This window comes from Medicago sativa, chromosome 5, assembly GCF_051527215.1.
Source record: "Medicago sativa cultivar Bolivia chromosome 5, Bolivia_mono, whole genome shotgun sequence".
In the NCBI taxonomy this organism is placed as follows: Eukaryota; Viridiplantae; Streptophyta; class Magnoliopsida; order Fabales; family Fabaceae; genus Medicago; species Medicago sativa.
In genome coordinates this window covers 42,800,770-42,872,858 of record NC_140753.1, presented here as the reverse complement: position 1 = coordinate 42,872,858, position 72,089 = coordinate 42,800,770, and the positions used below count along the sequence as shown (strand labels likewise).

The 72,089-nt window shown below is 37.3% G+C and overlaps 2 protein-coding genes and 2 non-coding genes across 4 annotated transcripts; all 4 read left to right on the top strand.

The window, feature by feature from the left end:
* The first annotated feature begins 236 nt into the window (after positions 1 to 236).
* Positions 237 to 9,465, top strand: LOC146922256 (uncharacterized). The gene is made up of 2 exons (XM_085711503.1): positions 237 to 1,022; positions 8,527 to 9,465. The coding sequence occupies exons 1-2, from the start codon at positions 237 to 239 to the stop codon at positions 9,463 to 9,465; spliced, it is 1,725 nt and encodes a 574-aa protein (XP_085567629.1).
* LOC146922257 (small nucleolar RNA R71) lies at positions 6,540 to 6,647 on the top strand. The gene has a single exon (XR_015013010.1). It is a non-coding gene; the product is annotated as a small nucleolar RNA R71 (small nucleolar RNA).
* A 6,425-nt stretch (positions 9,466 to 15,890) lies between the features above and the next one.
* LOC146922254 (uncharacterized) lies at positions 15,891 to 68,983 on the top strand. The gene is made up of 6 exons (XM_085711502.1): positions 15,891 to 15,970; positions 16,380 to 17,300; positions 66,420 to 67,020; positions 67,122 to 67,792; positions 67,872 to 68,190; positions 68,274 to 68,983. The coding sequence occupies exons 1-6, from the start codon at positions 15,891 to 15,893 to the stop codon at positions 68,715 to 68,717; spliced, it is 3,036 nt and encodes a 1,011-aa protein (XP_085567628.1). The 3' UTR covers positions 68,718 to 68,983.
* On the top strand, positions 52,771 to 52,877 carry LOC146922255 (small nucleolar RNA R71). The gene has a single exon (XR_015013002.1). It is a non-coding gene; the product is annotated as a small nucleolar RNA R71 (small nucleolar RNA).
* Positions 68,984 to 72,089: the final 3,106 nt, after the last annotated feature.

Here is a 72,089-nt window from a genome sequence, read left to right as displayed (position 1 = left end):
GTTTGTCACCGAACTGGGTCAACAAACTCATTGTGTTCTTTACCTTTCTGTCATTTATTTTCTTGTTTTTTTATTTCTGTTTATCGCGTGATGTTGAAACATTAGTCGTAACATTGCAAACGCTGAAACATCATACAGAACATATTAAAACAAGTGTGCTAGAATTTCAATTGGCGTCAGAGCAGGCACCTTGCCTGTTTTTAGGGTGAGCTCCAGGGAAGTTTCATTCTAGCGCTATGGACAAGGAAGGTGGATTTGTGAACAGACCCCCTCTGTTGGATGGCTCTAACTATGACTATTGGAAATCTCGTATGAGTGCCTTCCTTAAGTCAATAGATAGCAGAACATGGAAAGCAGTTCTGAAAGGTTGGGAACATCCTGTGATACTTGATGCTGATGGTAACAGGACTGATGTTTTGAAGCCAGAAGAAGAATGGACTGCTGCTGAAGATGAACTGGCTCTTGGTAATTCCAAAGCCTTGAACGCTCTGTTTAATGGTGTTGACAAGAACATGTTCAGATTGATCAAGCAATGTACTGTGGCTATGGATGCTTGGGAGATTCTCAAGACTGCACATGAAGGCACTACTAAGGTAAAAAGTGCTAAATTTCAACTTCTCACTACAAAATTTGAGAACTTGAGAATGTTGGAGGATGAAAGTATTCAAAATTATCATCTAAATATTCTTGATATTGCAAATTCCTTTGAGTATCTTGGAGAGAAAATTTCTGATGAAAAACTAGTTAGAAAAATTCTGAAATCTCTACCTAAGAGGTTTGACATGAAAGTTACTGCTATTGAAGAGGCTCAGGATATCTCAAGTTTAAAGGTTGATGAATTGATAGGGTCCTTGCAAAATTTTGAAATAACTGTCAATAGTAAGAGTGATAAGAAGGGCAAAGGGATTGCTTTTGCATCTAGTGTAGAGCTTGATGAGTTACAAATAAATCAAGAAGATGATGAAGACATGACAGAGTCTCTGGCTCTACTGGGAAGGCAGTTTGATAGAGCCAAACCGCAAGTGCACGGCCTATCGAAGTAATAGTAGTAAGAAGAGTATCGTTCCGCTAGGGAGTTGTGAATTCAATTAACTTTTAGAGAATGATTAGAAGAGAGAAAAGTTTATAAGAAGGGGGTTTAATTGCTGAAAGTAAATAACAATAATAATAAAGGGCCTCGGGATCATTGGTTCATCATAATGACAAATCCTTCACTAGACAAGACCTAAACATCTAATTCATTGGTTTACACACTAATTTCTAAAGACCGGTTTCCCTTAGCCCCTCACCTTTTCGATGAAAGTCCGGTGAGAGTTTACTTCTAGCAACCAAGCCTATTTCGCTGACATGATTACTAGAAGATGCATAGAGGATTGAAACTACTCTTTGTCTCAATAATTGCAAAGAATATTTCACTGTTTTGCAATTATTGTCTAGATTCACTTGTTCCAACATCAAGACTCTGCTCTCGCTTTATGAATTGATGTTTAGGATGATGGATTAACGATTATCAAACCCTCCGCTTTCGCTTCCACAGTTTGATAATTGTTAATCCATGTTAAGACGGTGAATCTAGATTAGAAATTAGGGTTACATAGAAATTAGGGTTTAGGCTTGTTTTGTTTAGGATTGAGTCATTAGACTCCCCAATAATCCCAAGACGAAGAAGTCTACTCACTCATGTTCATCGTAGACATGGGGAAGAAGAGAGATAAACAGTAAAATAAATTGCAAAGAAAGTAAAAGGAAATAAAGACTTTTTATTGAAATAATACTTGAAATAAACAAAGTAAAAGGTGAAGGTTTATGGTGGAGAGCTACTCTATTTATAGCTTTACAATCGACTTAGAAACTAAGCAACTAAAAGGGTAAAACAGTAAAGCTGCAACAGGGTAACTTGGGCCCGAAGAAAAAGCAGCAAAAGAGACTTCTGGAGGTGGCACGGCCGTGCCCCATGTTGGCACTGGCCGTGCCAAGCTTCTGACTTGGTGGGAACATATTTTTGTTCCATATCTTCGTATTTTCGCACTGTATTTGCTCTAGTCCTCTTTCTTTTGCTCCAAGACACCTTCCACCATATATTCGTTCCTAAAATAAAATAAAAAGCAATTTAAAGTAAAATATTCTAAAAGGAAATAAAATGCAATAAAATCAAATTAAATCTTATTTAAAACTAAACTAAATAAAGCATTAAAATATACTAATCTATGACTCATCAAACTCCCCCACACTTGAATCTTTGCTTGTCCTCAAGCAAAAGGCAATAGACATAGCAGGCAACAAAAGATTTATTCATGGCAATATTAAGAACACATGTCTCAAAAGAAAGGCTTTGCTTCAAGTACACTAATTACAATTTCAAATACTTCTCATGAACCTATTCTACCCAACATCAAGTCTCAAGTGAGTGTGTGTGTGCAGTCCAACCCTTTTCTTGCTCCTGTATAAGACAGATATTATGAGGAATAGGTTCTATCCTTAGTGCTAAAGTAACCGAGAAAAGTCCTTTCTTCATTTCATATAAGATTGATGGGAATTTAAGTTAAAATTAGATTAGATTAACAATTAAGCACAAGGGGCTGCAGATGCTTAGGGGCTATCTATCCTCGTAGGAAGTCTTCTCGGATGTAATTGTCCTTTCCCCCTAGATTCAAAATCACCCTAAGCGGTGCTGCAAAATTATTATTTGTTTCATCTCCGCGTAGGAAGTCTTTTTGGATGTAATTGTCCTTTCCCCCTAGCATTGATGAATTTGTTTCACTTTAAGTTCAAATTAGATAGTCACCACCATAATTAGGAAGTTAGGGATTGTCCTTTCCCCCACATGTTGGTGCCATTCTCCCGCCCCATTTAACATTAACAAATTAAAAAGAATATAACAATTAAGAACAATTTGATTAATTTTCCCACACAAACTTATACTACTTTTACTCTTAAGACTTTAAAGGGTTTAAGTTAACACTAAAGATAGAACGTGCTCCTTAAAATACCTATTCATACATTTGCTCAAGGATTGCAACCGGGTGCTTTTCTCATTGGAGAATTTCACAATAAAACATGACATGGGTATAGCAAGAACATAAGAAACACAAGAAACTACTTTCATGTACAAGAAGCAACCTAAAGAAGAGACAAAACAAAAAAAATTCATGCCATTTTTTACATTAAACACAAGCTACTAGTCATGCCTTTCACTATAAAAACAAAACAAAAGAATAAAGTTCAAGGGAGTTTGGACACTACGACTCTAGACACTTTATTAGCCCCCCCCCCACACTTAGGGGAAGCATTGTCCTCAATGATTCAAAAGAAAAAGAAGTTAAAAGAAAGGAAGAAGAAGTAGAAGAAGAAGAAGGAGTGAAGAAGAAGAATTAGGGAGAGAAGAAGAAGAAGAAGGGAAGAGAGGAAGAGGAAAGCTCACATGTTCTCATTGAGGTCCATAAGGAGGACCTTGGAGATTGAATTGGTGCATCAACCTTCGGAGCATTGCATTGTTTTCTTCCGACAAGCGGGTGCCCCTTTGGACATCATTTCTCAGCCCCAAAAGTTTGACACCTTGCCTTTGTTGCTCGGTGCTTATCCTTTCGACCTCGGTTCGCATCCATGCCCATCTTTCATCATTATTGAGTTCTCCGACATTATGGTCATGGTGCTCCTCCTCATGGTGCAAGTTAACACCTTCTCCTTCATCATGTTGCTCATGTACCTGTTCATTATCAACATACAACCAATTTTCCTCCACCTCGGTGTTAGTTCGAGATGGGTTAGGAAGCAAAAACAGAATAGGCACATTGAGTTTAAGGGCATATTGCATGGGTGGATGATGTGTAATGAATTTCATAGAGATTAGAGTCTCTATGTTAAGCCTATTGTTGCCCTGAATTTCATGTATCCCTTCCTCCTCGCTCACTCCAAACTTACTAGCAATGAATGTGATAACACCCCCCACTACTATGTCGGCTACAAGATTAGGCTTAGTTCCTATTGAGGCAAGGTAGTAAAGCATGTAAAAACAAGTATTCACGGGGTAATTATGAAGCATAGCCCAAAGCATAAAGATTTCATCTGTCCTACATGTTCCTACTTCCTTCCTACCCCAAATGGTACAAGCCATTACCCTTTGAAGGTACCTAAGAACTGGGTTGTGGATGTTACTAGCCTTGTTTGAACGTGAAACGTATTGATCTAGACCAGTTATGCGTGTCCAAAAGCTAGCAGGGTTATAGTCTTCCGGCTTTAAAGCTTGATTCCAAGAGTCATGGATGAACCCTGCATTTATGAAGCCCATTTCAGTGCAAAAGTTTTCAAGGGACATCTCGTAATCAATATTCAAAAGCCGGAAGGAGACTCTATGATCGGGGTCATCTAAATTCAACTTATCTTTCTTGAATTGGATAGAACTTAAAAACTCATAAGTAAAATTTTCATACCCCCTCATAGGACTAAGCATCTCACCCCATCCTAATCTATTCAGCAATTCAAAAGCATTGTCCCTAATCCCTAAGGTATTCATAGTATGAAAATGAGGGTACCTACAAGGATGCAAAGGTTTAGTGATAAGGACTTTATACCTTTCTTTTTGGTTGTTATCCTTGAAGGTGATGCCATGATTCTTTGCCGGTGCCCTTTTCTTTGATGGAGGTCCTCCGGAAGATGTTGTCGGTTCCTTGCCACTTCTTCTTGAAGCCATTAGACCTTTGACCTTGGGTTGATTATGGAATTTTGGTGAAGGTTAGGGTTTGTGAAGAATTTTGTAGAAAAGGGTGGTTGAGGGTTGGGGTTGATGTTCTAGTGAGGTTTATGCGTTTAGATTTGGAGATTGGTTAAGATTTTGTGGTTTTTGGGTTAAGGTTTATGGTGATAAGGGTTTGGTGAATTATGGGTTTGAGTGGATGAAAGATGTTTTTGATGGGTGGTTTGTGTTTGGAATGAAGTTTGTGATTGATTGGTGAAAGAAATGAGTGAATTGGTGAAGTTTTGAGGGAGATATGAAGGTTTGAAGGTTATGGAGGTTTAGAGAGAAGTTTGAAAGATGAAAGAGGGTTGTGGTTTGTGAATGAGGAAGAAGGAAGAAAAATTTATGTTATATGGTGTGTAGAGGTCGGGCACGGCCGTGCCACCCTTGGCACGGGCCGTGCCAACTTACTGACTTCATGCTCCAAATTTGCCTTAAAAACCTGGCACGGCCGTGCCAGCCTTAGCACGGGCCGTGCCAACCTTCTGGTCCTGTGGGCTTCAAAATTTTTCACTTTTCTTGAATCATACTTGGACAATTACCTACAAAACACTTAAAACAACCAAAAACAAACAAAACAAAAGCAATTAAATGTGTGGGTTGCCTCCCACGAAGCGCTTGTTTAGAGTCACTAGCTTGACGGTTAGAAAGTGGTTTTAACTATCCTATACCCAATCTCTCAGAAAGGGATAATGGCAACAAACTAACATGCTCTCCCAAATCACACATGGCTTTCTCAAATGTTTTATATCCTATGACACAAGGTATGGAAAATCTCTCTGGATCCTTAAGTTTAGGTGGCAATTTGTTTGGAAGTATTTCAATAAAATTTCTAAACTGCTCATCTAACTTGGATTTAGCAAACTCTTATGTTAAAGGATTTTTAGGCTCATGAGATGGTGAAACAAATGGCTTGTCATTCTCTCCTATAGCTTTCTCACTTTGAGGCTTATCACTTCCTATCTCTCCTTCATTGTTCTTAATTTTCACAACGGGGTCCTCTAATTGGTTACCATCCCTAAAAATAATAGCACTTATATGGTCTTTGGGGTTGGTTTCGGTTTGGCTTAGAAGGACTTCGGAGGTTTGAGAGGGAGTAGCCAGCTGTTGGGGTACTTGAGAAGTCTGAGTCTCTATCATCTTACTGTGAGTAACTATGGAGTCTACGTTCAATGTATGTTTGACAAGAGAGTCCTTCAAAAATTCAGTTTGGTTTTTAAACTCTTGGAGCTGCTCAGATTGATTTATAAGAAAATTTTCTAAAAAAAGTTCCAAGCTGGATTTTTGAGGGACTATTTGGTTGTTTGCATAACTGAGTGGTGTTGTTTCTTGTCCAAAAAGATTTTGAGGGGTTTGAAAAAAAATTTGATTGTTTTTAAACCCTTGATTATATTGAGCATAGTTTACTTGCTCAGGACTTCTAACAACACTACCTAGTTGGCAATCAATGCCAATATGGCCAAATACACCACAAACTTCACAAAGAGGTGATACAAGGGCAGGTGTGACAGCACTAGTATTTATTTTATCAAATTTTTGTGTGAGTGCGTCAACTTTAGCAGCTAGATGATCAAGGGAAGAATTTTCATACATACCTACCTCTTTCTGAGAGGGTGAAGGAGCAACATTAGTGGTGTCCCTTCCGTAGGTCCAATGATAGTGGTTTTGTGCCATGTCCTCGATCAAAGCATATGCTTCTGTGTATGTTTTGTTCATCAAAGCTCCACCTGCAGCTGCATCAACATAAATTTTTGTGGGATACAAAAGGCCATTATAAAAAGTGTGAATAGTAAGCCAATTTTCTAAACCATGGTGGGGACAAACTCTCAGCATTTCTTTGAAACGCTCCCACGCATTGTAGAAAGATTCTCCATCTTTTTGAGTGAATTGTATGATTTGTTTTCTTAAGTGAACAATTTTAGAATGAGGAAAGAATCTGGCAAGAAAGTCTTGCTTCATTTGATGCCATGAAGTGATAGAACCAAGTTTCAATGAATTAAACCAAGCACTAGCTTTTCCCCCTAAGGAAAAAGGAAAGTAGTATAGCCTTACGACCTCTTGGTTTGCATTCACAGTTCCACTGAGTCTTAAAAAAATTGAAATATGAAGATTCGGATCCTCAGTGGTTGATCCGAAAAATTGATTTTGCTGAACTAACTCAATAAGTTCAGGTTCTATTTCAAAATTGTCCTCAACCGTTGGGTACACAATAGCATCGTATGACTCATTTGAAGATGGGATTGCATACTCCTTGAGAGAGCGTTCCTTAGCCATATCGTTATTGTCTTCCCAAGAAGTTAAAGGAAAAAGAAGAAATAGAAAAAGTTTTTTTCTTTTTTTTTGGATAGAAATATAAAATAAAATAGAATAAAATAAAGCAAAAGATTTTTATTTTAATTTTAGAAAGAAATATATAAAATAAAATAAAATAAAGCAAAAGATATATATTTTTTTTTTAAGAAAGGTATACAAAATAAAATAAAACAACGAAAAAGATATTTTTTTTTTTAGTCTAATCACTATTAAAAAGTTAATAAAATTACAACAACTCCCCGGCAACGGCGCCAAAAACTTGATAAAGCCAAACCGCAAGTGCACGGCCTATCGAAGTAATAGTAGTAAGAAGAGTATCGTTCCGCTAGGGAGTTGTGAATTCAATTAACTTTTAGAGAATGATTAGAAGAGAGAAAAGTTTATAAGAAGGGGGTTTAATTGCTGAAATTAAATAACAATAATAATAAAGGGCCTCGGGATCATTGGTTCATCATAATGACAAATCCTTCACTAGACAAGACCTAAACATCTAATTTCATGGTTTACACACTAATTTCTAAAGACCGGTTTCCCTTAGCCCCTCACCTTTCCGATGAAAGTCCGGTGAGAGTTTACTTCTAGCAACCAAGCCTATTTCGCTGACATGATTACTAGAAGATGCATAGAGGATTGAAACTACTCTTTGTCTCAATAATTGCAAAGACTATTTTACTGTTTTGCAATTATTGTCTAGATTCACTTGTTCCAACATCAAGACTCCGCTCTCGCTTTATGAATTGATGTTTAGGATGATGGATTAACGATAATTAAACCCTCCGCTTTCGCTTCCACAGTTTGATAATTGTTAATCCATGTTAAGACGGTGAATCTAGATTAGAAATTAGGGTTACATAGAAATTAGGGTTTAGGCTTGTTTTATTTAGGATTGAGTCATTAGACTCCCCAATAATCCCAAGACGAAGAAGTCTACTCACTCATGTTCATCGTAGACATGGGGAAGAAGAGAGATAAACAGTAAAATAAATTGCAAAGAAAGTAAAAGGAAATAAAGACTTTTTATTGAAATAATACTTGAAATAAACAAAGTAAAAGGTGAAGGTTTATGGTGGAGAGCTACTCTATTTATAGCTTTACAATCGACTTAGAAACTAAGCAACTAAAAGGGTAAAACAGTAAAGCTGCAACAGGGTAACTTGGGCCCGAAGAAAAAGCAGCAAAAGAGACTTCTGGAGGTGGCACGGCCGTGCCCCATGTTGGCATTGGCCGTGCCAAGCTTCTGACTTGGTGGGAACATATTTTTGTTCCATATCTTTGTATTTTCGCACTGTATTTGCTCTAGTCCTCTTTCTTTTGCTCCAAGACACCTTCCACCATATATTCGTTCCTAAAATAAAATAAAAAGCAATTTAAAGTAAAATATTCTAAAAGGAAATAAAATGCAATAAAATCAAATCAAATCTTATTTAAAACTAAACTAAATAAAGCATTAAAATATACTAATCTATGACTCATCACAGTTCAAGAGAATCTTCAAGCAGTTTGATAGAAGGTCCAGACCCAATGGTCAGAACATCAGACCCAACATTGACAATCAACCCAGTAAAGAGAATATGGTAAGGTCTGATGAGAAGAACTCTCAATACAGAGGTGTTCAATGTCATGAATGTGAAGGATACGGCCATATGAGAACAAAATGTGCTACTTTTCTGAAGAAACAAAGGAAAAGTCTAGCTGTCACATGGTCAGATGGGGATGACTCGGATGATGAAGTGAAAGTTAAATCTGCAAATCATGTCTCTGCCTTAACTGGTAGAATTATGTCAGACACTGAATCTTGTGAAGAGGAGATGTCTTGTGATGAGCTTGTCTTATCCTACTATGACCTGATTGCAAAGGATACTGAATTAACCCAAAAGGTTGAAGAACAGGTAAATGAGACTGCTCATCTACAGGATGAAAGATTTGACAATCTATCTCATATCTCAGAACTTAATGATGAGGTGTCAAGACTTGGCTCTCAAATTAATCATATGGAAGAACATATTAGTTTGATGACTGCAGATTCAACCAAGAGCGAGCAGATGTTCAAACATTCAAAGGAACGTCAGACAAAGAAGAAATCAGACTCTTGGGTGTGTCATCACTGTAAAGGGAAGGGTCATATTATACCTTACTGTTTTAAGCTGCATGGTGAGTCAAAGCAATTTCAGCAAATATCTTATAACAAAAGATGGACTCACAGAAGTATCAATACAATCTTAATTGCTCACACATCTCTAAGAGCATCATCTAAGGAGGATTGGTACTTTGACAGTGGGTGTTCAAGACATATGACTGGAGTTGATAAATACCTAGAAGATGTGAGACCTCATGTTAACAGCTATGTTACTTTTGGCGATGGAGCTAAAGAAAAATTGTGGGACCTCATGTTAACAGGGTTTGCCCAGACTCGATGATGTGCTGCTAGTTAAAAGTTTGACTGCCAATTTAATTAGCATAAGTCAGCTGTGTGACCTGGGACTACAAGTAAACTTCACCAAGCCAGAATTTTGGATTTCAGATGAAAGAGGAGAAGTACTAATGAGAGGCACAAGGTCCAAAGACAATTGTTATCTTTGGGTATCACAGGAAGAAGCACTTATCTCTACCTGTCTCTTGAGCAAAGAAGAAGAGATCAAGTTATGGCATCAAAGGTTGGGTCATCTACATCTGAAAGGAATGAAGAGAGATTTATCTTCAGATGCTATCAGAGGATTACCTAATTTAAAGATTGTTGAAGACATCATATGTGGTGAATGTCAGATTGGCAAGCAAACCATAATGTCCCATCCAAGGTTGGAACATCAAGCAACCTCCAAAGTTCTTGAACTTTTGCACATGGATCTGACGGGGCCAATGCATGTTGCGAGTATTAGAAGAAAAAGGTATGTTCTTGTTGTTGTCGATGATTTCTCTAGATTCACTTGGGTAAACTTTATTAGAGAAAAATCAGACAATTTTGATGTGTTTAAAGAGTTGTGTACACAACTACAAAGAGAAAAGGGTTGTGGCATTGTTAAAATTAGGAGTGACCATGGAACTGAATTTGAAAACTCTAGATTTGATGAATATTGTTCAGATGAGGGAATCAAACATGAATTCTCATCACCTATAACTCCTCAGCAAAATGGTGTGGTTGAGAGAAAGAACATGACTCTTCAAGAATCTGCAAGAGTCGTGCTTCATGCTAAACATTTACCTTATCGTTTCTGGGCTGAAGCTATGAACACATCTTGTCATATTCACAATAGGGTAACTCTAAGAACTGGTACCACAACAACACTCTATGAGTTATAGAAGGGAAGAAAACCTACTGTTAAATATTTCCATGTGTTTGGTAGCAAATGCTACATTTTGTCTGATAAAGATTACAGAAGGAAGATGGATCCAAAGAGTGATGAAGGAATTTTTCTTGGTTACTCCACAAACAGCAGAGCTTATAGGGTCTTTAATCTTAAAACAGAATCTGTAATGGAGTCTATTAATGTTGTGATAGATGATGTGCCTAAAGAAAAAGTCCCTGATGTCGATTCTGATGTTGAAACATCTACTCAGGAAACAAATGCACCTGCCCAGGTGAATGAAGCTGAACCTGAAAAGGAAGAAACAGAAGAAGAAGAAGAGCTAGATCAGATGTCCACTTCTAAAGGTCCTTCTACTAGAGTATAGAAGAATCATCCTCAAGACCTAATCATTGGGAATCCTGATCAAGGAATCACAACCAGAAGGTTAATTGGAGTCATTGCCAACTCTTACTTTGTGTCCAAGATTGAACCATAGAATGTCAAAGAAGCTCTAACTGATGAGTTCTGGATTGAAGCAATGCAAGAAAAACTGAATCAAATCAAATGAAGTGAAGTGTGGGATTTGGTTCCAAGACCTGAAGGTATAAATGTGATAGGTACTAAGTGGATCTACAAAAACAAGTCTGATGAAAATGGTACTATAACCAGGAACAAGGCAAGACTAGTAGCTCAAGGCTACACCCAAATAGAAGGTCTGGATTTTGATGAGACTTTTGCTCCTGCTGCTAGGTTGGAATCTATAAGACTGCTGCTAGGAGTATCATGTATTCTCAAGTTTAAGCTGTTTTAAATGGATGTAAAGAGTGCCTTTCTAAATGGGTACTTGAATGAAGAAGTTTATGTTGAGAAACCTAAAGGATTTATTGATCCCAGCTTTCCAAATCATGTGTACAGATTGAAGAAAGCTTTGTATGGCTTAAAGCAGACACCTAGGGCTTGGTATGAGAGACTGACTTAATTTCTTGTTGGTCAAGGGTACATGAAAGGTGGTACAGACAAAACTTTGTTTGTAAAAGATGACAATGGTAGACTGATGATTGCCCAGATATATGTTGATGACATTGTTTTTGGTGGAATGTCGAAGAAGATGGTTCAACATTTCATTTAGCAAATGCAGTCTGAGTTTGAGATGAGCTTAGTTGGTGAATTGACCTATTTCCTTGGACTTCAGGTTAAACAAATGGAAGATACAATCTTCATTTGTCAGAGTAAATATGTCAAGAATATTGTTAAGAAATTTGGCTTGGATAATGGTGGTCACAAAAGAACCCCAGCTGCCACTCACTTGAAACTAACAAAGGATGAAAGTGGTATATCTGTTGATCAAAGCATGTACAGAAGCATGATTGGGAGTTTACTATATCTTACTGCAAGCAGGCCAGATATTACTTTTGTTGTAGGTGTGTGTGTGCAATGTATCAAACTGAACCAAAAATGAGTCATCTTACTCTAGTGAAGAGGATACAGAAATACATCAATAGTACAAGTGATTATGGGATCTTATACTTATATAGTAAAGACTCTAAGCTGATGGGCTATTGTGATGTTGACTCGACAGAAAGTGCTAATGACAGAAAAAGTACCTCTGGAGGATGTTTCTTTCTAGGAAATAATCTGATTTCCTGGTTTAGTAAGAAACAGAACTGTGTGTCTCTATCTACTGCTGAAGCTGAATACGTAACAGTTGGGAGTAGTTGTTCTCAACTTGTTTGGATGAAACAGATGTTGAAGGAGTATAATGTGGAACAAGATGTTCTAACCTTATACTGTGACAATCTAAGTGTTATCAACATTTCCAAAAATCCTATTCAACATAGCAGAACAAAGCACATTGACATTCGACATCATTTCATCAGAGATCTTGTTGAAGAAAAGGTTGTGACACTTGAGCATGTAGACACAGAGGAGCAACTGGCAGATATTTTTACCAAAGCCTTAGATGCTAAACAATTTGAAAAACTAAGGGGCAAGTTGGGAATTTGCCTACATGAGGAGGCTTGATCATCTGTGGTGTGAGGTGTGCTGTCAAATCTCTACTTTTTGCACGTCTTTGGTTTGTGGAGTATGTTGAAGGTGAGAAAAACACAAGAAGGGGGGTTGAATTGTGTTTTGAAAAATTCTTCGTTTCTCCTAAAACTGAACACACTGATCGGAAGCTAAGTGAAACAGCTTTTGAAGTGATAATCAGAATATGAACGCAGCGGAATAAAACAGAGAGAGAAGAAGAACGACACAAAGCAATTATACTGGTTCCTTCCACAATTAGGAAGTAGTCCAGTCCCCCTTGCACTTCCAAGGAGATTTCACTAAGAGTAATATCTGATTACAATTGCTCAAGCACACCTGCAAGAGACTTCCTTTGCTCAAGCACACTTTGCAAGAGTCTTCCTATGCTCAAGAACACAATCAAGAGACTTCCCTGCTTAAGCACAACTGCAAGAGACTTCTAACTAAACAAAATTACACAGAAAATTGTTTAAGGTTGAACACTTGATATACAATCAGAGGTGCTCACAATACAAATCAGATACAGACTCAATAACTTAAGAATTTCTAAGATGAAACTTTGAGACACATAAATTCTAAGTGAATGCAGAACAATTTCAGCAGAGGTTTGGCACTTGTAAAAATGTTGTGAGTCTTTCGTTCAGCATTGCCAAATCTCTAAGTCTTCACTCCTTTATATAGAGGTGTGAAAGAGATGTTGTGAAATTGCCAGCACATCAAAGAGTCGTTGTTGAAGCTTGATCTTTCACCAATGATCTTTTGCCTGATTTGGTTGTTTTCCTATGAAGAACCAATTTGATATCCATTCCCATTGTGAAAGAACATCTTTACAGGCATAGCTGTTATTCTGGAGCTGTTTTCTTGTCCTGTAGCGTGGACACAAAACAGAGTAGTGGAGAAGGTGGTTGTACAGTTCGTACAAAGTACAATGTCAACGCTCTTTAAAGATAAGGTTCCAAGGCCTTCAAATCTTCACCAAAATGACCGTTGCAACCATCCACTAATCTTCTGCAGTGTTTTCGAATCCAATAGACAGCTTTTGAAGTGTTGATCTTTGAATCTTCAGCTTGTGGTGATAATCAGCTTCTGATGAGCTTCAGCTTCTGATGAAGTTGCTTCTGAACTATCTGCTTCTGATGGCTATCCGCTTCTGAAGGCTATCTGCTTCTGTTGACCTTCAACTTCTGATGACCTTCAGCTTCTGATGACTTTCAGCTTCTGATGTTCTTCAGCTTCTGATGATCTTCAGCTTCTGATGACGTCATCATTCTTCAGGAGCACTGATGACTTCAGATGCACTTCTTTTCAGATGCTTTCAAGCTTCCTTTTCTTTAGTCCATAGCTCTCTTTTTGTTCTTCAGAACCTTTATATGATGTACATTTTTAACTATGGTCCTGTAAGCTTGAACAAATATTAGCTAGTCCAATTTATAATTTTTAATACCTTGTTATCATCAAAACTCTTTAAGGTTCATTGTTAAACACATTTTGTTCCAACATATGTTACTCTGAAGTACTCCTGATTTTTGTGTTTGGCATAATTTTAGGGCTAAAAAGGGGGAGAAAATGGTACATCTAACTCTCTGTATAACTCTCTGTATGCATGTATGTGTATATATGCTTCTGCATGTATCTATGTGTCTGCATTTATTTTGCAGCTATGTATGCCTGATATGTTGTTATGCTTGTATTCATTTTGTTGCATTTATTTTCCAACTATCTTCATTACAACATCTCTATGTGTCTGAGAATTTATTTCTCTCAGCTTTTATTGTGTACATGTTCCTTACTAGTGATCTCTGAAATGTTGGAACATGTCTAAGAAGGCTTGTGTAGATGTTAGCACTTGTGCTACAACATCTCTCTGTAATTCTGAGAATTTATTTTTCTTAGAATTCTAAGTGTACATGTTCCCTGCTACTTCTTTATAATATGGAACATGTCTATGTGTATGACTTTTAGAAAGTTTGATTGTGTCTGTGTGACCTTTGATAGGTCTGCTAGCTTAGGACTGTTGACTGCTAGCTTAGTGAATTTTCCTTGAAAGATTTTATGCCCAGATCCTGAAGTTTTTATGTCTATGCATTAGGAGTTTTTGTCTGTTCAAAATATCTGTATGCATGTATTTAGGGGGAGCAATGGAATATTCATGTAAGTAATCACTCTAGGTTCTCATGTTCAGGGGGAGTGATACTTCTATGTGTGCTTGTGTTAGTTCAAGTTGTTTGATAGGATGTCCGATCTAATGTTTAAACACCCATGTCTGTCACTTGTAAGTATGGGAATTTATTTTTCCTTGCTTCTATATGTGTTTAGTGACAGTACTCTGAAGACATCCATGCATGTCACTTGTAAGTGTGGGAATTTATTCTCCCTTGCTTCTTTATGGTGTTAGTGACAGTGCTCTGTAAGTATGGGAAATTTATTTTTTCCCTTGCTTCTACGTGTGATAGGTGATCCTATCTGATGTGGTATAGGGTGTTGAAACATCCTAGTCTATAGGTTTGGAAACTTATTTTTCCTTGCCTCTATGTGTGGCAGGTACTCCTGTCTGTGGGAAGTGTTCTTCCTATTTGTAGCATAGAAATTTTTCCTCTACTCTTTGTGCTAAAGGATGAGAACATCCTACTGTTTATGGGAATTCATTTTTGCTAAGTGTAGCATAGGATTTTTCCTCTGCTCTATGTTGTGAAGGATGTTGAAACATCCAGTTTGTAGGGAACTTATGTTTCCTCTCTGTAGCATAGGAATTTATTTTTCCTCTGCTATTGTGAGACTAGGCTACTTATCTGATCCGCTGCTACATGTCTCTGTTCAAGTGTAATACCTCTACCAGCTGAAGCTGTGATTGAAGACTCGTGAGGTATTCTATGTATGCACACTCTTGCTATCTCTAGAGTGATACTACCTGCTACTTCTTCTTCTTGAATATGTGTTCGTTATGACTTGAGGAAGTGTATCTAAGGTATCTCTTTAGATTATGTGTGCTAGCTGTCTTTTCATAGGTATGGGTTCATGCCCTTGGAGAAATGGTCTTCTGTATCCCTCTGTTTTATAAGTATTGGCCTTAATTTGTTGGCTTAATTACACTTTTGGCCCCCTAAGTATCCAAAAGTTGCGATTTTGGCCCCCTAAAAAAAATATCTCTTTTTTGGCCCCTTAAGTTCACTTTTGGTTGCAATTTTGGCCCCCCAAGCCAATTTTGACTTGTTCAACGGTGACTGAGGTGCCACCTGGATTTTTTTTATTATTTTTTTAAAAAAAATGCCAAGCTGGCTTTTATGAAACAAAAAAAAAAAGAAAAAAAGGAAAATGGAAAAGGAAGGCACGTGAGTTGCTTTTTTTGCCTTCAGAACTTAAGTTTGTAAAATTGGCCCCCTTATTTCATAAACCATCCATCTTCTCAATTCTTCTTCTCTATCGCTCTCTGTATCCATTTTAGGGTTTGTGTGAATCAGTTAGAGATCAAGAACGTTGTGGGAGATCGTTGGTTATCGAAGCTACAGTAGGCCGATTCTAGGGTGGAGAAGATGAAGTGGGCTGAGAATGGCGCGAATGGGAAGGAGGTTGGTGGAAGTAATGTTGCTCGAAAGGATAAGGGCAAGCAGAAGTAAGTTACTTTTTGTCTTCTTTTACTTTGTTTGTTTATGGTTTTGAACTTTGTATTGCATGTGGGTTATTTGTCTTGTTGTGCTTTTGTATAAAAACCTTGCATATACCTTTGTAAAATATTAGTCTTTGTCTATATTTGGTCTTTTTTATGGTCTTTTACTTTGTTTGTTTAGGTTTTTGAACTTTGTCTTGCATGTAGGTTATTTGTCTTGTTTTGCTTTTGTATAAAAACCTTGCATTTACCTTTGTAAAATATTACTCATTGTATGTATTTGGTCTTTTTTATGGTTGGTGACAGTATTGAATACAATATTAATGCTTTAGGGGCTTATTTTAATTGCTGCATATGCCTATGTAAAAGGTTGTATATATAACTTTGCCAAATATTGACTGTTATATAACTTTAGGGCTGTTGTTGAGGACCACCCACTCAAGATAAGGTTCCACTACAATGGATACTTTACTGCTGACCCTCATGTTTGCTACAAAAGAGGTGAAATCTACGAGTTTGAGGGTACATGGGATTTAAATGAAGTGAACTTAATTGATTTGGAGAAATTGGTAAGGGAAGTAGGTGTGACAGGGGATTATACACTTTCGTATCCTGTAGATGTGGGAGAACTGAAAGAAGGTCTTAGAGTAATCAAAACTGTTGGAGATGTGGAAAGGTTTAAGGATGAGTACAAGTTAGAGGAAACTGTCAATTTTTACTTGGAACATCTAAGTTTGGAATATCTTGAGAAAATATATTCAGATGAAGAATTTTTCTATTCTGGTGAAGAACCTGAAAGTGAAACAGATCCTGAGTATGTAGCTGGGGAAGGTGAGCATTCTGAGCATGAAAGTGTTGATGGGAATGAAAGTGTTGATCTAGATGACAGTGACTATGATGAGGAATTTGACTGGACAACTGTGTTGCCTGACCAGCTAATCAATCCAACACCTGTTGATGCTTCAAGTGGTAGTGTTCAGGCTTTGGTAAGTGTTAATGCTTCAAGGAACCCTGATGCAACAACTCTGGAAGATTTTGATGATGAGCATGGAGATTCAGACTATCTAGAGAGTTCATGCTCTTCTGGAGATGAGAGAGGTAAGCAAAAGTTTTCAAAGTTTAAGTTGTCTAATGAAATTACTTTTAAGGTAGGACAGATATTCACAAATGCTGAGTTGGTGAAGAGATCTGTTAAAGAGTATGGGTTGCAACAAAGGAAAGATGTCTGGACTAAGAAGAATGAGAGTAGAAGGATTGTGGTTAAGTGTCGGCCAAAATGTCCATTCCACATGAGGTTTAGCAGATCTGAACCAAAACCTTATTTTGTTCTTGCTAGGTGTTATACCCTAATTTTGGGCCTAAAAATACTGACTCAATTCTTCTTTTCTTGCATGTTAAAACCATCCAAAGGGTTTTTCTTGCATTTCAAGTCATTTGATTTGTCTCTGATCAATTGCATCTTTCTCTGCATCTTATTTCAATATTATTTACAAAATTCATGAAAAAGGGTATTTTAGTCATTTTCCCATTCAAACTCATTTTTTTCTTTAAGAATTGATTGTGTCTTTTCAATTGGTTTGTATGAGTCCTTGTTTCAAGCCCATGTAAAGGTCCATTTCAAAAAATTACATTTGAAGTCACTTTGAGTCAGTTTAGCCCCTAGGGGCATTTTAGTCATTTCCAGTGTTAAAACTCTGTTTAATCTCTAAATTTTGCCCCTGAGTCTTTTAATTTGCTTGTATAAGCTCTTGCTTTAACTCCCTGTTAAAAAACCATTTTAAAATTGCATCTGAGTCATTTTGAGTCAGTTTAGTCCCCAGGGGTATTTTGGTCATTTCACATAAAATTTTGACAGAAAGAGGTTACTTTGAAGTACCTCATTTATGCAGCTGGTTCATTTTAGTCCTTTTGTTGATTTTATTTTTCGTTTCACTTTACGTTTAGTCAAATTTACCAATTTTAGTTCAAATTTTATTTTTAATTTTCCATTTTTAAAGTCCTCAAATTTCTAAAATTGCATTCAAGTCCTTTTTTTTGGTTTCGAATTTGTTTTTAAGTCCTTTTATTAAAATTGCAGAGTAGTCCCATTTTTTCTAATAATTGCAGAATGGTCCTTATTTTGTATCAAGTTTATTTTTGACCTTTTTTAAGTTTTGCAAGTTGGTCCTCTAACTTTCCAGAATTTCACAAAGGCCCTTAAGTCCAAATTGGTCTAAGGTCGAATCAAAACAAGTCCAGGGACACATGTCAGCAAGCTATTGGCCAAGGTATAACACATGTCAGCTATAAATACGAGCCAAATCATCAATGCACAGGATCACCATTCACTAAGTGCCAACTCACACAAACAGAATCCACAATTCTCTCTCCAGAATCAAAGATCAAAATCATAACCGTTTCCAGAAATCATCAAGAACATTCATCAAACCCTAATTTTCCAGAACGAAAGATTCAACCGAATTCTTAAGAATTAACGAAAGTTCTCAGTGATTCATTACTGAATCTTCATCATCGAACTTGTTTCTTCGCAATTCTGGTGCGAATTCATCACCAACGGTGACAAACTCAAACACGATCACGAAGAGAGAGAGAGAGAGAGAGAGAGAGAGAGAGAGAGAGAGAGAGAAGAAGAAGAAGAAGAATTAAAGCAAGTTTCGAACCAGTGAAGAAGAAGAAGAGAATAACTGATTTATTTTCAGTTCAAGAACTTACCAGAAGCATTCGCAAGGATATTTTCGTTCGAATCTCCGATCAAAACCAGGTAATCATCAAAACTTCTTCGTTTTTCATTGCAAAAGCTCAACGAAGGGCCACAAACGTAAATAAACGGTGAATCGAAGCGGAAACTTTGAAAAGATTTGAAAAAGATTGAAACCGAAACCCTAAAAATGTAATCCATGGAGATTCACCGTTTATTTGCAAAATCTAAGTTCATATCCATAATCAGTGTAGAAAATAGAATAGATTAGGGTTTCTTTTCAAGAAGTTTCGAAAAAGATTTGAAAACCTAGAAACCGTAAGATTCAAGTGTAGATCTGCTCATATCTAAGCCTCATTTCAAAAAACCAGTTCCAGAATCATAAAGAGGAGTCTCAGACGAACACAACGATGCAAAAATTTCCAGAAAAGAGTTCAGGTGCTGCGGCGCCACCGGCGAGCCACCGCACCTCCTCCGTTGTGTTCGTCGGAGAAGACGATCGGAGAAGGAGAAGAGTTGCAGAGCTTCTCTCACTAGGAGAGAGCTTAGAGAGAGAAAGGGAAGTGAAGAATGAGGCGAACCGGTCCCCAAATCTTTATAAAGACCATTGAACCGGACTGGTTCAACCTTGGTTCACTTCTGGTTCACTCTCCACCGTTTGATTTAGGTTTAGTTTGATCTGGATCAATCCAACGCCCCTGATGTGTTTGGATGATCCAAGATCCGTTTCCCCTTGGGCATGGGCCTCCTTTCTGTGCAGATTTTGCATCCTCATGATTTTCTTGCTATTCATACACTGCTGTTTGATAATTACACCCCTGTTTTGTCCAAAAATTCATATTAAAATTCCTGAAATTTTTTTATATGTTCTTGACATTTTTCTTGACGTTTTTGTGATATTTTTATGTGTTAAAACCTGAGGAAAATATATGTGGTATTTCTTGCTAAATTGTTTACTATTTTGTTAAAATTTGTGAAGTTTTGTATGTTTTTGAGTCTAAAAATCCTTTAAAATTCTAAAAATTTTCCATGTATGTTTCTTGTTAGTTTTGTGATATTTTTGTGATGATTTTGCATATTTAAAATTGATAAAAAATAATGTGATGCTTTTCTTGCTATTTTGTGATGTTTTGTATTAAAAATTTGTGAAAAGTACATGTTCTTGATCCCTAATCATGATACATGATGTTGATTTGTGAAGTGTGAATTTGTAATGAATTTCTTGCTGTTTTGAAGTGTTTTTTTTTACTGCATGTGAATATATTGTATGTGTTTACTTGTTTTACAAGTCATGTGAATGTTTGTTTGTGAAAATAAAGTGCCAAGTATGTCTAGAATATGGCATGATTCTTGACTTGAATGTGTTCTTGTAATCCTCATATCATTGATTGTGATGAAACCTTTGAAAATTGTCATGACATGGGAATTATGGGTCATATACTTGGCTTGGTATTGTGACAAATTTTAGGTGTATTTTGCTAAGAGTTTTGTCACCTTTTGTGTTAAATTTTTGCTACTTGGTTTAAAATTTTTACTCTATTATGCCATATTATGTTACTAACCCTCTCATCCATAATTCATTCATAGCATTCTCATCCCATCTCTTTAGATTTATATTCCTTGCAATTTACATTTCTTGCAAAGAATTAGGATGTAAAGACCTAGGAATTTTGTAATTTCTTTTATGCAATTTAAATTCTTGCAAGACCATAGCATGTATTTAGGCCAATGATGTAAAGGACAATGGACTCTAATGATGTACACCGACACAAGCACTGACACATGCACACACATCACATGGATACTTTAGATGTATGCCTAGGGAATGTATGCTTTAGATGTATGCTTAGGAATCGCGATACTTAGAAAAATTCTCTTTTCCAAAAAATATGAACAACATCACTCAAATATTTTTCTAAATAAACTTTGGGATCAAAATCCCATTGATTTTCCCCTTTATTTTCTTAAACGAAATCTTAATGAATTTTAATCATACTTGGGCATTTTGCAAAATAACTAATTCCACCTCACTCTTTTCCAAATCTTATGCCCTTGAGGCCTCTTTTCCTCATTCTTCAAAATTCCATTTTCCAAACTTAAAATCAACCAACAAAAACAAAAACATTTTTGGAAGAGAACTACGATGGATTGGATCCCTTAAAAGGGTACGTAGGCAAGGAACCAATATTCCTTTAATTCAAATAAAATAAAAATTCAAACGCTTTCTTCTCCCTCCAATTCTTCACTTAGTAAACCCTTGGGTGTAAATATCATTTTTCAAATAACATTTAAAAATAAAGCGCACGCGTAGAAAGTAAAGACGGTTCCTATAAGATACTATAGTCGTTATTTTTTCCCTTCCCAAGAAAAAATGAGATATCAATGGTTAAAAAGGTTCAAACGTAATCAATGTTTGACACCCAAAAACCAAGATAAAACAGCTGGCAACTTCACTGGGGAGATTCGAGAGTTACACCTAGTCTTTATTTCCACGCTTGCGCTTTCGTTTTTACTTGCTTCTTTTACTTGCTTCCTTATGTGAATAATTGTTTAAATTCTTGCAAACGTGTGGGGGTGAGAATATCAAAAGTCCTACACCCGGGCTGAGTGAACTTAGGATTTAGGGGGGATATAATCGACAATTCATTCCGAGGGTTGCCTCGTGTATTGGATTATGCGATCAATCCCACATAGCTGAGGCATTTTGGGGGTGATGTTGTCGACGCGTGTTGTCGCGTTTAGGCACTTTACTTCTAATTGTTCTATGACGCTATGAACCGTAGATAGCCGAACCCATCCATGGCCATTTTCTAGGATGTAGTGCGGAGGCTAAACCGAGTGTTGTCTCGAATTTTAGTCGTCACGCGATATTACACTCAAGTTAGACCTTCTTACGGATAATTATGGAGCGAGTGTTGTCTCGTGACACCATGATATACGTCGGAGAGGTTGCAACTTGGGAACTTTTTAGAACCCAGTTACTATTATCCAAATCCCTAGATTCACCGGACACCGTGTCCACCCATGACTCCTTGACTTTGAATCTCAACCCACCATGTTTTCTCCGTGCTTGAATGTGATCATGCATACATGCATAAACTTTTTTCCATGCATTTATCGAAGGGCTTAGACCAATTGAATTTGTAAACATTGTAGGAATGGGGAAGACTAAGTCCTACAAGTTCAAGGAAGTGGATTTGGCTAGTTTGAGAGGTTTGGCACTCAAGATCGAGGATCCAACTGGTTTGCGACATCGTTACGGGGCCATACTTACTCTTCTCCAGACTAATGTGGATGAGAAGCTTGTGCACACTCTAGTGCAATTCTACGATTGGGATTATCGGTGCTTCACTTTTCCCGACTTTCAGTTGGTGCCCACACTCGAGGCTTACTCTTGCTTGATGGATCTACCTATTGTTAAGGGGGTACCTTTTGCGGGACTTGAGCATCCTCCTACTCCTTTGGTTATTGCTAAAGATCTCTATCTCAAGACCACCGATGTCTCCAAGAATCTTGTCACCAAGGCTCACATCCGAGGGTTCACTTTGGAGTATTTACTTGAGAAAGCCAACCTCAAAACTACTTGTCAAGACACTCTTGAGGCTATTCTTGCACTCCTCATCTATGGGCTTATTCTCTTTCCAAATCTTGATGACTTCGTGGATATGAATGCTATTATGGTCTTCCACTCCAAGAATCCGGTTCCTACTTTGCTAGCTGACACATACCATGCTATTCACGATCGATCCAGCAAGGGTCGTGGGTACATTCTTTGTTGCGTGCCTCTCCTCTATAGGTGGTTTATTTCGCACCTTCCGAAGTCTTTTCATGATAATCTAGAGAATTGGACTATTTCACAGAGGATCATGGCTCTCACCCCTAATGAAGTGGTTTGGCTCACTCCCGCTGCTAGAGTCAAAGAGATTATCCTTGGTGGTGGAAAGTTTCTTAATGTACCTCTTCTTGGTACCCGGGGTGGAATCAACTATAACCCGGAGCTCGCCTTGCGACAATTTGGTTTCCCGATGAAAGAAAAGCCCATCCATCTTGCTACATCTCCTTACTTCTTTCACTACTCCAATGCACCCACAGGAATAAGAGAAGATTTCATAGAAGCTTGGTCTAAACTCCGGAAGAAAGAGGTGAAGCATATGGGTGTGAGATCCGGTGTCGCTCATGAGGCCTATACACAGTGGGTGATAAACCAAGCTGAGAAGATTGGTATGCCTTACCCCGCCATGAGATATGTGTCTGCATCTATTCCAACCATGTCTTTGCCTCTACTACCACCTACTCAGGAGATGTATCAGGAGCATCTAGCTATGGTGAGTCGGGAGAAGCATCAGTGGAGGACTAGATACTATGAGGCTGAGAACTTGATTATGACTTTGGATGGAAAAGATGAACAAAAGACTCATGAGGTGTTGACACTGAAGAAAGAGTTGGCTAAAGCTAGGAAAGAAATTAAAGAAAAGGATAAGTTGCTTATGAGGGACTCCAAGAGGGCTAGGGGTGCCCGTAACTTCTATGCCCGATACTGCAGCTATGAGTCTGAGACTGAGTCCGAAGAGGATCCTTCCACTTCCTATGCTTGATGATTTCCATTTCCTGTTGTTATTTCCAGTTGTTTATGTTGTTTTACATTTCAAAGTCTATCCATTGGCTTAGTATTTCAAAGGGAATTATCTTGTAAGACTCTGTGATGTTTGATTGTTTTGTCTGGTTTTGATGTTTCAGTTTGTTTAGCGATGTTTACAAGTTCCTAATTTGTCTAAAACCATTCGATAACACAAAAAAGAGTCTTTTTGCATATGCATTAACACATCTCATGCATCATATGCATTCATTGGTCACAAAAGACTTCTCTCGTGCTTATTGCCTCCTGGTTCTTCTGCCGCAGTCTGAAAAGTGGCTCGTGCTCGTAAGGTTTACCAACCAGATAGAGTTCATCAAACAAGATTTTACAGGAGAAGAAACATGGCTAACTTTGAAGAAGAAAATGCTCAGCTCCGTGCCGAATTGGCTGCTATGAAAGAAGATTTAGCTAAGGCTCATGACGATATGTCTACTATGATGGCTGCACAAGAACAACCAGCCACATCTGTCCCAGCTTCTACTGAAGTAATTCCATCATCCCACTGTCTATTGTGGTCTCTGATGCTCGGTTTGTCATGCCCAATCGACGCCCTTATGGACTCTCGGCTTTCTATGCTCCTAATACTGCGGCTGGTATTTATGGTATTGGAAATCAAGGACAGATTCCTGTGACAACTTTTGCTTCTACACCTACCTCTATGCCTCAAGTGACTACCGTTGTTACCGATCCTATCATACACATTGTGCAACAGGTAATCGATGTTGACACTCCGCGTGGACAAGACCCTATAATGGAGGCTATGAGAAAACAGTTAAGAGAGTTAGCTGGAGAACTCCGTGAGGTTAAAGCTAGCCGTGGGAACGGTGTTTCTGCTAAGGCTCGTGATCTATGCTTGGTATCCCGGTTTGAGGTTCCTAAGAAGTTCAAAGTGCCAGACTTTGACAAATACAATGGATCTTCTTGTCCACACAGCCATGTCATTCAGTACGTCCGAAAGATGGCCAATTACACAGATAATGATGCACTAATGATCCACTGCTTCCAGGATAGCTTGATGGAAGATGCAGCAGACTCGTACACTGGTTTAAGCAAAGACAATATCCATACTTTTGAGGAACTCGCTGCTGCTTTTGAAAATCACTATGAGTTTAACACCCGCTTGAAGCCAAATAGGGATTCTCCTAAGTCTCTGTCTCAGAAGTCAGATGAAACCCTTCGTGAATATGCTCAGAGATGGAGAGGGGCAGCTGCCCGTGTTTCTCCTCGGCTTGATGAGGAAGAACTGACACAGACATTCCTGAAAACTTTGAAGAAGGAATATGTCGAAAGAATGATAGTCTCTGCTCCGAATAATTTCTCCGATATGGTTACTATGGGAACCCGTCTAGAGGAGGCTGTCAGAGAAGGTATTATTGTTCTTGAAAAGGGTGAGACCTCAGCTAGTGCACCTAAGAAGTATGGTAATGGCCACCATAAGAAGAAAGAATCCGAAGTAGGGGTGGTATCTGGTAACCAGCCTACAGCTGCTACTCAGTTACCTCTACCCTACCAATATACGCAGTACTCTCAACATCCCTTCTTCCCGCCATTCTATCAGCAATATCCTCTGCCACCGGGTCAACCACCAGCGCCTGTTAATGCCATTGCCCAGCAAGTACAACAGCAGCCTCCTGCTCAACAGCAACAGCAGCAACAACAGGGTCCTCGGCCCAAGACTTATTTCCCACCAATACCAATGCGGTATGCTGATCTGCTCCCAACTCTACTTGCTAAGGGCCACTGCGTCACCAGACCAGGCAAGCCTCCGCCCACACCATTGCCTCCCAGGTTCCGACAGGACCTCACATGTGAATTCCATCAAGGCGCTCAAGGCCACGATGTTGAGGGTTGCTATGCTCTTAAATATGTTGTAAAAGACCTAATAGATAGAGGACGGTTGACTTTTGAAAATAGTGTTCCTCATGTTCTTGACAACCCACTTCCAAACCATGCTGCTGTTAACATGATCGAGGCTTTCGAAGGAGTTCGTGTTTCTCGAGAAGCTCCCACTTTAGATGTCCGTAATGTTGCTACTCCTTCAGTACCGCTACATGTCAAACTTTGCCAGGCTTATTTGTTCAACCACAATCATGCTTCTTGTTCAGAATGTCTTCAAAATCCTATGGGTTGTTGTGTGGTACAAGATGATATACAGAGCCTAATGGATGGCAAGCACTTGATTTCCAGTGATGTTTGTGTGATCGTGCTAGTGTTTCATGATTCTCCTGCTACAGATGTGCCACAGCCAAGGAATGTTGAACCCTTAGTGATCAGGTTGCCTGGTTCGGTATCTTATGCTTCTACGAAGGCAATCCCTTACAAGTATGATGCAACTATGATTGAGAATGGAGTGGAAGTGCCTCTGGTATCCCCAGCTACGGTTGATAACGTTGCTGGAGAAATTACAGCTCTGAGAAGCGGAAAAGTCTGTCCACCCTTGTTCCAAAAGAAGGTGGTTACACCTGTTGCCACAATAACTCCACCAGTTGCTCCTCCTGTTGACAAGAACGCCGGCCCATCAGGCCAGTCTATTGAAGAATCTAATCTAGACGAAATTCTGAGGCTTGTTAAAAAGAGCGATTATAAAATTGTAGACCAGCTGCTGCAAACTCCGTCAAAAATATCCATCTTGTCTCTGCTCTTGAGCTCATAAGCTCACAGGAAAGTGTTAATGAAGGTATTGGAACAGGCCTATGTTGATCATGAAGTCTCCGTGTATCAGTTCCATGGAATAGTGGGTAACATTACTGCTTGCAATAACTTGGGGTTTGGTGATGATGAGCTCCCCGAAGCAGGGAAACACCACAACTTAGCTCTGCATATCTCAGTGCACTGCAGGTCTGACATGATATCCAATGTGCTGGTGGACACTGGATCATCCTTAAATGTAATGCCTGAGTCCACACTGAGACAGTTGAGTCATCATGGACTCTCTCTAAGGGGAAGCAGCTATTTGGTTAAGGCTTTTGACGGATCTCGCAAGGATGTTCTTAGGGAGGTAGATCTACCAATTACCATTGGTCCTGAGACATTTCAGATCACTTTCCAGGTCATGGACATCAATGCTTCTTATAGTTGTCTCCTCGGAAGACCGTGGATTCACGACGCTGGGGCAGTAACTTCTACTCTGCACCAGAAGCTCAAGTTTGTGAGGAATGGTAAGCTCGTCACTGTACATGGTGAAGAAGCATATCTGGTTAGCCAAGTGTCATCTTTCTCTTGTGTTGAAGCAAGGTACGCTGAAGGGACGTCATTCCAAGGCTTGACTGTTGAAGGTGCAGAGCCCCGGGGAGCTAGTACTTGTATGGCTTCATTGAAAGACGCCCAGAAAGCTGTTCAAGAAGGGAAAGCTGCTGGCTGGGGCAAAGTGATACAGATTTTGGAAAACAAGCGTAAAGAGGGCCTTGGGTTCTCCCCGACCTCAGGCATTTCAACAGGAACTTTCTATAGTGCTGGGTTCATTAATGCCATTACTGAAGATGCTGCTGAAAGTAGTTATGTGCCTACGTTTGTTGTACCAGGAGGCACCGTGAGAAATTGGAAGGCCATTGATGTTCCTTTAGTCATGCATGCTTCCATGTAATGTGTCTTGTTGCTCATGCTTTTCTTTGTTTTCAAAATAACAATCCTTTCGCTCTGCCCAAGGCGAAAGTGATATTCTTGTAAGGGCATGTTTGTTTCGGCATTGCCGTTATCAATAAAAGTTGTCGTCTTTTCCGCGACTCTTTGTTTTTGTACTTTTTAGTGCCTTTTTCCTGGAAATAATGGTAATGCCAGAAAAAACCAAAACGTCTGTATTTTCTTATAAATTTCAAAAATCTGCATGAAAAACATTTTCTAAAATCATCCCAATCATATTATGCAGATTGAACCACAATAAACCCGTTGAACACAGTGACCCTATGGTTCCTCCAAATTTTGAATTCCCTGTATATGAAGCTGAAGATGAGGAAGATGATGAAGAGATACCATATGAGATCACTCGACTGCATGAGCAAGAAAGAAGAGCCATTCAGCCTCACCAGGAAGAGATTGAGCTTGTCAACATGGGTACTGAAGAGAACAAGCGAGAGATCAAGATCGGTGCTGCACTTGAGCCAGAGGTGAAAAAGAAGATTACTCAGCTTCTCCATGATTATCCAGATGTCTTTGTATGGTCCTATGAAGATATGCCGGGTCTAGATCCCAAGATTGTGGAACATCGGATACCGACAAGACCTGAATGCCCTCCTGTCAAACAAAAATTGAGAAGGTCCCGTCCAGACATGGCTCTTAAGATCACGGCTGAGGTGCAAAAGCAAATTGATGCGAGTTTCCTCATGACAGCTGAATATCCTGGGTGGATTGCCAACATTGTACCAGTACCGAAGAAAGATGGGAAAGTTCGAATGTGTGTTGATTACAGAGATTTGAATAAAGCCAGTCCGAAAGATAACTTCCCATTGCCTCATATTGATGTGCTTGTTGACAGTACTGCCCAATCTAAAGTGTTCTCCTTTATGGATGGTTTCTCTGGCTATAACCAGATACGAATGTCACCAGAAGATAGAGAAAAGACGTCCTTCATCACTCCGTGGGGAACATTCTGTTACAAAGTGATGCCGTTCGGCTTGATAAATGCTGGTGCTACCTATCAAAGGGGTATGACTACTCTGTTTCATGATATGATTCACAAAGAGATTGAAGTATATGTTGATGACATGATTGTGAAGTCAAGTGACGAAGAGCAGCATGTCGTGTATTTGAAAAAGATGTTTGAAAGATTGAGAAAGTACAAGCTGCGGTTGAATCCCAACAAGTGCACATTTGGTGTAAGATCTGGAAAGTTGCTAGGCTTCATTGTCAGTCAAAGAGGCATTGAAGTTGATCCCGACAAAGTCCGAGCCATCAGAGAGATGCCGGCCCCTCAAACTGAAAAGCAAGTCAGAGGTTTCCTCGGACGCCTGAATTATATTTCAAGATTCATATCTCATATGACTACTACCTGCGGACCAATTTTCAAATTGCTCAGAAAGAATTAGCCTGTTGTATGGAATGATGAATGCCAGGAAGCCTTTGATAGCATTAAAGAATACTTGTTGGAACCACCTATCCTTGTCCCGCCAGTGGAAGGAAGGCCTTTGATCATGTACCTGTCAGTGTTGGATGATTTCGTGGGGTGTGTTCTCGGTCAACAAGACGAGACTGGAAAGAAAGAACATGATATCTACTATCTGAGCAAGAAGTTCACCGACTGTGAGACTCGGTATACAATGCTTGAAAAGACTTGTTGTGCTTTAGCTTGGGCTGCCAAACGCCTACGTCATTATATGGTGAATCATACAACTTGGTTAATATCCCGAATGGATCCAATCAAGTACATCTTTGAAAAGCCTGCCGTTACTGGAAAGATTGCACGTTGGCAAATGTTGTTGTCTGAATATGATATTGTGTACAAAGCTCATAAAGCAATCAAAGGAAGTATCCTTGCTGAGCATCTTGCTTGTCAACCTCTTGATGATTACCAGCCGATCAAGTTTGATTTCCCTGATGAAGAGATTATGTATCTGAAAGCAAAAGACTGTGAAGAACCACTGATCAATGAAGGTCCAGATCCTAATAGCAAGTGGGGGTTAGTCTTTGATGGTGCTGTCAATGCTTATGGTAAAGGGATTGGAGCCATTATTGTAACTCCGCAGGGGCACCACATTCCCTTCACTGCTCGAATAACTTTTGAATGCACGAACAACGTGGCTGAATATGAAGCATGCAACTTGGGCATTGAAGAAGCCATTGATATGAGAATCAAGCATCTTGACATCTATGGAGACTCCGCACTTGTTATTAATCAGATAAAGGGTGATTGGGAGACTCATCATGAGAAGCTGATCCCTTACCGTGACTATGCAAGACGTCTGTTGACATACTTTACCAAGGTTGAGTTGCACCATATCCCTCGGGATGAAAACCAGATGGCTGATGCTCTTGCTACTTTGTCTTCCATGTTTCGTGTGAATCATTGGAATGATGTGCCCGTAATCAAAGTGCAGCGTCTTGATAGACCCGCTCATGTGTTTACTATTGAAAATATGCCAGATCAGGCTGATGAAAATGTGAATGACAGAAAACCTTGGTATTATAATATCAAACAGTTCTTGCAGAATCATGAATATCCACCTGGTGCTTCCAACAGGGATAAAAAGTGTTGGAACAAAATGTGTTTAACAATGAACCTTAAAGAGTTTTGATGATAACAAGGTATTAAAAATTGTAAATTGGACTAGCTAATATTTGTTCAAGTGTACAGGACCATAATTAAAATGTTACATAATCATTGGTTCTGAATGAGCAAATAAAGAGCAAAGGAAATAACAATATTTGAAGCTTGGACGCTCCTGAAGGCAACTTGCTACTGAAGAGAAAAAGCGCTCCTGAAGTTAAGTCGCTTCTGAAGTAAGAATAGTGCTCCTGAAGACAAGAGGTCCAGAAGTCATATCATCAGAAGTTGTATCATCAGAAGCTGCATCATCAGAAGCTGCAGAAGCTGCCTCATCAGAAGCCATTTCACCAAAAGCTGAATATCAACTGGATTTGCAAAGATTCAAGAATTGAAGAATCATCACTGCAAAAGCTGTCTATTGGATTCGAAAACACAACAAAGGATTAGTGGAATTTTGCAACGGTCATTTCAAAGGTGTTTGAAGGCATGTGCTTGCAATTTGGACGAAAGCGTTGACATTTGTACGAATTGTACAACCACGTTCACCACTACTCTGTTTTGTGTCCACGCTACAAGACAAGAAAACAGCTCCAGAATACGGCTTCGCCTGCATAGATGTTCCTTTGGATAAGGAATGGATTTCAAATTAGTTCTTCATAGGACAACAACCAAATCAGGCAAAAGATCAAAGGTGAAAGATCAAGCTTCAACAACGACTCTTTGGTGTGCTAGCAATTTCACAACGTCTCTTTCACACCTCTATATAAAGGAGTGAAGACCTAGAGATTTGGTAATGTTGAACGACAGACTCTCAATATTTTTACAAGTGCCAAACCTCTGCTGAAATTGTTCTGCATTCACTTAGAATTTCTGTGTCTCAAAGTCATATCTTAGAAATTCTTAAGTCCATTGAGTCTGTATCTGATTTGTATTGTGAGCACCTCTGATTGTATATCAAGTTTTCAACCTTAAACAATTTTCTGTGTAATTTTGTTTAGTTAGGAAGTCTCTTGCAGTTGTGCTTGAGCAGGAAGTCTCTTGATTGTGTTCTTGAGCAAAGGAAGTCTCTAGCTTGTGTGCTTGAGCAAAGGAAGTCTCTTGCTTGTGTGCTTGAGCAATTGTAATCAGATATTACTCTTAGTGAAATCTCCTTGGAAGTGCAAGGGGGACTGGACTACTCCGGATTGTGGAAGGAACCAGTATAATTGTTTTGTGTCGTTCTTCTTCTCTCTCTCTGTTTTATTCCGCTGCATTTAGTTTCTGATTATCACTTCAGAAGCTGTCACACTTAGCTTCTGATCAGTGTGTTCAGTTTTTAGGAGAAACGAAGAATTTTTCAAAACACAATTCAACCCCCCCTTCTTGTGTTTTTCTCACCTTCAATTGGTATCTAGAGCCTTGGTCTGTTGTGAAACACTTAACCGTGCAACAGTCAAAGATCTAAGAAAAACATGTCTACTCCTCCTCCTACTGGTTCTGGTGATACTAGCTATAAAAATGTCTCACATGATTATAGTGATAGTAAGAAATCCAGTGTTGGAAAGATTCCAAAATTCAATGGAGATGCTGAAGAATTTTCTTGGTGGAAGACCAACTTTTACAGTTACATCATGAGGCTAGATGAAGAATTATGGGATATTCTGGAAGATGGTGTTGGTGATTTAGTCCTTGATGAAGAAGGAGTTGCTGTGGATAGAAAGAAACATACTCCAGAACTGAGGAAACTCTACAAGAAGCATCATATTATCAGAGGAGCCCTTGTCACTGCCATACCCAAAGCAGAGTACATGAAGATGAGTGACAAATCCACTGCTAAAGCTATGTTTGCTTCTCTCTGTTCAAACTATGAAGGGAGCAAGAAGGTCAAAGAAGCAAAGGCTCTCCTGCTTGTACATCAGTATGAGTTATTCAAGATGAAGGATGATGAAACTATTGAGGAGATGTACTCAAGGTTTCAAACCTTAGTCTCTGGGCTACAGATTCTAAAGAAGAGCTATGTTGCTTCTGATCATGTAAGCAAGATACTCAGAAGCTTACCTGCCAGATGGAGACCAAAGGTGACTGCCATTGAGGAAGCTAAAGATTTAAACACTTTAAGTGTCGAAGATCTTGTTAGTTCTCTCAAAGTTCATGAGTTAAGTCTTAATGAACATGAGTCTACTAAGAAGAGTAAATCAATAGCTCTTCCATCCAAAGGCAAGTCATCAAAAGCTCTCAAAGTGGTTGAATCTGAAGATGAAGAACAGTCAAGTTCAGATTCTGAACCAGATGCTGCTGAAATGGTCATGCTCTCAAACAGACTTCAGTATCTGGCCAAGAAGAACAGAAAGTTTCTCGCCAGAAGGGGTAACTCCAAAAGCTCAAGGAAAGAAGATCAGAAGGGATGCTTCAACTGTAAGAAGCCCGGACACTTCATTGCTGAATGCCCTGATCTTCAAAGAGAAAAGTCAAAGGACAAGTCAAAGAGGTCTACATTCAAACCAAGCAAATTCAAGAAGCAGATTAAGCAGAGTTTAATGGCAACCTGGGATGATTTGGGAAGTGAATATGGATCTGATAAAGAGGAAGTTGATGAAGATGCAAAGGTAGCTGTTGGGTTGGTAGCAACAGCAACTTCAGAAGCTGGATCAGATTCAGACTCAGAAGATGAAAACGAGGTATATTCCAAAATTCCCAGAGATGAACTTGTTGAGTCACTTAAAGAACTTCTTACACATTTTGAAGTAAGAACCAATGAGTTGAAGGATTTAAAAGAAAAATATGCTGATTTGGTAAAACAGCAAAAATCAACTCTATTGGATCTGAAAGCTTCTGAACAAGGACTTAGGGGCTTTGACTTCATGTGTAAAACGTATGAAGATCAAGAAAAGTGTAATAAAAAATCTTTAAGTAACCATGAAATTGCTCTTGAAGATTTTATTATATCTGGCATTGACAGAAGCAGAGTGGCTTCTATGATTTATAGCATTTACAAGAACAATGGCAGAGGAATTGGTTTTCCAGAAGTGAAACTTGAGAAAACCAATCTAAAATCTTGTTGTGAATGCATCAAGGAAGGTCTGAAAACCTTCTTTGTACCAGAAGGGGCTGAGTTGGAAACTGTTGTTCAATCAGAACCTGAAGCTTCTAGTTCTAAGGCTAAGATTACTTCAAAGCCAAAGAACTCTAAGTCAAAGGCTATGATCAAATCTGATTCCAAGACTTCAAAGGTTAGGATCCTAAAAAGATCAGAACCTATTCCTCAGAGTCTGGTGAAACCAAAATCTGAGGCTCTGAAGTCTAAGTTTCAGAAGAAGACAGTTACTGCTTCTGAAGTACCAAAACCTAAGGTGATGGTTAATCAGAAGCAACCCAACTCACAGCACAAGGTACAAGAAGTGAAGAGTAAAGCCTTAAGTACTAACCTTCCAGGACCCATAGGACAATGGGTACCTAAATCTAAAAATGTCAATGATGCAGGTATGTCTAAGAGCAGTGTCAAAGCAAAGATCATGGTACCTAGACAGCGGTTGCTCAAGACACATGACAGGAGACAAGTCCATGTTCCTCAGCCTAACAATGAAAGAGGGAGGAAATGTGAAGTTTGGAGGCAACCAGTCAGGCAAGATCATAGGTACAGGAACTATTGGTAATTCCTCTACCTCAATTAATAATGTATGGTTGGTAGATGGTCTTGAACATAACCTTTTGAGCATTAGTCAATTTTGTGATAATGGTTATGATGTTCTTTTTGAAAAACCCAACGGTACAGTAATCAACAAGGAAGACAAATCCATTGTGTTCAAGGGAAAGAGAGTTGACAATGTCTATAAAATCAATTTTTCTGAACTGGCTGATCAGAAGGTGATTTGCCTACTATCAGTGAATAATAAGAAATGGATGTGGCACAGAAGGTTGGGACATGCTAACTGGAGGTTAATCTCTAAGCTTAGTAAGTTACAACTTGTGAAAGGGCTACCAGACATTGACTATCATTCAGATGCACTCTGTGGTGCATGTCAGAGAGGGAAAATTGTGAAATCATCTTTTAAAACCAAAGACATTGTTTCAACCTCAAGACCTTTAGAATTACTCCATATTGATTTATTTGGACCAGTGAGTACTGCATCCTTATATGGAAGTAAATATGGATTAGTCATTGTTGATGATTACAGCAGATGGACTTGGGTGAAATTCCTGAAAAGTAAGGATCATGCATATGAGGTATTCAGTAACTTCTGCACATAAATTCAAACTGAAAGAGTCCAAGATTTTGAAAATCAGAAGTGATCATGGTGGAGAATTTGAAAATGAGCCATTTGAAGCTTTTTGTGAAAAACATGGAATCATCCATGAATTCTCTTCTCCTAGAACTCCACAACAAAATGGGGTTGTAGAGAGAAAGAATAGAACTTTACAAGAAATGGCCAGAACCATGATCCATGAAAACAATTTGGCTAAACATTTTTTGGCAGAAGCAGTGAATACAACATGTTATGTTCAAAACAGGATCTATATTAGACCTATTTTGGAGAAAACAGCATATGAACTCTTTAAAGGAAGAAAACCCAATATCTCTTACTTTCATCAATTTGGATGTACATGTTACATTCTGAACAACAAGCTCTACCTAAAGAAATTTGATGCCAAGGCCCAAAGAGGAATCTTCTTAGGTTACTCTGAAAGGTCAAAGGCATACAGAGTGTATAATTCAGAAACACTCTGTGTTGAAGAATCTATGCACGTTAAATTTGATGACAAGGAGCTTGAAGATAAAACTTCAAAGCAAGATGAAAGTTTTGCAGAGATACAGGTTCCTGAAGTTACTCCAGAACCTGATCAGATAGCTGAATCTGAAGATAGTCCAGAAGTTGAACCCACATCAGAAGCGCAAGATGAAACTGCTTCTGATGAAGCACAAGATGGCTCACATCAAGCAGATCCTCCCAGAAACACATTCAAACACAAGTCTTCACATCCTGAGGAGCTAATCATTGGAAACAAAGATAGTCCAAGAAGAACAAGATCACATTTCAGACAAGTAGAGTCAATGATTGGACTAATCTCAATGATTGAACCTACAACAGTTGATGAAGCACTTTCAGATGATGGATGGATCCTAGCTATCCAAGAAGAGTTGAATCAATTTCAAAGAAATGATGTGTGGGATCTGGTTCCCAAACCTCAGCACAAGAACATTATTGGAACAAAATGGGTATTCAGAAACAAGCTGAATGAGCAAGGTGAAGTAACAAGAAATAAAGCCAGACTTGTTGCACAAGGGTATAGTCAACAAGAAGGCATTGATTACACTGAAACGTTTGCTCCAGTTGCAAGATTGGAAGCAATCAGGTTACTTCTTTCCTATGCAGTTAATCATGGCATAATATTATATCAAATGGATGTCAAGAGTGCATTTCTCAATGGTGTCATAGAAGAAGAAGTGTATGTCAAGCAACCTCCTGGATTTGAGGATATTAAATATCCTGACCATGTTTTTAAACTGAAGAAATCACTATATGGCTTGAAACAAGCTCCCGGAGCTTGGTATGATAGACTAAGTAATTTCTTAATCAAGAATGATTTTAAAAGAGGACAGGTTGATACAACACTCTTCAGAAGGACCCTTGGGAAAGATATTCTTGTTGTGCAAATATATGTTGATGATATAATATTTGGTTCTACTAATGCATCTCTTTGCAAGGAATTTTCTAAGTTAATGCAGGATGAATTTGAAATGAGCATGATGGGAGAGCTGAAGTTCTTCCTGGGCATTCAAATTAATCAATGCAAAGATGGAGTCTATGTTCATCAATCTAAGTATACAAAGGAGCTTCTGAAGAAGTTCAAGCTTGAAGATTGTAAAGTGATGAACACTCCAATGCACCCTACGTGCACCTTAAGCAAAGAAGATGAAGGAGCTAAAGTTGACCAGAAGCTGTATAGAGGTATGATTGGTTCTTTGTTATACCTCATTGCATCTAGGCCAGATATTTTATTCAGTGTATGCTTGTGTGCAAGATTCCAATCAGATCCTAGAGAATCTCATATGACTGCTGTCAAGAGAATCTTCAGGTATTTGAAAGGAACAACTAATATTGGACTCCTTTATAAGAAATCCTTATATTATAAGCTAATTGGATTCTGTGATGCTAATTATGCTGGTGATAGGATTGAAAGAAAGTCAACCAGTGGCAATTGTCAATTTCTGGGTGATAATCTTATATCCTGGGCTAGCAGAAGACAAACAACTATTGCTATGTCTACAGCAGAAGCAGAATACATTTCAGCTGCAAGTTGTTGTACACAACTACTTTGGATGAAACATCAGTTGGAAGACTATCAGATAACTGCTAACAGTATTCCCATTTATTGTGATAATACTGCTGCTATTTGTTTGTCTAAAAATCCAATTTTGCATTCAAGAGCTAAGCACATTGAAATCAAACACCATTTTATCAGAGATTATGTTCAAAAAGGAATTTTAGATATACAATTCATTGATACTGAAAATCAATGGGCTGATATATTTACTAAGCCTTTAACTGTTGAAAGATTTGATTTTATAAAGAAAAAATTGAACATGCACTTTGTATCTGATTAAATGCTTGCTTGCTTCTGAATAGGATTTTAGGTTCTGAAGTTAGTTCAGAAGCAGTAGTCCATCAGAAGCTCTTTATTGAGGTTCTGAGGAAAACTCGATTCTGATGATGACGTCAGCATCTGAAGTCCAGAAGCTGGATTTTTTGCTTCTGAATAGTTGAATTAGTGGAAACGTTGGGAGTTACTTTTTAAAGTAACTTCTGGCCCACTAACTTGGTAGTTACTCTGTGAACTTCTGACGTGGCCTGTATGTGTTGGTGTATAACTAAAAGGGCAATGACGATTTAATAGCTTTGAAAGTACTTTTCACGCGCCCCCAATTTTGTCATTAATGTTATGTTTGTTTGTCTCTTTTGAATTGCAATCGTTTTACTTTTAACACTTTGTCAATTCACACACTATTCACTCACAACAAACATATTTGCTTTCAAACCTCTTGCGAAGTAAGCGCATTCTCTCAACCCTAGTACCCTAAAATCTTCATCTTCTTCAAATCTTCTTCAATCATCATCAAATGGCATCATCAAGCTCAAAAGTTTCAGAATCTACCTCAAACATGCAAAGCGCACCAGAATCTGGGTCCGTCTACAAAGAGAAGACTATGGATATTCCATGGAAATCCTTAATAGTTCAAGTAGAATCACCGGTGGACTTCGCTTCACTTAAGAAGTACAAAGTGAACATGGAAGGATTGATAGAAACTCAGAAGCTGTCTGATAGGGCCAAACCGCAAGTGCACGGCCTATCGAAGTAATAGTAGTAAGTAGAGTTATCGTTCCGCTAGGGAGTTGGTCAATCCAATTAGCTTTTAGAAATTGATTAGAAGAGAAAGAAATAAGAAGTTTGGAGAGTGCAGTTTCTGAAGGTAAATAATAATATTAAAAAGCCTTGGGATCATTGGTTCGTCATAATAACGAATCTTTTCACAAGCAAGCCTTAAACTTATAATTAAACGTTAATCCTAATTACTAAGGACAAGTCTCTCTTTAGCATATCACAGCTCCTCTCGAAGTCAGTGAGTGTATCCCTCCAACAACCACACCTATTCTCATGGGTGATTGCCTTTGGGACCCTTGAAGATCGAAACTTTATGTGTCCCAAGGTTTGCTAGACTATTCTCATGTTTCGCAAACCTTGTCTAAATTCACTTGTTCGGATATCAAAGCTCCGCGTTCGCTTTATGAATTGATATCTGTGATGATGAATTAACCATTATCAAACCCTCCGCGTTCGCTTCCACGGTTTGATAATAATTAATTCATGTTAAAACGGTGAATTTAGATTAGGAATTAGGGTAACAATTAATTAGGGTTTAAGACTTGGCTTGATCCGGATTACGTCATTAGACTTATCCAACGATCCTAAGACAAAGAAGTCTACTCACTCATGTTCATCGTAGACATGGGGAAGAAGAGAGAAAATAACAGTAAAGTAAATTGCAAAGAAAGTAAAAGGGAAAATAAAGACTTTTATTAAAATAGCAATTGAAATAAACAAAGTAAAGCATGATTGTTTATGGTGGAGAGCTACTCTATTTATAGCTTTACATTTGACTTAGAAACTAAGCAACTAAAAGGATAAAACGGTAAAGCTGCAACAGGGTAACTTGGGCTTGAAGAAAAGCAGCAAAACAGGTCCTGGAGACGGGCACGGCCGTGCCACATATTGGCACGGGCCGTGCCAAGCTTCTGACTTTGGGGGAACATATTTTTGTCCCGTATCTTCGTATTCTTGCGCTGTATTTGTTCCAGTCCTCTTTCTTTTGCTCCAAGGCACCTTCCACCATATATTTATTCCTAAAATAAAATAAAACACAATTTGAAGTAAAATATTCTAAACTAAAATAAAATGCAATAAAATAAAATCAAATCTAAAATAAAACTAAACTAAATAAGGCAATAAATAAGACTATCTATGACTCATCAAACTCCCCCACACTTGAATCTTTGCTTGTCCTCAAGCAAAAGGCAATAGACATAGCAGCAACAAAAGATTGATTTATGGCAATATTAAGAACATAAGTCTCAAAGAAAGGTTTTGTTCCAAGTACACTAATTACAATTTCAAATACTTCTCATGAACCTATTCTACCCAACATCAAGTCTCAAGTGAGTGTGTGTGTGTGTGCAGTCCAACCCTTTTATTGCTCCTGTATAAGACAGATATTATGAGGAATAGGTTCTATCCTTAGTGCTAAAGTAACCGAGAAAAGTCCTTTCTTCATTTCATATAAGAGTGATGGGAATTTAAGTTAAGATTGAATTAATTTCGCAATTAAGCGCAAGGGGCTGCAGATGCTTAGGGGCTATCTATCCTCGTAGGAAGTCTTCTCGGATGTAATTGTCCTTTCCCCCTAGATTCAAAATCACCCTAAGCAGTGCTGCAAAATTATTATTTGTTTCATCTCCGCGTAGGAAGTCTTTTTGGATGTAATTGTCCTTTCCCCCTAGCATTGATGAATTTTGTTTCATTTAAGTTCAAATTAAGGAGTCACCACCACAATTAGGAAGTTAGGATGTAATTGTCCTTTCCCCCACATGTTGGTGCCATTCTCCCGCCCCATTTAACATTAACAAATTAAGAAGAATATAACAATTAAGAACAATTTGATTAATTTTCCCACATAAATTTATACTACTTTTACTCTTAAGACTTTAAAGGGTCTAAGTTAACATTAAAGCTAGAACGTGCTCCTTAAAATACTTATTCATACATTTGCTCAAGGATTGCAATCGGGTGCTTTTCTCATTGGAGAATTTTCACATTAAAACAAGATATGGGTATAGCAAGAACACAATAAACACAAGAAACTACTTTTATGTACAAGAAACAACCTTTAAAGAAGAGACAAAACAAAAAAATTTCATGCCATATTTACATTAAAAACAAGCTACTTAGTCATGCCTCTTGCTATAAAAACAAAACAAAAGAATAAAGTTCAAGGGAGTTTGGGAACACTACGACTCTAGACACTTTATTAGCCCCCCCCCCCCCCCCCCCCCCCCCCACACACACTTAGGGGAAGCATTGTCCTCAATGATTCAAAAGAAAAAGAAATTAAAAGAAGAAGAAGAAGAAGAAGAAGAAGAAGAAGAAGAAGAAGAAGAAGAAGAAGAAGAAGAAGAAGAAGAAGAAGAAGAAGAAGAAGAAGAAGAAGAAGAAGAGAGAAGGAGATTAGTAGAAGAAGGGGTCCAGAAAGCTCACAAGGTGTTATAAATAGCAAAAAAAATGAATTTTTGGACTCTGTAAGCTGGCACGGCCGTGCCAACCTCAGCACGGGCCGTGCCAACATTCTGTGGCTGGCTCCATTTTTTCTTTGAAAAACATGGCACGGCCGTGCCAACCTTAGCACGGGCCGTGCCAACCTTCTGGTTCCAGGGACTTCAATTTGTTTCATTTTCTTGAATCGTACTCGAACAATTACCTACAAAACAACTTAAAACAAAACGAAAGCAGTTAAATGCGTGGGTTGCCTCCCACGAAGTGCTCTTTTACCGTCACTAGTTTGACGAAAGATGTAAGAGTGGTTCTGTTGGAGTAAGCCCTAATATGCAATCAATATTGATTGGGTTTGGCTTTGTATCATGATATTGATATAAATATATATTGTGAATATATATAATAATAAGGCATTTCTTTATTGATTTTGTTATGTTTCAAAATAATAAAGTCCCTAGAATAGATAGTTCATGTAATGGAATATTAAGTGTGACTTAATCATGAGATTACATTACGTAAAGAACGCTATTCTTAAACATATCCATAGTCAAGCTTTAATATGAATTGGGATAATAATAAAGCATAAAGACTATTATGTATGTAGACTGATGACCGCATCTCATGGGTCATTGATATTGAGATATTAAGTCTATACATAGGTATAAATATTAGGAGTAATATTTATACTGGATTGACCCACCGTGAGAATACTACATAGTATGTTGTGAAAATGTCATAAGATATTCTCACAATGATAATAATGTATATCGCTCTTAGACCTGAAACCACTATGATCCCTAGATGTGGACTCAAGTGCTTTGTTGCCATTCTAACGTTGTCTGTAAAAGGATAACCATAACGTTGGTTGATGGGTACTTGATGAATCATGCTGAGGGACATGAGTGTCCTAGATGGGATTTGTCCCTCCTCATAAACAGGAGATATATCTTTAGGCCTCTTGATGAAATATGACTGTAAAATTGCATGGCCATGCCGAACTAAGTCAATATAAGATATTGGACTTATTCGTTATTCAGTATATTTCGGAATCAAGGAATATAAACATTGATCTATACAAGGGTGACAATATCTATGTCTTGGGATTAATAAAGATATCGAGACAAAGGAGTAAGTGTACACATGAGTATTATCATGGAAAGGTTTCGTCAGATCACTTGACATTCTTGTCACTTGGGTAGCAATGATGTGTTGCTAGATACCGCTCATTGTTTATAATATTAAATATTAGATTTAATATTATTGCCAACGTGACTAGAACCTATAGGGTCACACACAAAGAACAGTCAAAAGAGAAATATATAAGTATGACTTATATAAGGGGTGCGTTTAGTAAATAACGCTAATTAGTTAGCAAAATTACTAAACTCGTTGTTGGGCTTACTGAAGCCCAATAGTGACTTATGACTTGCAGAGCACACTAGAAGTTCTATAAATAGAACTCTGATGCTGAAGTTTTTGGTTACACGTTTTGAAGCAACCCCTTTCTTCTCTGCACTTCAAATTCATTGGCTAGCACCAAGTTTTGGAGGAGCACTGTTCGTGTGGACTTGCTAGAGGCTTTGCTTCTTGCTGCTTGCTTGGCTGTGATCGAGATTCCAGTTTCCAGTTCCAGCTTTCAGATTCCACAGTTCAAGGTAACAATCGAATCACTGATTCATGTTTGAATTTCGTAATGATCCAAGGAATGAAAATCGAAATTCTTCTTCTTCTTCTTCTTCCGCTGTGTATGATATCTTTCGATTTTCCTTCAGTGGTATCAGAGCCAATTACGAAACCATGAATCGGATTGCTTTGTTACTGCTTTATGTTTTAATATGATTAAACATTTTGAATCGGAATTAAATAATAAAGAGAATTAAAATTGGCATCGTATCATGTTTTCTGTGCATGGCTTTTCGATTTGTTTGATGTTTCAGAAACCGTTTCTGGTGAAGTATCGACATATCGATTATACATATCAACATGATTGGAAACAAATCAAATTAGATTATCTTTTAAAATTGTTTTAAGAGATAATAATATTTTCGCAAATATTTGATTTGCTAATATTTTGATATTCTATAAGGAATTAATTTGGAATGCAAATCCGTTAATAAAATAGAATATTAAGTGTTAATATTTTATTATTTAAATTTAAATATTAATTAAAATTGATTGATCAATATCATATATGTGATATATGATTTTAATACAACATCATTATATGTGATATATTGATGATATCATTCGTTCAATAGGTTTTATATAATTGATTGTGAATTTGTAGTCAACTCGTGAGATTGAGCTTCGAATACCGATTCTGGTGAAGCATCAAAGATCCGGTTGTCCATACTGAACAAACAATTGTTAAAACTATTGATGTTTGATTGTTGTATTAGGATACCTAACTATACAAGCGTTGTATTATTATGGTTGTATCATTCGATCAATTGTTTTCAAAAGAGATTGTTGTGAATTTGAACAATTCGTGAGAGTGAGCTTCAATATCCGAATCTGGTGAAACATCATAGATCCGGTTGTTCATGCTAAACAAACAATCCTTGAAAAATATTTATGTTTAATTAATTTATTTAATTGGAGAAAGGTAGTAAATTTAAAAGATCATGATTTTGAAAGAGTTTCAATATCAGATATGATTTTTGAATTCGGTAATAAAATATTTGCTTAATTTTAGTCCTGTAATTTGTTTTGGAAACAAATTGATTGCCTAAATAAAGCAGATTTAATTATAATAATTATTGAGTGTCAATATTAAATAAAAAATTCTACCTTTTGGATTGTTTTTCAAAAGTTGTTTGAAAGGTAATAAACGATCCTAAATTGATAGTTAATTTAAAAGATCATGATTTGAAATAGTTTCAATGTCATATATGATCTTTTGAAATTATTTAATCGATTTGCATGACTTTAACTTGATTTGTTTATAATTTAAAAGAATCATGATTTGAAAGAGTTTCAATATCATATATGATCTTTTGGATTTGATCATAATATTTGCCGAAACGATTTGGATGTTCATAAACGTGTCAAGTGTTGATGCGAAATACGCAATCTAGAATATTTTGGAACACAATCTGAGATATTTTGGTATGCAATCTAATATATTTTAGTACTTGATCTGAAATATATTTTGGTATATAATATAATATATTTTGGTACTCAATAAAATATATTTTGGTACATAATATGAGATATTTTTTGTACTTAATATAATATATTTTTGTACTCAATATAATATATTTTGGTACTCAATTAAACTCCCAGCTAATCTGCGTAGTGTGATCATATGTCAAATTTTAATTTAATTTATTTTAATTATAAGGTATAATTAATAATAATAAAAGTGTGTTTGTTATTATTATCATGTGAATGATTATGGCCCTAGTCCTTTTATTTTATTTCTTTTGGATATTAAAATACGGCCTGCGTGTCGTGCCTCTCTCTTATATTTCTATTGTACATTCTCTTCTCATCCACTCCCTCGTATGTAAAACGAGTTTCTTTCATATGTAATGTAAATAGAATGCAAAGAAGTAATAGGGCTCATGACGTTAGGATAGTCCTGGAGGTCAAGCTTGGAGAAGCAAGGTCATTTCTAGGATTAGTTTAGATTCTCTCATTGGCTTGAGAGAGTCATAACGTCCATAATCATGTCACTTTATTATTGTATAATTGTTATGCATGTTATGATTGGAGTGCGAATATATGTGATATACAAGCCGTGGTGAAGTGAGATCAAACTTAATAAAAATCCTTCAATTCAAAATATTAAGTTTAATGCTTTCCAAAATTTTAACACCCTTCAAGACTAATATCGAAATGTGTAGGTTTCGCCTCCGTGAGGTGCACTTTCTATACTAGTAAGTTGCGGTGCGGTAATCCAATTTACCCAAGTGTTATTCTTTTGGGTTTAACTTAACTAAATTAATTTTAATAAGATTAAAATAAATTTAGAAGCAATGTTTGGGAACATCTATATGATAGATTAGAGTAAGGAGTTATTCACTCAAATGATTTGAAAGTTGTATGAGATACAATTGGAAGGAGTTCCTACCTAAATAACTGAGTTTTGAGTACAGCCCCCGTTGACTTAAAGCAAGGTGAAATATGGATTTCAACCCACTAGAAAATCTTCCAATGAGATTTTCCGATTCAAATGTTGAAGGTCATTTGTTTTGAGTAAAATAGTGGGAGCGTATTTAATTGAAGACCTATTTAAATATGTTTTAAATCATGATACATTTATTTTATTTATTTTCTGTATTTAGAATTTCTTTAGCATATAAATTTTATTATACTGTTAAAAGTTCTTATGAAGAACAAAATTTTCAGAAAAGAGTTTCTGAATTGGTACAAAATTTAAGAATTGTTCTTAAGAATGAGAAAAACTGTATATTCTCGAGCAGTTATTTCCTAGCAACTTTATATGTCTATATTTGAAAAACAACGCTTATCAGAAGCATTGGGTCAAATGAGTAGATATAGGATATCTCATAGTGGTAACGACGATGGAGAATGATATGATCATTCAACCTCAATGTTATAAGATGAATAGTTTAAGCCTATCAAGTAGATGTACATGGATAAGAATAAAATTCAAATTCTGTTTTTCTACCTTTGAAAGGTTAAACACGGTTGCAAAAGGGGGAAGCAATTATTTCAAAAGTTGAAAAACAAAAATTGCTCGTAATTTTGAAAGGGTCAAAATATAAGAAAGAAGTAAGACTTCTTATTTACCCATATAGTTATAGAAAGTTAAATTTCTACTTCTTCATCATAAGTATTTGATACTTGATGATTAATCTCATATTTGTTGAAATATAGAGAGTTTTAAAGAAGCAGAACATTAACTATAAGTGAAGTTCACCTACGTCTGGAATGGAACAAATTGTTTCATTGACTATAAGAGCTTATGCTTGGACTTAAACTTAACTTGATATGGAACCAAATAATTGTTATTAAATTCCATATAAAATAGAAACATTAAATCATAAATCTTGTATTGACAAGAGAAGGATTATGTAGTTGAATGATAGACAAATATTGTCCTATTGTCCTAATAATGTTTTCTATACAATGTGTTGATCAAGTAATGGATTTGAGTTCCATGATCTTGATAAGCTAGTCTATAACATATGAGAAAAGGATCAAATGAGATTTGAACCTTTTGTATATCATTGGCATCACTGTTTAGCACAAACAAGTGTGATTCACATTTCCAAAATCCATGGATATGGACTATTGGACTCATTTGGTTTTATATCATTTGAAGGATGTGAGTTCCACCTTTCAAAATAGATTAGTATACCGGTAAAGGTGAAAAGGACACATAATCTATTTGAGTTGATATACATATGAGATGTATATGGAGCACTAAACATATTTGCTGGATATTTTATTTCTCTTACTTCATCTAACATTACTAATTAATAGTATATGAGAAAAGTGTATTTGACACAATTCAAGAAATCTTTGAAATTGTTCAAAGAGTTTAACAATGAAGTAAAAGAAATAGGTTTGAAAAGTATAAAGACCATATGAGTAAGTCGTGATGGTAAATGCTTGATTAATGAGTATAATTATTATTTATATCGCTTCATGTTTGACATGAATCGATCTAAAATAGTTTGGTTATAACTCATTGACTCTTGATGTTAAATTAAATTACAGTTATTCTTCACCCACTACAAGTTCCAATAGAGTAATCATAAAGACACCATATTAGATATGGAGGTAAGAGTACCTAGTTTTTGACTTTATGATAATTTGAGGTTTTATGGTTTATTAGATAAACTAAACTACAAATTAAATGAATGTACATTTGTGGAGGTACCCTAAGGAAACTAAGGGATACTGATTATACATCACCTTTCATGACAATAGTCGTTTGTCTCTAGATCTGGAGTATTCCTATTAACGGAGTATGTCTCTGCAGGAGCCAGTGGGAGTGTTGTAGAACTTGAATTAAGTCAAGTACCACAAAATACATGTATATTTAAGAATGGAACATGAACTAATTCAACAAAGGGTTGTTGTTAAATCACCAGTTCGAGTAGCACAAGATCTAGATGAGTTTGATATGTCATATCACTACAATGAGTAACATGATTTTGTCATGGCTCAACAAGGTGTTATGATTTTCATGGTAGATGAGCCCCAAACTTACTAGAAGGTCGTAAATGGCCTGAACTTTGAGAAATGGCTAAATGCCATGGGATCTTATAAAGAATCCATGTACACAAACCATATATGGATATTGGTTAAATCATCCAAATGAGTATGACTCATGAGATGAATGTGAGTTTTCTTGTAGAAAGCTGACATGGATGGTATTATGAATACATTTAAGATGTGATTGATTGTAGAAGGTTTCATGCAACTCGTGATGCAAATCATGACGAAACTATTACATCATCATAATGCTTAAATCTAACGATCCCACTTGTCATTATTGTATAATGCAAATTCTAGGAGATGGACAACGATGTTGCATTCTTTAATTAGAATGACCTTGTATATGTATTTGACATATATGTAGGGTTTCGTTAATCCAAAGGATGCTAGAAAGGTATATATATTACAAAATTCATGTATGAATTGGAGCAAGCTTCTTGAAGTTGAATTATTTGTTTTATTAGTGAAGTTTTATGAAAAACTTTAATTAATAAAAATCTTGTGCACACAAGGAGAATAGTGGGAGCATTGATATTAGTTTGGTGGAGTATGTGGATGACATACTAGTCACCAAAACAATTTATCTACACATGTGAGACATGGTTAGAAAATTATTTTCAATATGTACCAAAATTTATTGTAGTGTTCGACACTAGAATACTTTTAAGAATATCCATGGATGTCTTAAAGGACTAAGGATTGTTTCTTGAACACGGATTAAAGGAACATTGTAAAGAAGTTACAATGATGCTGACTTTAATATCGGTGTACAGTATATCCAAATCGCAATTTGGAATAAATGCTATGCTTGGATATCAACTATGAAATTTGTAAAAGTACAAGCTTCAAATAGTTGTTGTTTCTATTACAGATGTCAAATATATATGATTTGGATTGTTTAGCTCATAACTGAGCGAAACCATGTGTCTCTTGCGTTGCAGATTCCATTGATCCCGTCTGAGGTGAAATTGGTTTAATCTTGCGAGCAATGAATACCTGATCTCACCAATAATCCAAATGTATACTTTGACACTTCAATTTCTTTTCGATGGAAGATCGAAAGTGGAAATTGAAAAAAGTGTAACCTACCAACATAGGAAAGAGTTCCTTATCTACTAGAATAGTATCATGCCCAGGGTGTGCTTGATGCTAACACTTGATCAATATATATTAAGTTAATATTTGATTGGCTTTTAGTGCTAGTGGGAGATTGTTGGAGTAAGCCCTAATATCCAATCAATATTGATTGGGTTTGGCTTTGTATCATGATATTGATATAAATATATATTGTGAATATATATAATAATAAGGCATTTCTTTATTGATTTTGTTATGTTTCAAAATAATAAAGTCCCTAGAATAGATAGTTCATGTAATGAAATATTAAGTGTGACTTAATCATGAGATTACATTACGTAAAGAACGCTATTCTTAAACATATCCATAGTCAAGCTTTAATATGAATTGGGATAATAATAAAGCATAAAGACTATTATGTATGTAGACTGATGACCGCATCTCATGGGTCATTGATATTGAGATATTAAGTCTATACATAGGTATAAATATTAGGAGTAATATTTATACTGGATTGACCCACCGTGAGAATACTACATAGTATGTTATGAAAATGTCATAAGATATTCTCACAATGATAATAATGTATATCGCTCTTAGACCTGAAACCACTATGATCCCTAGATGTGGACTCAAGTGCTTTGTTGCCATTCTAGCGTTGTCTGTAAAAGGATAACCATAACGTTGGTTGATGGGTACTTGATGAATCATGCTGAGGGACATGAGTGTCCTAGATGGGATTTGTCCCTCCTCATAAACAGGAGATATATCTTTAGGCCTCTTGATGAAATATGACTGTAAAATTGCATGGCCATGCCGAACTAAGTCAATATAAGATATTGGACTTATTCGTTATTCAGTATATTTCGGAATCAAGGAATATAAACATTGATCTATACAAGGGTGACAATATCTATGCCTTGGGATTAATAAAGATATCGAGACAAAGGAGTAAGTGTACACATGAGTATTATCATGGAAAGGTTTCGTCAGATCACTTGACATTCTTGTCACTTGGGTAGCAATGATGTGTTGCTAGATACCGCTCATTGTTTATAATATTAAATATTAGATTTAATATTATTGCCAACGTGACTAGAACCTATAGGGTCACACACAAAGAACAGTCAAAAGAGAAATATATAAGTATGACTTATATAAGGGGTGTGTTTAGTAAATAACGCTAATTAGTTAGCAAAATTACTAAACTCGTTGTTGGGCTTACTGAAGCCCAATAGTGACTTATGACTTGCAGAGCACACTAGAAGTTCTATAAATAGAACTCTGATGCTGAAGTTTTTGGTTACACGTTTTGAAGCAACCCCTTTCTTCTCTGCACTTCCAATTCATTGGCTAGCACCAAGTTTTGGAGGAGCACTGTTCGTGTGGACTTGCTAGAGGCTTTGCTTCTTGCTGCTTGCTTGGCTGTGATCGAGATTCCAGTTTCCAGTTCCAGCTTTCAGATTCCACAGTTCAAGGTAACAATCGAATCACTGATTCATGTTTGAATTTCGTAATGATCCAAGGAATGAAAATCGAAATTCTTCTTCTTCTTCTTCTTCCGCTGTGTATGATATCTTTCGATTTTCCTTCAGGTTCCTCATGGAGGATCTAAGAGGGCTAGTATTGTTTCTTTTTCAACAGCTTCACCTGCATTGTAAATCTTTAGTCTTTGGCCATTAACTTTGAAAGGTCCAGTCTTTTCAGAAAAAATTTCAATTGCCACACAGGGGTAGACAGTACGAACAGTGAATGGGCCAGACCATCATGATCTTAACTTACCTGGAGAAAGCCTTAGCCTAGAGTTAAAGAGCAGTACAAGGTCACCGCTCTTGAAGTTCCTTTTTAGGATATGCTTGTCGTGCCATTTTTTAGTTCGTTCTTTGTAAATACGGGCATTTTCATAAGCATCAATTCTAAGTTCTTCTAACTCACTTAACTGAAGTTTTCTCTTTTGACCAGCTAGATTGGGATCTAAGTTGAGGTTTCTTACTGCCCAATAAGCTTTGTGTTCAAGTTCAACCGGAAGGTGACAAGATTTTCCATAGATTAGCTTAAAAGGTGTCATTCCAATTGGAGTTTTGTAAGCCGTTCGATAGGCCCAAAGAGCATCGTCGAGCTTACTTGACCAATCCTTCCTAGAGTTTGAAACTATTTTTTCAAGAATGGCTTTTATTTGTCTATTGGAGACCTCAACTTGTCCACTAGTTTGTGGGTGATAGGGTGTAGCAATTTTGTGTTTCACTCCATACTTTTGTAAAAGTTTTTTGAAAAGTTTAGATATAAAGTGAGACCCTCCATCGCTTATTACAACCCTTGGCACTCCAAACCTTGGAAAGATAATCTTTTTGAAAAAATTTATAACAACATGTGCATCATTAGTGGGTGAGGCAACAGCCTCAACCCATTTGGACACATAGTCAACTGCCACCAATATGTATTGATTTCCAAAAGAAGAGGGGAAAGGTCCCATGAAATCAACACCCCATACATCAAAAATTTCGACTTCAAGAATGTTGTTTAAGGGCATTTCATTCCTCTTAGTAATGTTACCGGTGCGTTGACATTTGTCACATTTAGAAATGAATTTATGCACATCTTTGAAAAGCAATGGCCACCAAAAACCAGATTGAAGAATTTTGAAAGAGGTCTTTTGAGTACTGGCGTGGCCACCATAAGAAGAGGAGTGACAGTGGGTTAGAATACTACTTACCTCGTTTTCAGGAATGCATCTCCTGAAGATCCCGTCTGAGCCTCTTTTGAAAAGGTAGGGTTCATCCCAATAATAATGTTTGAGGTCGTGGAAGAACTTCTTCTTTTGTTGGTAGCTCAATCCAGGTGGTAACACTCCAGCTGCAAGAAAGTTAACAAAGTCTGCATACCAAGGTGCGTTAGTTTGTGCCAATAAGAAGAGTTGATCATCCGGAAATGAATCATCCAGGGGTAACTCATTCTCATTGGTCTCCCTAAGGCAGGACAAGTGATCAGCTACAACATTTTCGGTACCCTTTTTATCTTTTATTTCAAGGTCAAATTCTTGAAGGAGCAAAATCCACCGGATCAACCTCGGCTTGGCATCTTTTTTGTTTAACAAATATTTTATTGCCGAGTGATCTGTGTAAATGATGATTTTTGATCCTACCAAGTATGGCCGAAATTTGTCAATGGCATAAACTACCGCTAACAATTCTTTTTCTGTTGTGGCATAGTTTACCTGTGCCCCATCAAGGGTCTTACTTGCATAATAAATGGCATGCATCTTCTTGTCTTTTCTTTGTCCCAACACAGCCCCTACTGCATAGTCACTCGCATCACACATTATTTCAAAAGGCAAGTTCCAATCCGGTGGTTGTATGATAGGGGCAGTGACCAAAGCTTCTTTTAACCTGCAAAATGCCTTTAGGCATGCATCATCAAACACAAAATCTGCATCCTTAAGGAGCAAGCTTGTTAGTGGCTTGGTTATTGAAGAAAAATCTTTGATGAAACGGCGGTAAAACCCTGCATGTCCTAGGAAACTTCTTACTTCCTTCACCGAGGTAGGAGGGGACATTTTTTCAATAATTGCAATTTTTGCTTTGTCCACCTCTATACCCCGTTCAGAAACTAAATGTCCTAGGACAATTCCTTCTCTTACCATGAAGTGACACTTCTCCCAATTCAACACTAAGTTTACCTGTTCACATCTTTCCAAAACTTTTTCCAGGTTAGTCAAACAATTATCAAAACTAGATCCATGCACAGAAAAATCATCCATAAAGACTTCCATTATGTTTTCAACAAAATCAGAAAAAATAGACAGCATGCATCTTTGGAAAGTAGCGGGGGCATTGCAAAGACCAAAAGGCATTCTCCTATAGGCAAAGGTACCAAAAGGACATGTGAAAGTGGTTTTCTCTTGGTCATTGGGGTGAATAGGTATTTGGAAGAATCCGGAATACCCATCTAAGTAACAAAAGTGTGAATGCTTAGCTAGCCTTTCTAACATTTGGTCTATAAAGGGGAGTGGGAAGTGATCTTTACGGGTTGCTTTGTTGAGCTTCCTATAGTCAATACACATTCTCCAACCGGTGACGGTTCTAGTGGCAATGGATTCATTTTTATCGTTCTTAATAACAGTGAGACCACCCTTTTTAGGTACTACTTGAACCGGGCTAACCCATTTGGAATCAGAAATTGGGTAAATGACACCTGCATCTAGGAGTTTTAAGACCTCTTTTTTCACAACTTCTTTCATGTTAGGGTTCAACCTTCTTTGGTGTTCAACGGAGGGCTTATAGTCCTCCTCAAGTAGTATCCTATGTGTGCACAATGAGGGGTTTATTCCTTTAATGTCGTCAATGGTATAACCTATAGCCTTAGGATACTTTTTGAGGACATAAAGCAATTTTTCAGTTTCCACCTCATTTAGATTTGCATTCACAATGACAGGGTAGGTTGAATTAGGGCCTAAGAATTCATACCTCAAGCTTGGTGGGAGTGGTTTAAGCTCCACCTTTGGTGCTTCCTTTGGTGAAGGGGTTGGTTCTTTTCCCATTAGCTCCTCTATGCCCACGTCTTCCATAGGCGGAGTTCCATCTAACATCTTCTCATACTCTTTGGCGTCTCCATCTAGTTTTGTACCTGCATCACTAACCAAGCATACTTCCAAACCATCATGTGTAGTTGATGCCAAAGGGCACTCTTTCACACAACGGTCAATTATATCAAACATGCAACAAGAGTCTTTAATGGAAGGATTTTTCATTAGTTTAGCAAGTTCAAATTCAACAGTATCCTTACCAACATTAAATTCCAATTTCCCATGTTTAACATCTATTATAGCCCCAGCAGTAGCAAGGAAAGGCCTTCCCAAAAGTATCGGTACTTGGTTATCCTCCTCTATTTCCATCACAACAAAATCTGTGGGGACATAAATTTCTCCTACTTTGACAGGGACGTCCTCTATGATTCCAGCTGGATACTTAATGGAATGGTCCGCTAATTGTAGGGTCATTCTAGTTGACTTAAGTTCCCCTAACCCCAATCTCTCGTAAAGTGATAAAGGCATCAAACTGACACTAGCTCCTAAGTCACACATCGCCCTTTTTACCATCTCAGGGCCTATGACGCAAGGTATGGAGAAACTTCCTGGATCTTTAAGCTTTGGTGGCAATTTATTTTGGATGATAGCACTACACTCTTCCGTAAGGTTCACCATTTCACTTTCCTCAATTTTCCTTTTTTTTGAAAGAATTTCTTTTAAAAATTTAGCATAGGTAGGCATTTAAGTTAGGACATCGGTGAATGGAACATCAATGTAGATTTTATTCATCATTTCAATGAATTTTTTAAATTGCTCGTCAAGCTTAGACTTGGTAGATCTTTGAGGGAAAGGGATTTTTGGGTTGAAGGGGGGTGGTGTAACTTCCTCACTTTGTGGCTTCTCATTCTCTTCTTCAATCACCTCTCCTTGTGGTTTACAAGCTTCTTCCTCACTAGGCTTGACTCTTAAGGGGTCCTCTAGTTGCTTACCACTCCTAAGTGTAACAGCGTTCATTCTAGGTTGGCGAAATTCTTGAACAACTAGTGAGAGCTGAGTCTCTAAGATTTTGTTGTGAGAGGAAATAGAGTCTACTTTTGATGTAAGTGTAATGAAAGATTCATTCAAAAGTCTAGTTTGATTTGCAAGCTCCTTGAGCTGTTCGGATTGGTTAAGAAGAAAATTTTCCATTAAAAGTTCAAGATTAGACTTTTGAATAACCTTTTGATCAATTACAAAACTTGGTGGTGTCGTTTTTTGAACCAAGGGATTGGGGCTTTGGTTAAAACTTACCCCTTGGTTGTTTTGAATAAAGTTTATTTGCTCAACACTACCTAGTTTGCAATCACTACATGCTTTACAAGAAGAAGGTGTAGAGGTAGAAGTACTAGCACTAACATTAAGTTTTTCAAATTTGTGGGTTAGTGCATCAATCCTAGAAGCAAGGTGGTCATAATCAGAGACTTCGTACATACCTGCCCTCTTTTTGGAGGGTGAAGATCTTGTAGTGAATTCTTCATCGGTCCATAGGAAGAGGTTTCGAGCCATGTCTTCGATCAAGGCATAGGTTGTTTCGAAGTCCTTGTTCATTAAGGCACCACCTGCAGCTGTATCAACAAAGATTTTAGTAGTATGAGATAAACCATTGTAAAAGGTGTGGATGATTAACCACTCTTCTAGACCATGGAGAGGGCAAAGTTTAAGCATTTCTTTAAAACGTCCCCATGAATCATGAAGAGATTCCCCCTCTTTTTGAGTAAATTGAAAAAGCTTTTCCCTAAGTTGGCCGATTTTTGATGGGGGGAGGAAACAGATGAGAAATTCACGCTTTAATTGGTCCCATGAGGTGATGGAACCAACTCTTAGGGAATGGAACCAGTTAAGAGCCTTGTTTTTTAGAGAAAAAGGGAAGAGATGCAGTCTTAAAGTTTCTTGGTTTTTCTTGTATGTCACAGTGAGCCGCCAAAAAGTTGAGATATGGAGATTGGGATCCTCATCGGGGGATCCCGAATAACAATTTTGCTGCACCATCTTAAGTTGGGCAGGCTTAATTTCAAAGTCTTCACCCTCAACCGTTGGGTACACAATAATAGCATATGGCTCTTCCGTTGAAGGAGTCACGTATTCTATAAGAGCACGTCTTTCAGCCATGTTGGTATTATTTTTGTGCTTTCCAAGAAGTTAATGGTGAAGGAAAATAAAAAAATAAAAATAAAAAGAAAAGAGAAAGAAGAAGAAGGAGTTCTAATCACTAAGAAAAAGCTAATTAAATTAGTTAACTCCCCGGCAACGGCGCCAAAAACTTGATAGGGCCAAACCGCAAGTGCACGGCCTATCGAAGTAATAGTAGTAAGTAGAGTTATCGTTCCGCTAGGGAGTTGGTCAATCCAATTAGCTTTTAGAAATTGATTAGAAGAGAAAGAAATAAGAAGTTTGGAGAGTGCAGTTTCTGAAGGTAAATAATAATATTAAAAAGCCTTGGGATCATTGGTTCGTCATAATAACGAATCTTTTCACAAGCAAGCCTTAAACTTATAATTAAACGTTAATCCTAATTACTAAGGACAAGTCTCTCTTTAGCATATCACAGCTCCTCTTAAAGTCAGTGAGTGTATCCCTCCAACAACCACACCTATTCTCATGGGTGATTGCCTTTGGGACCCTTGAAGATCAAAACTTTATGTGTCCCAAGGTTTGCTAGACTATTCTCATGTTTCGCAAACCTTGTCTAAATTCACTTGTTCGGATATCAAAGCTCCGCGTTCGCTTTATGAATTGATATCTGTGATGATGAATTAACCATTATCAAACCCTCCGCGTTCGCTTCCACAGTTTGATAATAATTAATTCATGTTAAAACGGTGAATTTAGATTAGGAATTAGGGTAACAATTAATTAGGGTTTAAGACTTGGCTTGATCCGGATTACGTCATTAGACTTATCCAACGATCCTAAGACAAAGAAGTCTGCTCACTCATGTTCATCGTAGACATGGGGGAAGAAGAGAGAAAATAACAGTAAAGTAAATTGCAAAGAAAGTAAAAGGGAAAATAAAGACTTTTATTAAAATAGCAATTGAAATAAACAAAGTAAAGCATGATTGTTTATGGTGGAGAGCTACTCTATTTATAGCTTTACATTTGACTTAGAAACTAAGCAACTAAAAGGATAAAACGGTAAAGCTGCAACAGGGTAACTTGGGCTTGAAGAAAAGCAGCAAAACAGGTCCTGGAGACGGGCACGGTCGTGCCACATATTGGCACGGGCCGTGCCAAGCTTCTGACTTTGGGGGAACATATTTTTGTCCCGTATCTTCGTATTCTTGCGCTGTATTTGTTCCAGTCCTCTTTCTTTTGCTCCAAGGCACCTTCCACCATATATTTATTCCTAAAATAAAATAAAACACAATTTGAAGTAAAATATTCTAAACTAAAATAAAATGCAATAAAATAAGACTATCTATGACTCATCACTGTCTGAGTACTTCAAAATGCTGAATGGGCCAACATATGTGAACCTGGTCAAAGACTTCTGGCTAAAGGCTGAGGTGTACAATGGAAAGCCTGCAAAGGTCGAAGTTAAACAAGCTGGGTCAAAGAAAGGGAAAACAATCATGGATATGAATCCCACCTCCTTTGATAGCTTGGAAATAAGGTCTGAAGTGATGGGCATTCCTATAACCATCACTGAGGATGTTATAGCTAAAGCTTGTAGAATGAATGCAGAAGGAAGGTTTCAAGAAATAGTCAAGAAGGAAGATGTCTTGCTACAAAGCTACTACAACACTCTTCTGGGTGGAAACAAAGATGCTAAGCCTTCTGAAATGGAGATTCACAACAGAATGTTGGTGAAATTCAGTAACGATTGCTTCTTTCAAAGAGCAGGAGTGTCTGATCAACCCAACAACCAACAGAAGCTAGCAATTTACATCATGACCAATCTGGAAAAGATAAACTTCCCAAGATATGTAATAGATCATCTCTGCCGGGCTATAAATGAAGGCACTATTAGAGGAAGAAAACAAGTACCTTATGGGAGATTGTTATCTGAGATCCTTTATCAAGGAAGAGTGCTGGATCTCTTGAAAAAGACAAGGGATGCTTCTGATAAATGCTTCGAAGTGTCTACTGCTGAAAGGACTATCAGTAGCAGGAGTTTATTCTCTATGAAGTTTATCAAGGAAGCCCCTCAAGATGAAAAGTGGTTGGAGTTGACCACAGAAGAAACTAAGATTATCAGGGACTTTCCTTCCATCTTTACGGAAAGCAATCCTAAAATCTTAATCAAATCAGTAGCTGAGTACGTCCTGGAGGAAGATGCTAGCCCTCAGGAGGAAGCTGCTCCTAGAAAAGGAAAGAAAGTCAAGGGAACTACTGCATCAGTAACTGCTACTGATAAGGGCAAGCAACAGAAGGTTGCTAAGAGAAAGAGAGGGAAAGCTGAAACCATTTTTCATAAAGAAAGGTTGGAAGAAGCTTGGGAGGAGATAGAGAAAGAAGAGGAAGAGCCTAAGCTGAAAAGAAAGAAGGCTCCACTTGATATGAAAAGCTCTATGGTTCAAGTGACTCCAGCCATGAAGAGAATGGCTAAGGAACATTCTGATGATTTCGAAGCAAATAGGCGAGAAGCAAAAGCTCTGAAGGATTTTGAAAGAGAAGAGCAAGAACAGATGGATCAGAATGAGAATCCTAGAATTCCAGAAGCTGATGCTTCAGGTTCTGTTCCTTCAGTTGGTGCACCAGATGCTACCATATCAGTAGCTGGCTCTTCAGACAAGGTAATTCAGATTCCAGTTACCTCACCCCTCATTTCACCCTCTTCATCACAACCACCTGCACCTGAACCTACAGAAGACACTTATGTTTTAGACAATCTTGCTCTCCACTACTTAGGTGAGCTACCCAAAGTTGTGTCAAATTCAGAAAAAGCCTCTGAAACAACTCCAGAAGCAGATGCTTCTGAAAATGTTGTTTCAGAAAGCCCCCATCAACAAACACCTGAACCACATAAACCCACAACACCCCCACAATCACCATTAACAACCATTGACCCTCAACTCCACAATCAAACAACAACTTCACCACAACAATCACCAACTGAAACTGACTTTCAACATTTACCTGAACACTCCCCAGAACCAACTCCCATGGATATTGACAACTCTCAAGTCAATGTCCAAGACTTAACCTCTACCGCACACATTGCTTCTGACCAGCCATCAACCTCAACCCCAACTCAACACTTAACCATTCCAGTTTCTAGCCCTGTTCAAGACCTTGAACTTAGTGATTCTGATCCTGAAATTCTTGAACAACCACCCCCAAACACTCTGGAATCTGGATATATTAATGCTGAGCTACTCACTATTCTCTATCAAATGCATAATCTGGTGGATCAAAGGAGGACAATTGATCTCACCAACGCATATGAAGACTCCTGGGTATCACTTCAGAATCGAGCTGCTGAGTTTATTGAAGATATAAAGGCTAAGTGCATCAGAAGCAAGGACGCTTCTGTCAGAAAGTTAATGGAGCATCTGAAGAAAAGTCTCAGAGTCAGAAGTCCTACACTGCTCCTGGAAACAAGCCATTCTTCTCAGAAATGGACTACTTGACCAGAGACGCAAGGATGTTTAAGCTTCTAAGGCAACAGATGGCAAAGCAGCAGCAAGAGGCTAGAGAAAGGGAACAGGCTCTTCTCCAGAGGCAACAATTTCTTGAAGAACAGTTGCAGAAGAAAATTGAAGAAATGGAGAAGATGAAGAAATAACAACAAACCAATCCTTAGTTGCACACCTTAGTGTTTTCCCTTGTTTGTTGTTTGTTTTAAGTTCTTAGTATCTGCTTCTGAAACTGTCTTGCTTTAATGATTATTGCTTCTGAATGCTTAATGGTTCTGAATGCTTAACTGATTCTGATTCTGATTGACTGGATAGTTTAGTTATTATTATACTCTCTTCATGTTTGAGTTTTTCTCACATCTTTTTGTCTCTTATGCTTATTTACTTTTATTTCAATTTTTTTTGATAATGACAAAAGGGGGAGTATATGTGACAAGTATTTAAAGGCTCTGAGCCCCATTAATGGTATTTGAATTTTTTTTTGAAAAACTTCTATCATTTTTTTTACCTTATTGGTATAAGCTATGAACGAAAGAAGGAGTATCAAAATTCAAGTAAAATTAATTGAACCATTCTTCTTATCTATAAGTTAATTCTTTCAATGATATTTTTTAAGCTCTGATAATTTTATTGTGCGAAAAATGAATTTAATTAACCTGGATAGAACTTAGGGGGAGCTTACAAACCTCACCTTAAAGACTATCAGACTCAGGGGGAGTTTGAGCTTACAAACCTCAGATTCTGAGCTTACAAACCTCAGAACCCCAAAGTCAACTTGTTAATTAGATTAACAACAATTGATCAATTTTTAAATACTTTTGTTTGTCATCATCAAAAAGGGGGAGATTGTTGGAACAAAATGTGTTTAACAATGAACCTTAAAGAGTTTTGATGATAACAAGGTATTAAAAATTGTAAATTGGACTAGCTAATATTTGTTCAAGTGTACAGGACCATAATTAAAATGTTACATCATCATTGGTTCTGAATGAGCAAATAAAGAGCAAAGGAAACAACAATATTTGAAGCTTGGACGCTCCTGAAGGCAACTTGCTACTGAAGAGAAAAAGCGCTCCTGAAGTTAAGTCGCTTCTGAAGTAAGAATAGTGCTCCTGAAGACAAGAGGTCCAGAAGTCATATCATCAGAAGTTGTATCATCAGAAGCTGCATCATCAGAAGCTGCAGAAGCTGCCTCATCAGAAGCCATTTCACCAGAAGCTGAATATCAACTGGATTTGCAAAGATTCAAGAATTGAAGAATTATCACTGCAAAAGCTGTCTATTGGATTCGAAAACACAACAAAGGATTAGTGGAATTTTGCAACGGTCATTTCAAAGGTGTTTGAAGGCATGTGCTTGCAATTTGGACGAAAGCGTTGACATTTGTACGAATTGTACAACCACGTTCTCCACTACTCTGTTTTGTGTCCACGCTACAAGATAAGAAAACAGCTCCAGAATACGGCTTCGCCTGCATAGATGTTCCTTTGGATAAGGAATGGATTTCAAATTAGTTCTTCATAGGACAACAACCAAATCAGGCAAAAGATCAAAGGTGAAAGATCAAGCTTCAACAACGACTCTTTGGTGTGCTGGCAATTTCACAACGTCTCTTTCACACCTCTATATAAAGGAGTGAAGACCTAGAGATTTGGTAATGCTGAACGACAGACTCTCAATATTTTTACAAGTGCCAAACCTCTGCTGAAATTGTTCTGCATTCACTTAGAATTTCTGTGTCTCAAAGTCATATCTTAGAAATTCTTAAGTCCATTGAGTCTGTATCTGATTTGTATTGTGAGCACCTCTGATTGTATATCAAGTGTTCAACCTTAAACAATTTTCTGTGTAATTTTGTTTAGTTAGGAAGTCTCTTGCAGTTGTGCTTGAGCAGGAAGTCTCTTGATTGTGTTCTTGAGCAAAGGAAGTCTCTAGCTTGTGTGCTTGAGCAAAGGAAGTCTCTTGCTTGTGTGCTTGAGCAATTGTAATCAGATATTACTCTTAGTGAAATCTCCTTGGAAGTGCAAGGGGGACTGGACTACTTCCGGATTGTGGAAGGAACCAGTATAATTGCTTTGTGTCGTTCTTCTTCTCTCTCTGTTTTATTCCGCTACATTTAGATTCTGATTATCACTTCAGAAGCTGTCTCACTTAGCTTCTGATCAGTGTGTTCAGTTTTTAGGAGAAACGAAGAATTTTTCAAAACACAATTCAACCCCCCCCCCCCTTCTTGTGTTTTTCTCACCTTCAAAAAGATCCTGAGAAGATGGGCTAGCAGATTCCTTCTGGACGGAGAAATCCTATACAAGAGGAACTATGACATGGTCTTGTTGAGATTTGTTGATAAACAAGAAGCTGAGAAATTGATGCATGATGTACATGACGGCACCTTTGGGACCTATGCTACAGGTCACACTATGTCAAGAAAACTGTTAAGAGCCGGCTATTACTGGATAACTATGGAGCGTGACTGCCACAGACATGCCAAGAGATGCCACAAATGTCAAATCTATGCTGACAAGATTCATGTGCCTCCACATGCTCTCAATGTTATATCTTTCCCATGGCCTTTCTCTATGTGGGGCATTAACATGATCGGAAGAATTGAACCAAAGGCTTCCAACGGACATCGTTTCATTCTAGTGGCAATTGACTATTTCACCAAGTGGGTTGAAGCTGCTTCCTATGCCAATGTAACCAAGCAAGTGGTGGTGAAGTTTATCAAGAATAACATCATCTGTCGATATGGTGTTCCTAACAAGATCATCACTGACAATGGTTCCAATCTGAACAATAGCATGATGCAAGCTTTATGTGAAGAATTCAAGATCGAACATCACAACTCTTCTCCTTATAGACCTCAGATGAATGGTGCAGTCGAGGCCGCTAACAAGAATATCAAGAAGATTGTTCAGAAGATGGTCACTACTTACAAAGACTGGCATGAGATGCTACCTTTTGCCTTGCATGGTTACCTACTACAGTGCGCAGTTCAACCGGGGCAACGCCTTTTTCTCTGGTATATGGAATGGAAGCAGTTCTCCCTCTGGAAGTGGAGATTCCATCTCTTCGAGTGATCATGGAACCAAAACTAACTGAGGCTGAATGGTGTCAGAGTCGGTATGATCAGTTGAATTTGATTGAAGAAAAATGTATGGATGCTATGGCTCATGGACAGTTGTATCAAGTGCGAATGAAGAATGTGTTTGACAAGAAAGTCCGACCTCGAGAATTCAAGGAAGGCGAACTTGTATTGAAAAGAAGAATAAGCCAGCAACCCGACCCAAGGGGCAAGTGGACTCCTAACTATGAAGGCCCTTATATTGTCAAGAAGGCTTTCTCTGTCGGTGCTTTGATCCTTACACACATGGATGGTGTTGAACCTCCAAATCCGGTAAATGCCGATATAGTCAAGAAATACTTTGTCTAAAAAGAAAAGAACAGCGTGGTAGGTCGAAAACCCGAAAGGGCGGCCTAGGCAAAAATGCGCTTCCCAGTGGATCGAAAACCTGAAAGGGCGATCCAGGCAAAAGTTAGGGACAAAAAAATGAATATGAAAAAGCTCGCTGAGATTGTACGCAACTCAGGCAAGAATGAGCGTCTCGATGAGCCGAAAACCCGAAAGGGCGGTTCATGCAAAAATGAGATTGATAATAAAAGACAAGTAACTATATCTGGCAAACCACCATCACCCCTTGGGGCATCTGCAACTGTCAATGATCGTCTTCATCAGAAGCTCCTGTACTTGTGAATTCAAAATTTCTATGAAATGTAGCGGTCATCGTGTTCAATGTACCACCAACCAATAAAATTACCATTTTCCAAGCTTTGTAAATCCGTGGAGTTATGTCTTTGGCTGACTCTCACTCTTCTACATCAATTTGAGCCTGTGCTATTGTTTGAAACTCTATTTTCTTTCTATTTTCAAATGCTATATACAAAATATTTTCTTTCCATTTTGATAATGTCAATGTCTGAAACAAACATTTTTGAAAATTGAAAAATCTTTTCTGTCTATTTTGAAAGCAAACCTGAGCAATAGGGTACATTCCAGTGAAACATGCATGAATGAATGAGTGTCAATGTCTATTCCAATACGTGTTACAAGCAGGTTGTTCCCCAGGATGATCTGTGGTCAATGGCAAGAATGAAAAAACAGAATGAAAATGGAAAAAGGGCAAAAATGAGCACCCCGCTGATTGACAACCTATGAAGGCAATTCAGGCAAAAATGGGGCAGTGAAAAGAATCTATTCCCGGTGAATCGAAAATCCGAAAGGGCGGTTCAGGCAAAAATGGGATTGAAGAATAAAAAATGAAAGAACGAAAGAATGAAAAGCATTGACCATAGATGCGAACATCCAATGTTTACCCAGCACTGACACGCCTAACAACGGCGACCTGTATCCAAGAATCTTCCAAGGGTCCCTCTTCTACAAGTTTTGTATGTGATATTGTATATTGCCCTCAGCCATGGTTTTGATACGTCTTTTAAATGACGGTCTCTCCAAAGAGGATTTCCATAAGTATATATTACAGCACGAGCCATTACGTGCCCAATCTTCCAATGTTTCGTCTGTCTCTGTGAAACTTCTCTGACAAACTACAAACCAATCATGCATTTCAAGCATTCATACATGCATAATCATGCATTCTATGTGCCCATACATTTGATAATATTGTTATACCATACATACATGTTGCATTTCCAATCTCAATTTCAATTCAACTCAATCTCAATTCAACCCAATCTCCACTTTCAATTCAGTTCAATCTCAACTTTCAATTCAATTCAATTTCAAGTTCCAATTCAACTCAATTCCAATTCTCCAATTCAATGTCTACGTCTCTGTCAAACTCTCAATTCAACTCCATGTCTATGTCTATGTTTGTATTTCTGGTTATTTTCAATTTTCAATGTCTCTTTCAACATCAACTGTCAATTCAATTCAATGTCTCAATCAATGCTAATTCACTCTCAATTTACTCTTGGGCCAACAATAATGGTCATGTCTATCTTCAAATCAAGTCAATATCAACTTACTCTCAATTTGTATCTTGCTACATGTCTTGGTATTGGTCAAGTGGCTAGTTCGCTCCAAAGAACAGCTTGTACCTGCTTATATGCCTATGTTTCCGGTCAAACGGCAAGTTCGATCCAAAGAACAGTTTGTACCCTGCTTATGTTTTGTTATCAGTCAAACGACAAGTTCGATCCAAAGAACAGTTTGCACCAACCTACATGTTGTGATATTGATCAAGCCGTAAGTTCGATCCAAAGGACAGCTTGTATCAACCTTTTTGTCTATGTCTCCAGGTCAAACGGCAAGTTCGATCCAAAGAACAGTTTGTCCCTGCCTATCTGTTTATGTTTTCAATCAAGTAGCAAGTTATATCCAAAGAACAGCTTGTATCTTCCAATATGTCTATGTTTCCGGTCAAGTGACAAGTTCAATCCAAAGAACAGCTTGTACCTATTCTATATTCCTATTCCTAATCAAGCAGCAAGTTCGATCCAAAGAACAGCTTGTACTCACCCTCTGTTTGTATTCCATGGTCAAGTGGCGAGTTCGATCCAAAGAACAGCTTGTACCTATCTTTTGTCCCCTGGTTTGTCTACCCTGTCAATGTCTACCTACATCCCCAGTGATATGACATGCTTTGTAGACTCCAATTGTTCGTCTCGCATTCATAATCGAAATATTGCATGACATTCATATTTTGAAAATGAAAGAAGTGTATTTTTATGCCCAAAAACAGTGCAAATGCTAATATTTAAGTATCTTCGTCCCGTCAAATCAAAGACTTTGTTTATTGACTCTCCGGACAAAGAAACTTAAATAGGGGCAGCTGTTATACCCTAATTTTGGGCCTAAAAATACTGACTCAATTCTTCTTTTCTTGCATGTTAAAACCATCCAAAGGGTTTTTCTTGCATTTCAAGTCATTTGATTTGTCTCTGATCAATTGCATCTTTCTCTGCATCTTATTTCAATATTATTTACAAAATTCATGAAAAAGGGTATTTTAGTCATTTTCCCATTCAAACTCATTTTTGTCTTTAAGAATTGATTGTGTCTTTTCAATTGGTTTGTATGAGTCCTTGTTTCAAACCCATGTAAAGGTCCATTTCAAAAAATTACATTTGAAGTCACTTTGAGTCAGTTTAGCCCCTAGGGGCATTTTAGTCATTTCCAGTGTTAAAACTCTGTTTAATCTCTAAATTTTGCCCCTGAGTCTTTTAATTTGCTTGTATAAGCTCTTGTTTTAACTCCCTGTTAAAAAACCATTTTAAAATTGTATCTGAGTCATTTTGAGTCAGTTTAGTCCCCAGGGGTATTTTGGTCATTTCACATAAAATTTTGACAGAGAGAGGTTACTTTGAAGTACCTCATTTATGCAGCTGGTTCATTTTAGTCCTTTTGTTGATTTTATTTTTCGTTTCACTTTACGTTTAGTCAAATTTACCAATTTTAGTTCAAATTTTATTTTTAATTTTCCATTTTTAAAGTCCTCAAATTTCTAAAATTGCATTCAAGTCCTTTTTTTTGGTTTCGAATTTGTTTTTAAGTCATTTTATTAAAATTGCAGAGTAGTCCCATTTTTTCTAATAATTGCAGAATGATCCTTATTTTGTATCAAGTTTATTTTTGACCTTTTTTAAGTTTTGCAAGTTGGTCCTCTAACTTTCCAGAATTGCACAAAGGCCCTTAAGTCCAAATTGGTCCAAGGTCGAATCAAAACAAGTCCAGGGACACATGTCAGCAAGCTATTGGCCAAGGTATAACACATGTCAGCTATAAATACGAGCCAAATCATCAATGCACAAGATCACCATTCACTAAGTGCCAACTCACACAAACAGAATCCACAATTCTCTCTCCAGAATCAAAGATCAAAATCATAACCGTTTCCAGAAATCATCAAGAACATTCATCAAACCCTAATTTTCCAGAACGAAAGATTCAACCGAATTCTTAAGAATTAACGAAAGTTCTCGGTGATTCATTACTGAATCTTCATCATCGAACTTGTTTCTTCGCAATTTTGGTGCGAATTCATCACCAACGGTGACGAACTCAAACACGATCACGAAGAGAGAGAGAGAGAGAGAGAGAGAGAGAGAGAGAGAGAAGAAGAAAAATTAAAGCAAGTTTCGAACCAGTGAAGAAGAAGAAGAGAATAACTGATTTATTTTCAGTTCAAGAACTTACCAGAAGCATTCGCAAGGATCTTTTCGTTCGAATCTCCGATCAAAACCAGGTAATCATCAAAACTTCTTCGTTTTTCATTGCAAAAGCTCAACGAAGGGCCACAAACGTAAATAAACGGTGAATCGAAGCGGAAACTTTGAAAAGATTTGAAAAAGATTGAAACCGAAACCCTAAAAATGTAATCCATGGAGATTCACCGTTTATTTGCAAAATCTAAGTTCATATCCATAATCAGTGTAGAAAATAGAATAGATTAGGGTTTCGTTTCAAGAAGTTTCGAAAAAGATTTGAAAACCTAGAAACCGTAAGATTCAAGTGTAGATCTGCTCATATCTAAGCCTCATTTCAAAAAACCAGTTCCAGAATCATAAAGAGGAGTCTCAGACGAACACAACGATGCAAAAATTTCCAGAAAAGAGTTCAGGTGCGGCGGCGCCACCGGCGAGCCACCGCACCTCCTCCGTTGTGTTCGTCGGAGAACACGATCAGAGAAGGAGAAGAGTTGCAGAGCTTCTCTCACTAGGAGAGAGCTTAGAGAGAGAAAGGGAAGTGAAGAATGAGGCGAACCGGTCCCCAAATCTTTATAAAGACCATTGAACCGGACCGGTTCAACCTTGGTTCACTTCTGGTTCACTCTCCACCGTTTGATTTAGGTTTAGTTTGATCTGGATCAATCCAACGCCCCTGATGTGTTTGGATGATCCAAGATCCGTTTCCCCTTGGCCTGGGCCTCCTTTCTATGCAGATTTTGCATCCTCATGATTTTCTTGCTATTCATACACTGCTGTTTGATAATTACACCCCTGTTTTGTCCAAAAATTCATATTAATATTCCTGAAAAATTTTTATATGTTCTTGACATTTTTCTTGACGTTTTTGTGATATTTTTATGTGTTAAAACCTGAGGAAAATATATGTGGTATTTCTTACTAAATTGTTTACTATTTTGTTAAAATTTGTGAAGTTTTGTATGTTTTTGAGTCTAAAAATCCTTTAAAATTCTAAAAATTTTCCATGTATGTTTCTTGTTAGTTTTGTGATATTTTTGTGATGATTTTGCATATTTAAAATTGATAAAAAATAATGTGATGCTTTTCTTGCTATTTTGTGATGTTTTGTATTAAAAATTTGTGAAAAGTACATGTTCTTGATCCCTAATCATGATACATGATGTTGATTTGTGAAGTGTGAATTTGTAATGAATTTCTTGCTGTTTTGAAGTGTGTTTTTTACTGCATGTGAATATATTGTATGTGTTTACTTGTTTTACAAGTCATGTGAATGTTTGTTTGTGAAAATAAAGTGCCAAGTATGTCTAGAATATGGCATGATTCTTGACTTGAATGTGTTCTTGTAATCCTCATATCATTGATTGTGATGAAACCTTTGAAAATTGTCATGACATGGGAATTATGGGTCATATATTTGGCTTCGTATTGTGACAAATTTTAGGTGTATTTTGCTAAGAGTTTTGTCACCTCTTGTGTTAAATTTTTGCTACTTGGTTTAAAATTTTTACTCTATTATGCCATATTATGTTACTAACCCTCTCATCCATAATTCATTCATAGCATTCTCATCCCATCTCTTTAGATTTATATTCCTTGCAATTTACATTTCTTGCAAAGAATTAGGATGTAAAGACCTAGGAATTTTGTAATTTCTTTTATGCAATTTAAATTCTTGCAAGACCATAGCATGTATTTAGGCCAATGATGTAAAGGACAATGAACTCTAATGATGTACACCGACACAAGCACTGACACATGCACACACATCACATGGATACTTTAGATGTATGCCTAGGGAATGTATGCTTTAGATGTATGCTTAGGAATCGCGATACTTAGAAAAATTCTCTTTTCCAAAAAATATGAACAACATCACTCAAATATTTTTCTAAATAAACTTTGGGATCAAAATCCCATTGATTTTCCCCTTTATTTTCTTAAACGAAATCGTAATGAATTTTAATCATACTTGGGCATTTTGCAAAATAACTAATTCCACCTCACTCTTTTCCAAATCTTATGCCCTTGAGGCCTCTTTTCCTCATTCTTCAAAATTCCATTTTCCAAACTTAAAATCAACCAACAAAAACAAAAACATTTTTGGAAGAGAACTACGATGGATTTGATCCCTTAAAAGGGTACGTAGGCAAGGAACCAATATTCCTTCAATTCAAATAAAATAAAAATTCAAACGCTTTCTTCTCCCTCCAATTCTTCACTTAGTAAACCCTTAGGTGTAAATATCATTTTTCAAATAGCATTTAAAAATAAAGCGCGCGCGTAGAAAGTAAAGACGGTTCCTATAGGATACTATAGTCGTTATGGGTGCCTAACACCTTCCTGTAGCGAAAACAACTCCCGGACCTCGATTCTCAAGGGTTTTGCTTATTTTTTCCCTTCCCAAGAAAAAATGAGATATCAATGGTTAAAAAGGTTCAAACGTAATCAATGTTTGACACCCAAAAACCAAGATAAAACACTAGGTATAACCCTGACCATAAGTGTTATAGCAGTGGAAAACTTAGGTTGATTAAGACTGCTTTGTTGTCTAGGAAACTGATACCAATTCTGAAACACTCACCTGGTATGAAAATAAAGGATTTGCAATCAACTTGTAAAGATAAATGGGGAGTTATGTTGAGTCACTTTAAGCTTTATAGGGCTAAGAAAAGGGCTTTGGAACTGATTCATGGTGGAATAGATGAGCAATATGCTCATCTTAGAAATTATGCTGAGGAGTTGTTGAGGAGTAATCCAGGTAGTACTGTTAGGATTAAATGTGCAGTTGGAGATGCAGGGCCAGTGTTTGAAAGGATATATGTATGCTTCAATGCATGCAAGAGGGCATTTGTTACAACATGTAGGCCCTTGAATGGCCTTGATGGATGCTTTTTGAAGGGCAGGTATGCTGGACACCTTTTGTCTGCAATTGGGAAAGATGGGAACAACCAGATGCTGCCTATTGCATTTGCAGTAGTAGAAGCTGAAACAAAGGAATCATGGGACTGGTTTCTTGAACTTCTTTTGGGTGACTTAAATGGTATTCAAGCAAAGAAGTGGTCTTTCATATCAGACCAACAAAAGGTATGTGAATGTATTTTATTTTGTAAATTATAATAGATGTGTAAATTAAGAGTCTTTTGGATATGTAAATTTTGTACTAATGATATGTTGTTTAAATGAAGGGACTGGTAAACACAATTGCATCATGTCCTGATGTTGTTGAGCATAGGTTATGTGTGAAGCACCTGTATGGGAATTTTAAGAAGAGACATGCAGGTGAGCATTTGAAAGAAGCAATGTGGATAACAGCTAGGTGTACTACAATGGTGGAGTTTAACAAAGCTATGGAAAATGTGAAGAAAATTGATGAAGCTGCATGGAAGGAGTTGAATGAGTTGGCACCAGGTATATGGACAAGGGCTGCCTTTAGCACTTACACATGTTGTGATTTACAAGTAAACAACATGTGTGAGGCCTTTAATTCTGCAATTATTGCTTTAAGGGATTTGCCTATCATCTCACTCATTGATGGTCTGAAGCAATACATAACAAATAGGATAGTAAAACTTAGGGATTTTATGCTGAGGTGTGATGGAGATATTTGTCCTATGATTAACAAACTGTTTGATAAGTATAAGAAAGAAGCTGAGGGTTGGTCTCCAAATTGGAGTGGAGATAGGGACTATGCAAGATTTTGTGTTTCAGATGGGAGTGATGCATATGTGGTTAATCTCAAAGAAAAGACATGTGCGTGTAGAAAATGGGAACTAACTGGAATTCCTTGTCATCATTCAATTGCTTGTATCTGGTACAACCAGCAAAACCCAGATGAGTTTGTTGCTCATTGGTACAGGTTAGTTTACTTTCTTTACTTGTTTACAATTATTTTTTTCTTTTTTGGGATTTTATTCAGTCATTTTATTACTTTACAGGAAATCCACATTTCTAGATACTTATGACAATCTGATACTTCCATCAAATGGACCAAAGTTGTGGCCAGAAATTGACTTGCCACCTATATTGCCACCTTCCATGAGAAGGGCACCTGGTAGGCCCAAAAAGCAAAGAAAGAGAGCAAATGATGAGCCAAAGAAACCTTCTGCTTCTGCTGCTGCATCTGGTACGCAATCTTTGGTCAAAAGGAACCAAGTCACTGTGAGGTGCACAAGGTGTGGTGTCTTGGGTCATAACCAAAGAACATGTTATGGTAAACAAGCTGCTGAGAGGAAAATTCCAGCAGGGGGTAACAAGGTATATGCTCTTTCCATCTCTTATATGCTTCTGATACATGTTGTGTTGGTTTAAATATTTGCATGTTGTCATGTGTATTGCAGACTAACACAACTGTTACACAACCTCATCTTGGGAAAGAGAAGCAAGCAGCTAGGAAAAAAGCAGTGGCAAAGAAGAAGACACCAGCTGCTGCCAACATGATCAACACTCAGCCACTACCTGCTGCCAACATGATCAACACTCAGCCACCACCTGATGCCAACATTGTCAACACTCAGCCACCACCTTCTGTCACAACTGGACCACCAGCTGCTAGTAGCTATACAGCAGGTGCAAGCAACACTTTGAATGTGACCAAAACTGTCAATGTGACCAAAACTGTGAATGTGACCAACTCTGTGCCAGTTGCTGGCACTAAAGCTAAACCACAAGTTGTGGGAGAGAATGTGTTAATGGTGCCAAAGAAGGGCAGGACCACGGGTACAAAAAGAAAGAGTGGTGATTTGGAGCCTCTTGGGACACAACAATCAGTGAACAAGAAATGAAGTTAACAATCAGTGAATTGGCAACTATTTAATTACTTGAGACTTATTTTCTATTTTGGGTTGTAATGAAATTTAAGTACTCATTTAGTTGCATTTTTTTTTTGGTTGTAATGTTTAAGTACTCATACTTTATGTCATGTTTTGGTACCTTTGGAACCTAAGTCCTATGTTGGGTTCTAATGTTTAGGTGCTCAGACATATTATGTTCTCTTTTGGAACCTAAGTCTTCTTTTGGATTGCAACTTAATATCAAGAACATGTTATGTATTATATTATGTCTACTATATCTTGTGTTCATATCAGTAACGTGCATATGTTCATAAACACAAATTTTTTCATTCAATTGCCAAAAGCTAGGGCTACAAAATACTTCAACATCATTCAGGTTCTTACAACAAAACACAGTACATCACAAAAACTAACAACTTTACAACAAAAAACAACACAAACTAAACAACTTAAGAACAACATTCAACCTTATTTCATAGCTAACCCTAGAGCTAAAACCATGCACATGAACAACATAATTCCCAATACAACTATGGCAATCACAAGACTTCTTTCCTTCTTCATCAATTCATCATTCTTCCTTAACAGTGCTCGAATAATTTTCTTGTCTCTCAGGCACCTCAGGATCAAACCACCTAAAAAAATTGCATTTTCTTCTCACAAAATATTTCCCACAACCATGAAACCTCCTCCCTGGATTTTCGTCAGTCCAAGCAGTGACCAACGGGGATTCAACACCACAGTGACAAACAACCTTGTTTCGATGCTTCAAGGAAGACCCGCTGACCGATGAAGATGAAGATTAAAATTCAACCATTTTCGTTTCTGGATAAATCACGAACAAAGAAGAGGGTGAAGATGAAGATGAATCAGAAAACGAAGAAGCAGATGGAGATTGAATCTGCAAGTTCAAATTCAATAAAGAAGATGAATGAATCAGAAAACGATTCCAAAATAAAGGATGAAGTGAATGGAAATTGAACAAAGAAGAGGGTGAAGATGGAGATTTAGTAGAGGAACAAAGGATTGGAATGGATTTGGTGATTTGGGAATTTGGGGGTTTTAAAAACCCTAACTTCCGACCGTTGGGGGAGGGAAAAGCAACTCATGTGCCTTCCTTTTCCATTTTCCTTTTTTCTTTTTTTTTTTGTTTCATAAAGCCAGCTTGGCATTGTTTTTTAAAAAAATAATAAAAAAAATCCAGGTGGCACCTCAGTCACCGTTGAACAAGTCAAAATTGGCTTGGGGGGCCAAAATTGCAACCAAAAGTGAACTTAAGGGGCCAAAAAAGAGATTTTTTTTTAGGGGGCCAAAATCGCAACTTTTGGATACTTAGGGGGCCAAAAGTGTAATTAAGCCCAATTTGTTTTAGCCAAAAATTTGTCAAAGGGGGAGATTGTTGGGTATTTGTAATGGTTGCATTATTGCTAAAACAAATATCCTTGTTCTGTAAGTTGGAACCAAAGTTCCAACATGTGTTTAGGCATCCATGTAAGATGTTGGATACAATGTTCCAACATCCTGGCAAGGTTCAGTGTGCATGGGTTCATGCCTTTATGTATGTGCGCCCTTTAGGGTTTGAGTCTTCATGTATTTTGCTCTTGTATCGTTTGTGATGCAAGTTTAGAATCTCTTACTGTGTATTCTTTCTTGTATCGTTTGTGATACTTGTTAGGACTGTGTGTGAGTATTGATACTTTTTGTACTACACCGAAGTTGTGAAACAAGGTGTTAGTTGTTTGTGTTGGAAGGTAACTTCTACTTTTGTTGAGAAATGGTCTTCTGTATCCCTCTGTTTTATAAGTATTTTTTTAAGTTTACTAAATTAATTTTAGGAATAATTTTTATAGGGATATAAGGAGGACAATTTTATTACAAGGTATTTTTAAGAAAAAATGTTTGGTTAGTATTATAATATTTCTGAAAATCTTTAAAAAAAGATTGATGTTATAATATAGCTGGAGGTTAAAAAGTAGCCTTTTTTTTACTAAAGGTTAATAAGTAGCTATACATAAATTTATTCTCATCTTCATGGAATATTATTCTCATCCTGAAATAAAATTTACTAATTGTAACAAACATGAAAATATATATCTCTATCATTTTGTTCACAAAAATGTACTAACACTTTGTTTGAGAGTTTGGAGGGGAGGGGAGGGCTTTGGGAGGTGAGAAATATAGAGAAAAATGGAAAAATCTTTCACCTTTTTTGAAAAAGTATTTTGTTTTTAGAAAATGATAAACCAGTGTTAATGATTCATATATTTTTAATATTAAGAATATTATAAGAACATATATTAAATTTGAAGAATTCATATAAACTCTCGTTCAATACAACTTTTTAATTAGTTCATTAAATGAGAAAAAAATTTGTATTATGAAGAAAAATTAACCCCTAAAACTCTGACGTCCAAATGTTCTCTATTTCTTCAAGGAACTTCTACGTTACACCTCACAATTTGAGGTGTATCGGTACTCTTACTCCATAAATTTATAAATTAACGATTATTTTATGCAAGAAAAAGCTATTTGTCAATATTTATATTTTAGAAAACATCATTGAATAAGAAAAAACAACATTTCATTGTTTATAAGAATCATATTAAATTTTTAACTTTTTCTCATAAAAATTTATAAACATTCTTTATTATGAGTAATAAAAATTTAAAAAAAGTAAATTTTATTTCGTTGAAGCTTTTGGTAAATAAAATTTAATTATTATAATTGTCAATGATAGAAAATAATTTTTTTCTTCAAAAAAAAAAACTCATTTAATTATTAATTTAATGATTTGGTGTATTGGTACACTCAAATTTTTGGGTGTACCATAGAATTTGCCATTTCTTCTACTTGTTCACTCATTTTTCCAAAACTCTATACTCCCAAAGGAGATTGTCTCAAGTGGTTTCTCTCTCATGTGTAATCCAGGTCCTCCATTAAATAGGTGAAATAATGTGTTGTAATATTAAAAAGGGAGAGAGAGAGAGAGAGAGTGTAATTAAAAGTGGATGATGGGTCACTGCAGAAAACATGAGAGATCTCCACTGGAGAGGATCCACTCCCCTATACTCCCTTCCGGAAATTTTACCCTATACCCCAACACATTTACTTTCACCCCTACAAATTTTCAAAAATTCCAATTTTATCCCTTTTGCTATTTAACATTTTACACATTAATTTTCCCAATTCAACATGAGTTCACCCCACCTGATATTCAAACTATAAAACATTTCTGAATTTTTTCCCGGAAAACTCATATTTACCTTTCCGAAAATTATTCAAAATACTCATGTGTATCTTTCCGTAATAATCCAAACCCTTAAATGGTGGATCCAACAGTGAGAATGGCAACGTAGTGACTGA

Bases quoted from the DNA above. Each gene is read 5' to 3' on its own strand.
- LOC146922256 (XM_085711503.1), top strand. From the start codon at position 237: ATGGACAAGGAAGGTGGATTTGTGAACAGACCCCCTCTGTTGGATGGC. The intron at 1,023-8,526 runs GTGCACGGCCTA...GACTCATCACAG, and splicing joins TTGATAGAGCCAAACCGCAA to TTCAAGAGAATCTTCAAGCA.
- LOC146922254 (XM_085711502.1), top strand. From the start codon at position 15,891: ATGAAGTGGGCTGAGAATGGCGCGAATGGGAAGGAGGTTGGTGGAAGT. The intron at 15,971-16,379 runs GTAAGTTACTTT...ATATAACTTTAG, and splicing joins AAGGATAAGGGCAAGCAGAA to GGCTGTTGTTGAGGACCACC. The intron at 67,793-67,871 runs GTTAGTTTACTT...ATTACTTTACAG, and splicing joins TTTGTTGCTCATTGGTACAG to GAAATCCACATTTCTAGATA.